This window comes from Schistosoma haematobium, chromosome 2, assembly GCF_000699445.3.
Source record: "Schistosoma haematobium chromosome 2, whole genome shotgun sequence".
Classification (NCBI taxonomy): domain Eukaryota; kingdom Metazoa; phylum Platyhelminthes; class Trematoda; order Strigeidida; family Schistosomatidae; genus Schistosoma; species Schistosoma haematobium.
In genome coordinates this window covers 35191904-35263992 of record NC_067197.1, presented here as the reverse complement: position 1 = coordinate 35263992, position 72089 = coordinate 35191904, and the positions used below count along the sequence as shown (strand labels likewise).

The 72089-nt window shown below is 35.6% G+C and overlaps 2 protein-coding genes across 5 annotated transcripts; one reads left to right on the top strand and one right to left on the bottom strand.

Moving 5' to 3' along the window:
- Nucleotides 1-12592: 12592 nt before the first annotated feature.
- On the top strand, nt 12593-57693 carry MS3_00006810 (uncharacterized protein). Of its 3 annotated transcripts, XM_051215046.1 has the most exons (8): nt 12593-12731; nt 12768-12976; nt 13014-13134; nt 23010-23198; nt 23239-23364; nt 35567-35675; nt 38198-38858; nt 55550-57693. In XM_051215046.1, exons 1-6 carry the CDS (start codon nt 12645-12647, stop codon nt 35624-35626), a joined length of 792 nt encoding a protein of 263 aa, XP_051068227.1. In that variant the 5' UTR covers nt 12593-12644; the 3' UTR covers nt 35627-35675; nt 38198-38858; nt 55550-57693. The 3 variants fall into 3 exon arrangements, with proteins under 3 accessions (XP_051068227.1, XP_051068226.1, XP_051068228.1); XM_051215045.1 differs by lacking the exons at nt 35567-35675; nt 38198-38858 and adding an exon at nt 29211-29236; XM_051215047.1 differs by lacking the exons at nt 35567-35675; nt 38198-38858 and having other exon boundaries at nt 55550-55853.
- Nucleotides 56940-62464, bottom strand: MS3_00006809 (uncharacterized protein). 2 transcript variants are annotated; one of them, XM_051215044.1, is made up of 4 exons: nt 61812-62289; nt 61452-61778; nt 59174-59387; nt 56940-58065 (listed from the first exon to the last, which is right to left on the bottom strand). In XM_051215044.1, the coding sequence occupies exons 1-4, from the start codon at nt 62155-62157 to the stop codon at nt 57231-57233; spliced, it is 1722 nt and encodes a 573-aa protein (XP_051068225.1). In that variant the 5' UTR covers nt 62158-62289; the 3' UTR covers nt 56940-57230. The 2 variants fall into 2 exon arrangements, with proteins under 2 accessions (XP_051068225.1, XP_051068224.1); XM_051215043.1 differs by having other exon boundaries at nt 61452-62464.
- Nucleotides 62465-72089: the final 9625 nt, after the last annotated feature.

Sequence of the window (72089 nt, the reverse complement as noted above, 5' to 3'; positions counted from 1 at the left end):
ATGTGTAATTAGTCAAAAATCTAAATACACATTTAATGAAGAGATATAGATCAAGTAGTAAAACATTATAAGGATGAAAGTACGTAAAATCGTTAAGTGAATATTCTCTGATCAACAAAATGATAAAGTTATTACAAACTTATTCACAGAAGATACAGATTAAGGTGTTGCCTCATTTCTCTGCCTTAATGTTTCAGGGACGAATTTCTACCTTATTGAAAAATACGACCGAATACATCAAAATATCTTTCAATATTTTGGTGCCAAATGTATAACATAGGTATTATTAAACATATGTGATGAAATTCGATGTTATGCAATGAGTAATATAACTATTCTTGTAGTTCGTTTGTATTTTGTATCACTGGTGCAAATTTATTAAAGTGTATGTCAGTGAATTCATTCGAAACGTAAAAATGTTTAATAGAGAAATCCATAAAACTGAAGATGGATCTAGCCTGGAGAAAAAAGATATTTTATGGAATACATTCACGATGAATACTTAAATTGATTTTTGAAGAGGATGGATTCAATGGAAACTAAATGTTTCAAAGCATTTAGATCTTCACTTGACTATGAGTATGCTTTCATATATTTCTAAATAAACTGAACAGAAAGTTGATGGTCTTTCAGAGAAATGAGCTACGCATCAAATTTTTTCTCGGTTTTATCAAATGTCTTTGAAAATACGGTAGTTTGACTCTTCAAATCTATAAGAAATAACTTTCATCATATTTGATGTCTATTAATATTCTAAGTAATACGAGAACTGTCAACAAGTTCATACTGAACGAATCTTTTATCTACTTTTTGTGTTCATATTCACATTGGGAAAATGTTTCAAAAAGTAAACACCGATAATAAAAATACTCAGTGGCTACATTGTTAAATCATTAATATTTTTGATTGATAATTAATGACTGACAGACAACTATCTCCAGGGTTCCTGTACATTTAATCCACATTAAATTTAATCACCGTCTCATCAAATAAAATTTACTGAATAGTGCATAATTATATCAAATTGATGCCAAGTCGTTATTGTAAAATCAAACAGAATTATCAAAATCTTTACAAAACAAAAATTCATTTACAACAATCTTTGAGTAACAAATGAAAAATCATATTTCTCAAATTTTTAAAATGACAATGTTAAAGTCACAAGGAATACTTAACGTGTATGTGTGTTAATACAGACAATTTTTGATATCAAGATATATAGTGAGACTCTTATGTAGCACTGTACTATCTTTGTAACTGAAAGACATTATTTTCATTATCAAATTATTCATAATTATTTAATCACTTTGTGAAATGACACACTCTATGTGTTATTCAGTGATAATCATAAATATCTGTTGGTCAAAAGATGAGATTTGTATACTTTTTACAATTGAAGTACTTGTCGATAAATTGTGACTTTTTGTTGGTTTTCTAGGCAGATATTAATTAGTTCAGTATAAGTCTAAAGGTTAAAACACTCGGATTACAATTATTCGATCAACGATTAACACTTCTGGAGGTTTTTATTGTTTCAGGAGGAAGGATAGTATTAGTATCCTCATGTGTCAGTGAAAATAAATAAATTTTCTTGTTTAGTTAACTGTAGTCTGTGATATCGAACAGTAAGACAGAATAACAGTTGTGTAGATCTAGTCCGATTATTAATTGGCTCGTCTAAACTGTTTATCTCGTACCAATATCATTCGGCTAACCAGTAACACACTAAATGTGAAATAACACACAAGAGTAACACTAAATTATTATTGGTTCAGAATGTAATTTCCCACGCTCACACACTTGATTGTCAGAATAGAGAACAACTCAGCAAGCAGATGGCTTCTAATAATGCAGTTCGAGTTTATGAATCACTCAGACAATAATATGGCGTGAAATCCTGACCACACGTCAACAGAATTAAGAAATTATAATATGTACATAACTGCGCCAAAAGTGGAAGAGAACTGAATGGTAGATCAGTGATTAATTAACAATAACTTGTAAAATGCAACACATGCAATAATAGTTTATGCGTTAAATGAAAGGTTATAAGTAGGGGGGGGACATAAATCTAATAGCTTAAGTACTTATTAATTGTATAATAAAAATGTTAACAAAAACTTCACATAGGAGTGTCCCGAAAGTTCACTTGACTTATTATTGATCCCAACATAGCACAATCTTACACAAAAATGCGACTGGAAGTTTAACACATAAAAGTGTACTTTGTGATTTAAATACCATGTGTAAATTCATCATTCATCAGTAATAAACGAACTTTGTCACTTTCGTTCATGAAAACAATTGTTTATCATTAAAACAACACCAGCAGTTATAGATGAAATCTCATAGACTAGGTTATTTTAAATTTACTTTTCTACGTAGATAATACTGTATATATTAAAACACTATGCTTTCACTTCTTCGGACTAAATGACCAATATGTGAATATCAATAAAAGTGTTCACTTCCTTGAAGTGTAAATATGACTCATTATTTCACTTGTTAACAAGCACACAAGTCAAATAACTTATTCTGTGTTGGTTGCTTTAAAATATTGGAAAATTTGATGATCTGTTAAATTTCAATGACGCCTACAAAATGCAAATTATTTTCCAAAAAATAGAATGAAAGACTTCGGATTTTTTGTGTTTAACTATAGAGTTTTCAACTTTTGTTTTAAATAAATAAACATCAACTGAATTGGTCATTAATCTTTTTTGCACAAATAAATGACAAGATAAATTAATCCTAGTTAAAGGGTCCAGTAAATAAGCTAATTTTTCATTTTTTTTTCGCTGCCTTCTGATAATAAAATCCAAATTAATTTGCTAAATTTCATGGTTATCTTGATGTGATATCGTACAAACAAGAACGATTTGAACAGGTTTGCACACAATAAACATAGCATGATTCCGTTTATAAATTTGCTTGAAAACAAGGTTGTAAATGGGACTAAATAGATACTGTACTTTTGATAGCGGTGAGTAGTGGAATTGACAGGTGTGTTTCGTCCTATGTGAAGTCTGTCTTCTGGATTTCTCAACATCTCCTTTGTTGTTATCCACACAAGTCCAACATTTTAAAAATCAGAACGTTACCCATTTGACTACAAACTTGTTAGCAAGTCATATTTATTTATTTGACTGAATAAATGTGTCTACTTATATAAGGTTAAGTATTCCAAAGTACTCATGCCCTTCTGGGGTTTCGGCTTGTCATTAGCCATGATTAAGGAGAAGGGTTGAACCTGTGGTCAGCGACACCGCACCATGAAAAAGAACATCAATGGAGAACGCTGACCAGAAGGAATCATCTGGATTGATTGAACTCTGATTAAGAAGTCGACGGATCGTCATATAGAACAATCATGACGCCTAATAGTCAAAGCCGAGAGTATTCGGAAGTCACGAGTTCAATGGTCCTTCTAGTAATCAACGAAACAGTTATTACAATTACATAGGACCTCCGGAGAATGTAGGAGACCGAGAGAGCCATCCAAATAGCAGCGGAAACGAGAAAATGCAACCGCCCATCATCTTGAAATAAGTGAAACCTATTGGACGCTAGCTTCGAAATAAATGCGAATGTATTCTAAAAATGGGGAAGAAAATGCGACCCATACACAGAGAATTGCACTGGTACTCTTCAAGGGGGTACAGAAGGATGTTACAGGGTGAGGAGCATCCGGTTATAGGATCATCAATTTACCCTACAAAACGAAGAATGGAAGGTTTACTGTGAATTTTATTTAGTGCTACATTTCCCCCAATGAAAGCAGAGACGATAAAAAATGCCGGATTTTAAGAGGTTGAAGCTCATCGTCGATAAATGTCCAAGTAAGCACTTGATCATCCTGATGAGAGATCTGAACGCCAAGCTTGGGATAGAAAACACATAGTATAAAGGGACCATGTGGTCGTATGATAGTACATATTTGTAGGTATAAAATTACTTGTATCTCTCATGCCCATAAATTGTGAGGCGGATTTAAATTAAATTCAGAAGGCACGCTTGCCTACTTTGCTTCTTTCCTCACATAATCCGTCTGTAATAATGGACGCGTGGAAAATATATGTATTCAGAATTATTCCCGTGTTTGATTTCTCTTGTTCTGCTCTTCACTAACGTGAATTAAATCAGTGAATGTGTACGAAATTAACCGAACTACATACTCCATCAACATCAGAACATGATCATAGAAAATAGATAAGGGGAACCTAAAGAAAAAGCGGAAATATATAGCACACCTTGCAAAAGCAGCATAAAAACGGAGAAGACAATAGAACTATGTAATACAACTGAGATTTCAGAGAAATATGGCAAATCATAGTGATCAATCATAGACAAAGGAGGTAAACCAGTCAGTAACGTTGAGAAGCAATGGACTAGGTGAGTAGAAAAATTTTAGAGGATTTTAAATAGCATAGTTTTACTTAGATCACCGCATATCGACGCAGCACACTCAAGCACCTTTGTAGAATCTATCCTACCAACAGTCAAAGAAATCAGCAAAGCTATAGATTAGTCAAGAATGGCGAAGTAGCGGTGCCAGACAGCATATCAAATGAAAGACTGAAGTCAGAATTAGTGGCAATTTTAATGGTGCTTCATGCTTTCTCTAAAAATACTTAAGGGGCAAAACAAGTACCATAAAATTGGAAATAAGTGTATGTGATATTTTTACAAACTAATGATTCCTTTGTACATGAGTGCTCACTGGTTGCGAATCCCAAATACAATACGTTCGTAGTGTGGCGTCGAGTCTCGGTTGACTATGATCATCACTACAGAAAGACCACATGCGAGTTACTGCATTAGATCCCCTCGTAGGCCAAATATCAGAAGACAGTTGATGGCTGTAGTCGAGATATATCTGTTGACGGTCTTGTGTTATCGAAATAATACCGAGATTGTACCAAAGTTCACAAGTGGGGTTACTGAGCGTGATCGGATTCGTTCAAGGTCACAATCGGCGGAAGAATGTATGTTTTTGGCACAATTAAACAGACAAATGCAGTAAAACAATCACTGGTACAATTGGTTATAATAATAATTGTTTCGATTACACCAATCGCATTCCCTTCATAAAAGTAGGTCACTACACGTTCATCTGTACCCATCTAGTCCTACCAGACTTAAGACGCATGGTCTCGGAGGTTATCTGATAATGGCATGAATCTTTTTTAAGTACGTTAAACTACCCCAATACGAGCTCTGATGAATATACCATCATTGCCTTCAATGATTCACTTTCAATTGTATATGGTGATTTTAATTCAAGTGACTGTATATTTTTTCATCAGTAGGCCGACAAAATGTATTAGGATTCCACGCTTGTTTGAGTTCTCAGATAGATGTGGATATGTAGTGGCATTGGACAATAGCCACACAATCCACAAAACTGTGAACACGAGACTACTCAGAAAATAGAAATTCAATATTTAACGCGGAGAAATACCTAACAATGGAGAAGGCGCGAACAATGAATGGAATGGACTGGGTTTGATCGGATGGCATGGCTCGTCCATGCAGGCGTGGTCCATCTCAATGTTACTTTATATCTTCTATTCATATTAAATATATTGTTCTTTCTCTAGCCTAACCTTGTTCTACATCATGTATTGGTAATTGATACGATACAGTGAGTTGGTGTAGTCGATGGTGTGACTTCCACGTAAGATCTTATAGATTAGGCAGTTATATCATGACAAATCTACAAATTTAGGATTAGGTCTATTATTAGAGCAGTACTAATATCATAGTTGACCATAATTCTACAGATACACATGTGATTCGTAGACGTGCTCCATTGTCTAGTCCTAATCATTATATTATTTGTGTTTTACCTAAAGTATGTGGTAAGCTTGGAATGAGTAAAATCCCACATCAGACAAGGAAAGTCAAATACTGGAATTACTCAGGGGAAAATATCGAAGATCTGAAGAACGTCTTTTGTATAAACAACTAGGGATCATTTACAGATGACTCAGTGAAAAACACCTTTAATGTTATCTTAAATTCTGTTTTGATGACTGTTGTCTCACCAAAAATATTTTTGTGGGTTTTGATCGACTGACGTCTCCGCAACTAAGTTGATTAAGCAGGGTTAAAGAAAGAATTTACGAGGAGAAAAACTCCATTGAAGTTCGAAAGCTGAACGGTCTAATAAACCTAGCGGTTAGACGTCTGAACTCAATGTATATTCAGAAACTCGTCTCATAAAAAGTTTTCAAGTATGTAAAAACTGTTTAAAGAACTTACGAGTGAGAGGCACATCAGGGACGATATCCAGCTGGATGTTTGTGATTTAAATAGGTCTTCCGTACATCAGTCATCTGATGTCATGCTTCATAAATACACAGGTTTGAATAATAGTTGTGTTCCTATTTCCACTGAAACCAGTGTCCGAAAATGCCTTCGGCCAATTGTTTCGTCGCAATGTCTAGGACGTGGTGAAATCCTGAACCTTTTTCTAAAAAAGCGTGCTCATGTTCTGTGTTATCCGGTCGCGAGAATCTTTAGCAGACCCTTCTCGTCCAACCTCATACCGAAATTGTGGAGAAATGTTTCAGTTTGGAATGGACAAGAGGCTAGGTGGCCAGTGTAAGTCCTGGCAATGGTGGACCCTCAGTTGATCCAACTTTCTTTTGAAGGCGTCAACAGATGAGGACTCAAGCGCGTGTTGAGATGATGAATCCACTCGTTGATGATTCGATGGAGATTCGATAGTCAGCTGACAACTAGATTGTCCTGAGCTCGTGAACCATTTTGAAATGTTCTAGTAAATTATCTGTTTTGGAAGACAATGAAAATGAGGGCATATCAGATGCAACTTTATCACTAAGTAATTTGAAAAACGGGAGCTTCGTTATCCCAAGAATCAGCTTGGTTGCTGTTCTGTGAGCTTTTCCAACAGCTCACTGTCTTTTTTGAGCAAGGGCTAGCCGTTTATATGCAGTACCCGAGTTTAGAATGAAGGGATACTGTGTATAAAATCAAAAAGCATTTGGCGTTGACGTGGCTAAAGACCTTACATATTGACCATAGGGTTTTAAAAGCTTTGTCGGCTATTGCACGGCAGTGTATAGTAGTTTTCTAGGCTTGGCTTACGATTAGTCCTAAGTCATTGTGTGCCTGAACAACGGGTAGCTCAATGTTATTCATTGTGTGTGTATTTGTACCTTGATAACCAATATGTATCACAGTGCACTTGGAAGCTTTTATCGGCAACTGCCAAGTTTAAGGTCATTCGGATAATTTCTCCAAGTCATTTTGAAGCTGTTAGCTATCACCCTTACTTTTTATCGTCCTTTATATATTGACATCGTTAGCATGTATCAAGGCCGATGATGATGAGAGACAAGGAACGTAATTTACATGCAAGAGGAACAACGCTGGCCTCAAAACTATACCCTGAGGCACTAAGCTAGGCGCAGTTTCCCAGCTAGAAGATAATTCCAACACCTAAGAAAGTTTCTGGTGGTAAGAATATGAAGTAGCGATAACTTCACCTTTCCTCAAAACAACGCAAAAAATATCTGTGCTCCATCTTCAATATGCACTAAAAGAGCACACTGATCCATATCAGTTCGCTTACAAACTCGAAAGAAATACCTTAGACGCTGTTTCTTTTTCTGCATCATAACATAATATTTAGCTTGCGAAAGGGTCAGAAATATGTTCGATTATTTTTATACCTTTGACTAAATTCTAGGACAACTCTAACTTACAAAGTTGATCAGCGTCAACAGCGATAGCTGGATAACCAACTTACTTTGTTCCTACCTCTCTATAAGTGAACAGCAGACTATGTTTGGAGAAAAGTGTTCGACGTCCCTTTTGTCTCGTATGGGTGTGTCACAAGGAGCTTCTATTTCCTTCCTTTTACCTATTTCTGCGTTATCTGCCATCTTCTACAGAAAACACTATTGTTAAATATGCGGATGATCTAACTGCATGTATGCCCATTTTGACCTTTCTACAGCCCCTTGAAATGAATGAGTTCTTGTTTCGTGTTGAATGGTGGCCGGTTGTTATTGGTCTCACACTTAACACGTCCAAATGTGAAACTGGTAACTTTAGTCCGTGATGTGAACAATCCATAAGTACACTGCTGGAATCTCATAAAGCCTGTACCATTGAACATCCTCTGGTAAAAACATTTTCGGAGGTCGATTATCTTGGTGTAAGCCTTCCTTCCGATCTCTCTTGGTCGTCACATGTTTTAATGCTATCAGAGAAAGTTTTCCGCTTAACTTACTTCATAAACAGGCTGTATGCTTTTGGGACTACTGAACATTTACTCTTATAATTTGTCGATTCTTGCGTACTATCAGTTATTCTTCATTGTTCTCCATTATTATGTGCCGGGCTTTTGCTGTATTATAGAGACTGCTGAATACCGTTAACACGATGTGGGATTAATCTTTAGGGGTCATTAATTATATGGTTGTGGATGGACATTTAAATTCTTGCAAATTCGTGGCAGGTGTTGTCAGATACTAGCCATTCCCATCCTTCAAATCCTTCCCCTTGTACATCTGGTAGAACGAGACACCAATACATTAGAATTTATGCACTCAAGCAGATAAAAAAGCCCTACAATACATCATCTAGCAAGTATACTATGTGAGGAACAAATTGTTGGAGTTGATCTAGTCAATAACTCGTATTCTTAAACATCCTTCTAATTAGAAGTTGTAAAGATTCAAACCTTCCTTTAAAAAATTTCATTTAATTCCAGGTAGCTTATCCGCTTGTCTTATGTATATATGTATGCAGTCGTCAGTTTCTTTAAACTTTTTTTCTTTTTTGTTTAAATGCATTGAGCTGAAAATTCTATGTTGCACCGAAAGTATGATATTGAATAAGGCCACTGATAATAAATAATTAAATAAAACATCGTTACCGCGCTCCTCAAGGCAACCCTCAAAAGATGTTACACCAGATAGCAAACATTCACCTACGTTTTTGTAAGATCCGTTTTGAATGTTTGGTGTGTGTGAAAATCCCTCCATGTATGTACTTGCACTTTGTTCCTATTGATCCCCTTAGTTGTACACTGTTGTCTTTTGATTACATTTGAATTGTTAATATTTGTATTTTTTATTATAGTTTTTGTTTTTCTTACGCCTTAACTAAGTTTTGTGTTTCTTCCCGAACTGCAGTCATGCTGTTTTACTTGGTACTTGATCTTGGAGGCAGTCATATTGATTCGCTGCTCTATAATGTTTTGAATTATTTGAATTATAGCACGAACTAAGAGTCCCGGAAATAACGCAATTGAATTAAGAAGTGAGACACAAGCATAAACGAATGTATTGTATTTGGAATTCGAAATCGAGCATTCAACAAGTACAAAGGTATTATTAATTCGTTCAAACACCACATCCGCCACAGCTTAAATAGAAGTATGTGTTTGTAATCGGTTGTACGTCTTCTTGTTAAGTTCATCCTGAGTCTCTCCGACATTGTATAAGATAAAAACTTTGTAGTATCTAGAAAGTGCTCATTAGTATTGGAATTAACAAACGAAATCGGAACAGACTCACCTGGAATTGTATACAACCAGCATGTCGGTTTTGTAATGAAATTATTAATATCTAGAATTCGAACCATAGATTTTTCAACACTATCCTCCCCCAAGAAATAATGTTGGATCTTTATATCCCCAAGTTATGAATAATGTGGCTTCATTTAAAACATATTTCTCACATTGTTTAGAGTAAACATTAGAAGTGTTTTTGTGATAAGAGTAAACATCAGTTGATATGAAATCATCCGAAATGTAATCAAACTCGAGGTCACTTAGTACTCGTGCTTCGCATTGAGCAGGTTCTTCACAAGGATCAAATGCATTATGAGGATAGGTAATATATGATATGACATCAGGATTTGATTCTTCTGAAATATTTTCATGAAATTCATCAGGACTGTCATTGCAGAGCGTAGGATCGTTAGAAAAATCAGCATCTAGCCAAACCACATCAGGTTTTCGATCATGATTAGGTTCATTTAACATATTTTCCTCAGAATTGCAAGTAATTTCATTAGAAATATGTGAATCATTAGGAAAAGTCGTACCTGGTACAATAGCATGAGAATTCTGATAAATCGGTTGATTAGAAACTGTTGTCTCGCAAGAATTCTGGATTTCATTTAACTCTGAACTGCCATATGACTCTGCACTGTCTTTTGAAATCGTTGATAAAGATAAATAATCACTATAAATAATCAGCTTAATAGAATCAGAATTACATGAATTAATATTAGTTGCAGCAAGATGAACAGTAGTATTACAGACTGACTGAATATGTCCAATATCACCACATTTAAAGCACTTAGAATTACGAAATAGACATGAATTCAAAGAGTGGAACTTGCAACAGGACAAACACTGACTAAACTTGTGCCCATCTTCGTGAAATGCATTGCATCTCCTTAATGAATTGTCTGCATAATCTTGAGTAGGAACTGGGTTGGAATGACGTAATGTAGTGGAATTTTTTATATCCTCATGAATCATTTTACGAGATCTCCCTCCTTTACCGCATTCGAAACTTGTATACTGAACATAGTCTAGCAGCAGTTCCTTGAGAGCTGTATAAGGAAGCGAAATGGGCTTTTCCGGCATAGCTAGAGTTCTTAATAAGCTGTATGCTTCTTTTCCAATGAATGTGAGGAAGTGTGCCACAATATTAACATTCTCATCATCTTCCTTGGTCATAGCCCAGATTTCGAACCTTTCAAAGTAATCTTCAAAAGCTTCTGAATTTGAATGAATATCTAACTTTTCCATTACAGGCTCCATCGCGACGCCAATATAATGTTTTGAATTATTTGAATTATAGCACGAACTAAGAGTCCCAGAAATAACGCAATTGAATTAAGAAGTGAGACACAAGCATAAACGAATGTATTGTATTTGGAATTCGAAATCGAGCATTCAACAAGTACAAAGGTATTATTAGTTCGTTCAAACACCACATACTCCTTTTGTGTATGTTCTGTCCAGTCAGGATAGAATAGCGTTCATTTGTTGTGACTGATTTGATTGACTGAACAATTATTGGTTGAAAAGCCGGGTGGTAATATTTGCTTAGAACTGTAGAATTATGGTCAACTATGATATTAGTACTGCTCTAATAATAGACCTAATCCTAAATTTGTAGATTTGTCATGATATAACTGCCTAATCTATAAGATCTTACGTGGAAGTCACACCATCGACTACACCAACTCACTGTATCGTATCAATTACCAATACATGATGTAGAACAAGGTTAGGCTAGAGAAAGAACAATATATTTAATATGAATAGAAGATATAAAGTAACATTGAGATGGACCACGCCTGCATGGACGAGCCATGCCATCCGATCAAACCCAGTCCATTCCATTCATTGTTCGCGCCTTCTCCATTGTTAGGTATTTCTCCGCGTTAAATATTGAATTTCTATTTTCTGAGTAGTCTTGTGTTCAGCTTTGAAGATTGGGTGGTTATGGTCCAATGCCATTACAGAACCGCTATTTACCCGATTACTTGTTTTGATTTTGACGGGCAAGGGCACGTGTCTCATCTACCTGAGAGTCCATTCAGCATTCCAGACCGTAGTTTGGATTCTACAGTTCTCACTTTCTATCATCACAAGGTGCTTTATTTGAAATGCTCTCTCGGCCGAAATGACTACAGCCTTCTTAGTGGGTAGCTTTAGGTGGAGACATGACGTGTACGTACTCACACTGTTGTAGTGGTGAATATATCCCCTAATAAATAGTTCTGTAATTCTACGACACTGATGCTGACCTAATCTAACTTACTGAACACACCCTAGCTGAAGCCACACCAGACCACGAGTTGGTACATCATGCTACGCATCCCTTGGAACTACTAGCCAGCTTACATCAAACGCTTCCCGACAAATCGATATCTTTTCGAATATATCATCAAACCCCTTCATTTCCAACTTCCCATTTGGCTGGGTTAGTATATTTCAGACCTCAAATGCTTATGGCGCTTTTATACTGATTATTATTTCCTCCTTTAACCAGATGTGCTTGATGCATATCTTCTAATTTACCACGGTTATCATTATCGTACGTCAGTAAATACTTCCTATCTCTCCTGCTACCATCTCCGTTCCTTCCTTATTCTTTGAATTTCGTCTTTACAAACCATCTGCACCACTGTTTAATTAACGTGTTTATTTGTTTCTTTCTTGAAACTACTGTCTTTTTAAGCACTCGAATTATCATTACATTATTTTCACATTACAGCCGATCAAACTGCTGTCCGGTGTTGTGATAGCTGCTGGTATCCGGGTCCCTAACGGGATAACAAAAAGCAAGCTCAAAGAAGTTAACCGGTTTACTCAAGCTCATGACAAAGAGAAAACGATATATTCTTAGGAACAAAGGATATTGTCACACCACTACTTACTACTATTTTTCTTATGTTTTTGTTTAATAACTCTAAGTTACTTACTGGAAGCATTGGTAATCCACTGTAACTAGATACGGAGGTTCATTGAGAGAAAGTTTTTCTGTTCCGTCCAGAACCATTAGAACTATTAAACAATTTGAATTTGATTTCAGGGTTAAATGAAGGCGTTTACTTGACTTTGAAGGACACATGTGGTTCAAATGAGCAGAGTTTTGCGGTTGGATGGAGATCTATTAAGAGCAACCGTAAACGAGTTGTCAAGAGTTACTGAACTTAGAGGGATACCAGTACTTGAGAATAAATATTTGTCATCCTCGACTTAGTTTTCTAGGTTTACTGAGCTTAATCGTATAATCAAAGGTTTTCGTACTCAAGAAATGACAGTTTTGTCAGGAAATACTGGTGTTGGTAAAACGACTTTCATGTGCGAGTACTCGCTTGATTTGGCTGAACAGGGAGTTCCGACACTTTGGGGTAGTTTTGAAATGCCTCTGCGGAAAGTGTGTAAGACACTAGTCCAACAGTTCGCAGGGTAATTTGACAATTCTTTTTTATTAAGGCTAATTCAGTGAGCCACTAGATCCTCCTATACCCAGCAGAATCTCTGAATGGGCACGTATGTTTAGCGAAAACATTCCTATATATTTTATGAACTTACATGGGGCTCAAAGTTTGACAGAAGTATTAAAGGTGATTGATATTGTGACGTTATATTCTTGTGTTCTTCTGTATGTTTACTTGATTTTGTTCTTCGTAGTTAATTTTAACTTGTTATGTTTCTGGTTAAGTGCATCACGAACAAATTGACACAGCCAATTATTGTGGTTTAAAGAGCGATAACTACAAATTAATTCTTGGCTCTGATTATATTTATTAGCGATTCAGACTCATCAAGACCGATTTCTACATACTCATTAGTTTTAGGTCATACTGCACTTGCCTTAGAGAAAAACACGTCAGCAGTATATGTTAAGCATAGTCCAATACACCCCTATACTCGATTACGGGGTTGTGAAAATGGTCACTTAAGTCACAAACTATTAGTATAAGTCGAATGGGTTGCATTAATCATTATTAGTTAATGAATGTATACTTTAAATGATTAGGCTGAAAATCGGCTATTCATTTCAGTTATAAAGAACGCTGTCAATTACATATTCACACACCCAAGTTTCCACTGCTTATTACAGCTAGGTCAAACTAACAAAATGCATAGCAAGCCTAAGTAGTAGTAGCATCTAAGATGATTTAAAAAATACTAAACGTAAACAAATTGGGTTGGGAACAATGAGTGAGTGGTAGAGTCTTAAGTAATTGAAAGATGAAGAATAGATGCATTCGCTCAACTGTAACCTATTTGAAAGCATACGAATGTCATCTACCTCCAAACGTTATTTAAAAGTAATGAAGCAAAGCGATTTATTGAATGTAAATGTGATCTTGTCTAACTTACCCTTTATCACACCCATAAGTTGTTGAGAATTAAGATGTGATAAACATTAAATGCGATTCCTGTCTAGATGTATTTAAATAGTGGATTTAGACTCAAAATTATGTCAGGTGGTGTAAACATACTAAGGTCGTATGAATAATATTCTTAATCCCAATGAATTTATTAAAAGGTTTTGTACTTCCATATCTGAGTACAAATTTTCTGGATATCCACGCTATTATCTATGGATTTCTGTAGTTAGCAGTTTTTAATTGCCTGTTGTAAATCAGACAACAATACTTCTAAATCACCTACTAAAATATCACTCAATATATAACTTAGTGTAGTATTTTATACGATAAAAACTTAGTCTCATAGTACACTTGATCCAACTAATTATCCCACTAGAAAGAAGTAGTTAGATGTACACTTATTTCACTTGTGAGATCATAACTTTGACCGCATTTAGTCACGCTATTGTACACTCACATATGCACGTGTCTGATACTCGTTCTGACTAGGGCGGGATGAATAAACTCATTTACCAGGTGCTTAGATATGAGGCACACTCTACGTATCTAGGATAATAATGCTACCTGGTTGCCTAAATCAAAGCAGGGGAGTAGTGTTCGAATCTGCAACTAGATGGTGTAAAGTCAAACTCCATAACCACTAAGGCACCGGTCATTCTATCTAACTTTCAAAGTCCATTCAAATTAAGGTATGAAACCTGTTGATGTCTAGATATCGAAATCCTGATTTTGACTTGAGTGATTTAAAGAGAATAGAAATCCATTATCAAGACTGAATGCATAGAAACCTACGTGTGGATGTAACAAGTAAACCTGTTGTAATTGACTCTATAAGAGCTGTTGAACTGATAAGTACACAATGAGTTGGTGGAGCCAAACTGTTTATTTTTATTCAGTAGAATCAATATTGGTTAACTAAGGAACAACAGAACTGATTTTACAGCAATGGATTTTCTCGACAAATTCCTAAGATGACGTTTCTTAGCTTTACTGACCGTCACCTTTAAACTGCAGTTTCAAGAACAGGAGTTTTTGTTACTGTTGGTTGAGGTGGTTAGGATATGTGTTCCATGTGCCCAACCACCACCTACCTTGACACACGATGATAGTTGGTTTAGGAATAAGTGCATCCACTTTTTGTCTCCCTTTTGATCCTTGGTTCTCTAATTGTCTTTGGACTTTTAAAATTCTTTTCATCCCAAGAATCAACATTTTATTATCGAATTATACCTTTTAAGCCTTATATTTTCTATCACTGTTACTAATACTTTTACTACTTATTCACCTCTGACATCTCGCTATGTAGGAGTGATATTTTGATTTGAACAGATGCACGTATGTCAGTCTACACGTTGCGTTTGAACTGATTAATTGGTGCTGTTGACATTTCCATCTTTGTTTTTACTTTAAATATATGTTTTGTCATTAAATTTGGTTCCAGTCTCACATCCAGGTTTCGTCACAGCAACACACTGCAAGTGATTTAGCGTATGTACTGGTTTATTAGTTTGATATTTTCCATTCGTTTATATTAGCTACGTTGTGTAGCTCGAGTTGACCGCTTTAGATATGAATTTCGCTTTGCTATTATTTCTAAAACTACTTGTTTTACTAACGCGTAGTGTAGATAAGTGTCTGGAGGAATTGAACAAGCTAGAAATGATGAGATTAGCAAAATAAATGAATAAAACTGGGGAAATAATGTAAAGAAATGCTATTGAAATTAATCATATAGCATGATTATTAAGAGCAAGAAAATTGAGGATTATGACGGTTTTTTAGCATCTCATGGTAATGCAATTATTTCTTGGTCAATTAAACAGCATACTTCTTCAAGTAGACTGATAATGCACTTAATTTTTGATGCAATACAACTATTAAATGAAATATCAAAACTCATCTTAAAACAAAATTTATTATATATTAGAAAGGAGTAACAAGTTAAATTCTCAAAATATAAGTTCAAATGAAGCAGTAAAGTTATTGAGTAAGATGTACCGAACAGTAGCTTAAACATAGAGTAGTTCTAGATTGACGAAGTGAGTTTAAATATGTAGGCAAGCGAAAATAAAGCATAATGTCCATCAAAATGTGGTTATCTAAAACTGAATATCATTAACTACTAATTCCTCTTGTGTATAAGAGTTTATTTCAAAAAAAATTTATAATACGTTTGCCAAGAATAATTTTCTCCATTGACTCAAAAAATGCTTTTGGCAACCTATGCTTGAATCTGATATAATACTATAAGTAAACCGCTATTCAGAGCATGTGTTTTTTTCGCTGCTATAGTGTTCTTCCCAACAGCACTATCATTTATTTTTAATTCTGAGTTGTGTGCAGCTTAATTCACTTTTAAAGGGAGCAAGAACGAAGATTGGTGCAGAATAATATATGAATTTATTTCATTAGGTTTTCATCAGCTGATTACAAACCATAATATTACAGATATTGACGTACTTATAAATACGAGGTTAATTAGAGATGAATATGTGTATCATGACGTAACGACGATTCCGATAGAGTTAATGTCATAAAAAATTTTGTTTCAGATAAATAAAGTTTGGAAGTGAAAGTTCTAGAACATTGAAATAGCGACTAAAACTCATGAAGTTAACAAACATTAGATGATTGTGTAACGAAGCAACTAGAAACAGATTAATTGTAATAGAGAAGGATATGGATTGAAGAATAATGACAATGATGTAATCGAACTTCAGAAAGAGTTGAAATGACGAATGACGTAATAAATAAAAAACGGGTGTAATGTTACCAGGGGAAAGAAAGATTTATTGCTACCTCTTTTTGGATACATAGATCTAGTTCTAGACGTTTGATCTCTATCGCTTCAACAAATTTCAAAAAGCATTTGGAAATCCCCAATCTTACTGTTCTTTTATTCTCATACGTTGCGTAGTCTGATAGTTGATTTCAATAACATAGTGCTTGTATTTCTCATTATTCAGCATTTTAAAACTTTCCATTTAGACACCTACAAATTATCAACTAGTTTCGGTTACAATCTATTCTACTTTCGTTTCCATATTTTTCTGATATTACTGGCTATTACTCACTACTGATTATTATTCGATTATTTTTCGAAATTATGTTGTTTTGTTGAACTTAATCGAATGAAATTTGTACTTTTAAACTGGTTACCGTTAGATTATGAAGTAAAATAAATTTAATCAGCTAATCTTGTTATTCTTAGTTTGTTTAAACCTACCAGTAGAATTCAAAATACAAAATGCTGATAGTTCTGTTTTTTGAGAGACAGATTTACAAGTTTATAGAATTCAAAAAAGCTTGTTACGTTACGAGATACAGTGATACATATACTGTTTTTAGGCTTGTTCTTTTTGTGGTTTCTTTGTAGAAGAGGAGTGTCTTCTTTGAAGTTCTTTTAATATTCGAGGTAATAGTTTCACAAAAATTAAACATCGAGTATATATATATATATAATACACTATGTACGAGATTATTATATTGATTTCCGACATATGGAGTAGTAATTTGACGGGATGTAGTGTTGAGTAAAGGCGATGTTATTCCGTTCTTTTCATAATGAAATAACCAAAGTGTGTGGTTTAAAGTCCTATTCATCAACTTTCGTTAAATGAGTTGTACTATATTGTATAGTGATACGCCATATAATTCAAATGATATAGCACAATAAACCAAAGATCCATTTATATCTTTTTTTGTTAGAGGTGTTAGGAAGTTACACAATCCTGGATTGCTATCATTTGCATCATGATTTAGTTTTACACCCTTCATACATCATTGTGGCTTTTAACTGTTCACATTTCCTTGTAGAATTGAAACTTTTCAATTTCATGTATTATTATCATGAATTAGTTTTGCCTACAAATATCCATCTTCGTACCGTTAGTGGATTTATACTGAGTTAGATTAACTGTCAACTTTGGACCAATGTTATTATGATTAAAATACTTGTTTAGTTGCGCAATATCACTTACTTTATGTGTTGAGGTAATAATGCATAACAGAAAATCACTTGACTATGATCCATACATTTGCTTGAACTGTTTGGAATCTGCCTTGCGAATGTCTGTAACTAGCCATCATTTTCAGTATGGGATTGTGAAGGTTGTTAAATTTCATTTATTTATTTATTTATTTGAACACATGAATATTGGTACAAGAGAGCGCCAAGATATATGCGCCACACAAAACAATGAGAATTCGAAGAGAAGTAGAAAAAAAAAACTAAGGAGCGCAAACGAAAAAGAGAACAATGATGAAGAGATTGGAGTAAGGTAGTGTGGTAGTAACGAGGGAACGAAAAGGTACAATCAGAAGAAATCTTTCAGGTAAGGGAGACACAACCACTTTTTATGAAGAAAGTAAAAGAAGGTTACAGCAGGATCGCCACTGGCTTCTATTCTGAGCCATATCTGATAACGTCTCTAGCCACTGTGTAGCACCATCTCTCAGACCTCAACCAGGGAGTCGTGAAGGTCCAACAGAAGCCAGTCCTTTGCAGCTTTCTTTCATACCACGACACCATGTCATGCACTGACCACCTCTCCGCTTCTTCCAACCAGTCCCAGAGTCGGCAAATAATGCACGACGTGGAATTCTCTGGGACGACATTCGGGGAACATGTCCAAGCCACCGAAGTCGGTGTTTCAAGATGGTGACACCAATTGAATTATCATCTCTGTGCCCGAACACACGATGCCGAACCTCTGCATTACTGACATAGTGTTGCCACTGAATGTCAGCAATCCTTCGGAGACAGCGGTGATCGAACACAGAGAGTCGTTTAACGTCCTCAACTCGGAGAGGCCAGGTTTCACAAGCATAGAGCAAAACTGCTCTCACCGACGCGTTGTAGATCCGGCCTTTTACAGCCAGACTAACATCACGAAGGCGCCAAAGGTGGCCCAGATTGGCATAAGCCGCTCTGGCTTTCACTATTCGTGCATTGATCTCATCACTCACACCCCCACCAGCACTTATGCAGCTACCCAGATACACGAACTTCTCAACTACGTCTATCTGCTCACCATCCAGGGTGAGTACAGGATTAGAATCCTGCCAGTCTTGTAGAAGTACTTTGCACTTCGAAGGTGCAAAGCACATACCATACCTACGGACACTGATTGCCAACTGATTAAGTGCGGATTGCATGCCTTGGGCATTATCGCACAGTAAGACAATATCGTCCGCATACTCAAGGTCGAGAAGTCTTTCTCCAGGCAACAGATCCACACCACCATTACTTACATCCATCAGAGCTGTTTCCAGAATGTCATCGATGGCAAAGTTGAAGAGGAATGGTGAGATTGGGCAACCCCACCTAACCCCACTGCTCGAATGGAACAATGGAGAGAGGTGGTTGTATGCCCTCACTCTACCTGAGGTGTTTGTATATAGGGCCTTTAAGATGTTAATAAACTTCTCAGGCACACCCTTCTTCAATAGACAATCCCAGAGAACAGTCCTGTCCAACGAATCGAAGGCAGCCCTGATGTCAAGAAACAATACGATTGTTGGCCTTTGAAAAGTATGGCGGTGTTCTAACATTTGGCGGAGAGTGAAGATATGATCAATACATCCTCGACCAGAACGAAACCCAGCCTGCTCCTCGCGAGTCAATCTTTCTCGGGTTTTGAACAACCTACGAAGAATGACGGAAGCCAATATCTTGGACGCAATCGGAAGTAAACTTATCCCCCGATAGTTGTTACAGGAACGACGTGAACCCTTTTTAAAGATAGGGACAACTATCGACTCATTCCATGACGTTGGTACACTCTCTAGTTCCCAAACCTTTGTAAACAACGTCGTCAATTCCTTAGTCAAAAAGTCACCACAATCTTTAAAAAGAGCTGGAGGTAAGTCATCTGGGCCAGGTGATTTGTAACGCTTCAAGAGTTGGAGTTCCTTGCGGACTTCCTCCTCATTTGGTGGATCAGTCGTCACCGGCCATGGAGGGCAGGACAGTCTGACCGATGTTGCCGGAGCAGCAGGCCAGTTGAACTGCCCTTCGAAAAATTCTGCCCATCGTCCAAGACGTCGATGGATGTTAGTGATTGGCATCCCATCATCCTCGCAGATTGTTTCACTCACACCAGACTTCTTGCTGCCAGTGGCTCGGATGAGCTGGAAGAGCTTCCGGTAGTTACCAGATGCAGCTGCTGCTTCCAGCTCATTAGCACGCTTCGACCACCAGGCTTCTCGGTCCTTACGCAAGCTTTGCCCAATTTCCTTACGTAACATCCTTCGTTTATGGTTAAACTCACGGTCACCCGGAGTAGACCGACGGGCTTCAATGAGTTGTAAGGAACCTGGAGAAACCCAGTGCTTAAAAGCGGGACGTTTCGCAAACCCACAACTGACTGTTCCCGCCATTTTCATGGCGTCATGCAATTGCAACCAATGCTCATCTATACTTTTCGGTGGAGTGGTAGCTAGCCTAGAGGCTAGCTCGGTTCGATACTTACTTGCAACAGAAGTTGCAACCAGCTTGCTAACATCAATCTTTTGGTGGTGGTCACTTCGTTGGCCACTGAAAAGTAAGGCAAGATTGGCGCAGACCAAGGCATGGTCAGAGTCCAGATAGGTACTCCAAAAGGAGCGGCAGTCTTGTACACAACCACACCAGCGGTAGCTGATCGCGATGTGATCAATCTGAGTCCAGGCTTGAGATGCAGAGGGAGGACACCAGGTGGCACATCGGCGATGACTGTGCCGAAAGTTAGTGCTAGCCAGAAACAGGTTGTGGTCTGTGCAAAGTTGCAGTAGACGGTCCCCGTTATCTGACCTGCGACCAACGAGTCCCCATCGGCCACCTAAACGACTCTCTTCTGTGCCTAGACGCCCGACCTGAGCATTCAAGTCTCCGGCTAGTACTACAATATCTGTCGAACGCACTTTCTGGAGAAGAACTGATAACTGGTTGTAAAACTCATCCTTGATTGCATCCGGGCTGCAATCTGTCGGGGCATAGGCGGAGATGACGAAAAGACATCGTTTCTCACGCCGATTTCTTCTCACTTTGATGGAACTTTCTAATCTAACAGCACATAACCGACTGTTAATGGGGATCCAATCGACTAGTGCTGCCTCAGCTCTAGCGCTTAGTGCGACACCAACGCCAGCAAGACCAGACGAAGATGCCACAGGGTCCCCGGATAAGCGCACGTAAAACAAGCTTTTTGAAGCGACAGATGGAGAGTGAATTTGTAGTACTTCGCCAGAGTCTTGAATACGGGTCTCGGATAGACAACAGATGTCGATATTAAGACTTTCCAAAGACATAGCCAGCCCTATCTGTTGTCCGACCTGCATAAATGTGCGAACGTTGAAGGCAGCCAGTTTGAATGGTGCACGTGGTTTCAGAAAAACTGCATCAGTCCTCGTATTCGGTGGTAACATACAATTTTCAACCGGACAGTGACTCGAGAACGTTTAGATACAGTCGAATTTCCACCAAAGACGAGCCGCTGTATAAGTATAAAAGAGGGTGAATAGTGTGGAAAATAATAATAATAATAATAACAATAATGACAATAATAGTAGTAATAATAATAATAGTATTAATAATGACAATAATTGTAATGATAATAATCTGAATCAATTGTTTGTTTTTCAAAGCGAGAAAGGTAATTTCCATAGGCATAAAGAGTTCATCAATTTGTGTGTGGGCTGTGATACTGCCCGGGTGCCCAAACCGAAGCAGGTGGTTATCTTAGGGGGCCACTCCCCGAGCCTTTGACCTAAAGGTCTAACCCACAAGGCAGTGGAGCATCGTAAGGAGATGCAGTCCCATGGTAGCCGGTGACCAACGATTGGTTCATACGCCATTTGTTCCCGCAGGATACTGGAGCCCATGTACACCATTGATTTGGAATCCGGTTAAAGCGCCGGACATTCGCTTTTCGTCCTCTCATTTTCGTAAACAACACCCCCGCCACGAGAAGGCAGTGAGTAGGACTTCCCTGGCAGAGGCTGTATACGCGTGGCCGTGTGAGAGTATTTCGAGAGGGAGAGCGGACTCTCCCCACTCTCGGCCGTACCAGGGCATTCAGGGGGCAAATTTCATTCAAATCACAAGACGATCTAAGTTAAACAACCATTGAAAACTTGGAAGTACCGGACACTTGTGGTCAATAGAGCCAATATGTGTCTAGTATGAGAAAGATACTCAACAAAGACAACGGAAAATGGTCGCCCAATGTCGTGGACTGAAGTTAGACTTGTACATCGTTGGGTCCCGGCTCAGTGGTTTATTGGTTAGATATTCGCTCACAAGACTGAAGGTTTTGGGTTCTACGTTCGTTTGCAACATCGTGGATGTGCACTGTTCTGGAGACCCGTAATAGGGTGAAACGACCACCCAGTCCTTGCAAGATTTTTGTGGTCGTGTAACTTAGATCGGTTCGTGATCTCAATAATCCTCAACTATCATTTTTCAACGGTTAAATTAAGAACATTAATTAGTTAATTGAAGCAAGCGTATATTTAGATATATAGGCAATATTACCAAAGTAAGATTGTTTGTCCAGGAAAAATTCGAAAGAAGTGAAGCAATTTGTTTAAAAAGTAGTAACCTATGGTCCTCCTAAAAACTGAGAATCTAATGTTTCAGTTTAGATTAGTCTATAAGTACCCGCTCCGGAAAAATGCTTTCAACCACCTGTATAAATAAATGTCGTGTTATCTAGTCCTTAGAGCTGATGAAATTTCACCGATCAGGCTGGATTGTGATCGAATAGGTCAATATCAACCTAAATAACTCGATGATTAAGTTTCTAGTTGCAGCACTCCATGATGCCGGACAAAATCCCATGAGAAAAATCAGTTTCCCTAAAAACAACAAGTATCCTATATTGGTTGGTCTAAGCTATCATAACCTGGGTTGAGGGCTTCCACTTAGTTACATCAAACTACAGCATACTTAAGCAAGGCATGCATTTGGTGCATATGTATTGTTGTTCTTGAACGTCAAATATGGTCCCTATACGGATTATTCTTATATTCACGTATAACACAGCTTATGGTTTACATCAAATATGGATAAAATTTGTTCGTTTATTTGATTAGTTCTTTTTTTTAATATTTATATGTAGACTATGGAGGTTGGTGTCAAAGATTCTGGCGTAGAACACATAGTTATCGATAATTTACAATTTTTACTAGGCGCCGGTGATGGTGCTTTCGTGGAACGTTTTCAGCGTCAAGACCACTATATACAAGAATTACGTGCTTTTGCCACTGAAAAAGGTACACATGTTACAATCGTCGCTCATCCTCGAAAAGTAAATTCTTATTTTTTAATATAGTTTCACCTTTAAATAGGAAGAAACTGGTCGTCTACTTTCAATTAACAGTTTATATGGTGGTGGTAAAATTTCTCAAGAAGCAGATAATATCATGTTCTTGCAAGTAGACTCATCTACATCGATCCCTAAGAAATATTTACAGGTTGGTTTCTGTTTACATTTCACTAGTTATTATTTCTTTTTTGTTGATATTACCACCAAAATGATGTAATATTGACTTACTCAGTATACCGGTTTATATAGAGCTGGTTTCGAGCCAAACTGTTTTTTTACAAGGACTAGTAATAATACTTGCCTGCTGAAACTGAATTAGAAAGGACAGAATTCGGATCTGTTACCTACTAGTTGAATAGTAAGGTTTAAGCACCACTACTACACACAGTTTATCTTCAGTACATTTTCTTTAGTATATCATATACTAGGACGAAACGGGAGTCCAGTGCTTCCAGTTTTTCCATGGTGGTCTAGCTTCAATTGACTCATGATTTCAACTAGTGAAATTTCTAAAATCACAAAACCCCTTCTGACAATATTTATAAAGTATTAGTGAATAAATGTTGTAAATTGTCAAGAATTATAGAGTTTTTATTGTTTAAATGTAAATATTACTCTTACTACGTATATTCTTTGAATCAGTTGAGGTAGCTCTTCAGTAGCTTTCATTTTTTGAGTTTTCTTGTATGAAGTTTTGTTTTAAAGCAGATTGTAATTGTAGCTTATATTCATTCGTAAAGATTTATCCTCTCGTATCCAGTATAGTTATGAGTATAAGCTATTTTTACTATCCATGAAGCTTGACAATTTATTGATAAAAACTACTTCTAAACACATTTACCGGTAAATAATCTACAGATTAACTAAAGTTATTGTAATTCACTAACCACTTACCGATTTATGCACTAGGATTTAGACTAAAAGTTTTTGTTGGACTAGTGATACTACTCGTTCGATCAAACAGTAGATAGTGTAGTTTGGCTCAAAAAACCAGACCTAGTAGTTGGTGTGTAAAATTGATCAGCCGTTTGTTGATTAATGCACTAAAATTCTCACCCATTATCTCGTAAGTTCGAATCCCTGTCCACCTGTTTCGGTATTAGGGATTAGATGTCACGAGGTTTTACTCAATTTGTGTCATTCAAAGCTGAGTGCATAAACATGTACTGATATGCTTCTATATATATATTTACGAAAGTTGGTTACAATCTGTAATCTATATCATTGATATTGACATTTGTATGCCGTAAATTTACAATATCTAGTTCAATAATTCTGGTTTCTCACTCGAATGAGTAATAAGTTAGTGAATTTTCAAATATATCATATAACAAAGTATTACTTTCAAAATTTTATCCATTGTGAGAGTAAACAGATTACAAGGATATCTTTTAATATAGAGGAATCAAAGTTTCACGATTCATAAAATATAATCTTGCATATGAATCTGGCAAAACATTAAAACTTTCCGAATATTTCGGTATAATTGTGAAGACTTCATTAAGTGTTTTAAAATGATTAGGCGAAAGTACTTTTTAAGTAAAATTTCAGTTGATTTTGGATTCAAATTATGTATAATTTTAGAATTGATATAATCTCTGGCCACCAAATCTACCCAGTACCAGAGTAATGGACTCAAATCTGACCCACATTGTTTTTATGAAGACTAGCTATACTACTCACAGCTTTCCAAACCGAAATATGTGGTGGAGTGAGTTCAGAAACTACCAGTAATTCGGTTGAAAGCGGAGCACTTTGATTACTAAACTTTGGCTCTGAAACTCAATTTGTAGTCGTATATAATCTTCTATTTAATGTTCACTGCATCAATAATCATATAAATGTGACGTAGTTAGTTGTCCATTTATTAAAATCTGATAGCTATCTCATAGCTTATGATTCTTATTCATTCATTTTATGTGTTAAACCGTGTGGTTCACTCGGTCGCGTTTATGATAATTGCTAATTACTAACTATTGAGATCCTTTGAATATGGTTAGGAACTAATACCAACTCGATGGTACGGCCACTAACAAAACGTTTCAACAATTATCATCAAATAATGGAACCTAAAATCAAGACAGGTGTATAGCAAAAGATTGATATTCAACAAAAACAGAAAATTGAAGACATCTTTTTGTATATAGGACGATAATATAACCGTGGGAAGTATGGGAAAATTAGCAAACTAAAAGTGATAGTAGCCAATTAGAAAACAATCATCATACAGAAATACGAAATAATAAAAATATGCTCGTGGTTGTCATTACAGGAAATAACTAGATAACTTGCAATCTTCCTAGCAATAAGATACTACTTAATCTTTGAATTAATAAAGCTGAAAAGAAAGTTTATGGGGGAAATTGAGTGTAACGATGATTTGATTTAGGTTATTCAGGGATTTTCTTGTAGTATATTTAATTATCACCGTGAGTGTGGAGTCAGAAAACAAAGGTAAACTACGAAATGACCGTTTTTAAACTGGTTCGAAAAAAGCTTTATTGTCCCAATTGTTGTTATATTTGTAATCAATAAAAAGTTGTGTTGTGTATATCCATTTGTAACCTATATTAACTTCTTCATAGATGACCTGTATCAGTCATATTGTTTAATAATTCATAGTAGACATGTATGCAAATTTGGTTGCGATCGATTTTTTTATTTCTCTGTTTTCTTTTCTGATTATTATCACTCAGTAATAATTAATTGGCTAATAAAAGTTAATAATCCTGTAAGTTTTTTGATGAACAGATGTAAAGGCAGGAATGTAGGACTCTCCCTGAAATATTTTATTTTCGGGTGATTACGTAACTAAACTGTCTAGAAGTAACAGACAACTGTGTTATTGTATTTCCAGTTTTCTCAGTATGATTAGTTTCACACAGATTTGAATCCGAGACATTGAGAACCGACAGCTGGCAATATTGTGTTTTAAACAATTGGAGTTTATACTGGTAATTGGCACTTCTCAGTCATTATGATTAAGTTGTTCTTACTATATTCAACCTGTGTGGAAAACTACCTTGAAACTTCTCATATCTTTAATTTATAAACTCGAAATAATTTGTTTTTAGTTCAATATATTGTGTGTACTACATTTTATCTTCTGAATAAACCATGTTTCTATCATTCTACTACTGTTGTTTGATCAAATTTGCACAAATCACTCATATTTTACTTTGATCAATAGTGTTAGTCATTTAGTTTACAGATTTGGTCTAATGACATCTATTACATGTACAAAATGTGCACAAGTCAGGTGATCTGACATTTTAATGCACTCTATTGAATTTTGAATGGTTGTAGGTAATTAACAGTATGTATGAACCTAAATTATAATTAGTTCAGAAACCTGCATTTAAGGAATTCTACCCATTATATATATATATATATATAATTCAGATCATCTGTTAATGGGATGCGATTAGCTAGGTAATACTTTTAATTACAAATGGATTTTTTGAGAAAAATTTATAAACATCGGTCACTGATAGTTGAGTTTTGATATAATTTTGGTATTCTTACTACAAACCTCTGAAACTCGAATTACAGTTCTTATTAGGTACGCTTACTACTAAGCTTCTTTAATAAAAAGGAAACATGTTACAAGTCAGTTTGCGAAGTGTAAATGTCAGTTGTTTTAGTAGTAATTCTGTAATAACTATTACATTGCATTAGGAACAGTTTTTAAAATAGTTATCCAAAATACGTTATGACATTTCAAGAAATCGGAGCGACTATGTTGTCATGCTCGAAATGCTGAAAGTGTGAGAGTAAACCACTATGATCAACTTTAAACCATACACTTGTATCAAAATTCGAATGATATTCAAAGTTAATGTGCTGAATGGAGTAATTAAGCTACATATACTTTAAACTGTACCTAATTTCTAAAATACTGAATTGTTATTTGGTTGGCATGAGTACATAAAACATGTATTTAAAAACCAAAGCTATAAATTCTATTATTAAGATAAACTTTCGATCAAAATAATAATGTAAATTTATGGAGATTAGCTTAATTTGTAGATTGTATTCTTTAAAGCTCCTTGATAATTTCAAAATACTCTAAAAGTTCTAGTAATTACTCATAACCGATAGAGTTTAGACATACTGGAAGTAAAACAGTTTTCATCAATGGCATTAGATTGTTGTTGGACTATATTACAGATTGATTAAAGTTGTAATTATACCACTTAACTTTAATCTAATGATTTCAGTGGTTAGAAGTTCTATGCCTGTTAATGTCGTGGGTGGACACTGTTGAAATGTTTCTTACTAAGATAATAATTATTCATATTGAACATGTCGTAATATCTTTCTCTTTGCATATGATATTTCAACAAGAAGTACTTTGATTTTATTATTTTTGATGCAACAAATTTTGTTAATGTTAAAATACATCTATCAAGTTTTAACAAAATCTATTTATCTATCTATTTACATTTAACAAGGAATGAATAATGAACTTTAATGAATATTTTTTTAATGTTAATTATAATAATCAATTGAATGTTAATTCATTAATTATTTACAAACATAAATAGTGAAATCGACGGAATTCTAGGATAGATTGAATCTAATTATCCATAAATTTATAGGGAACATATTATTTTCATTATGCGTAAAAATAGGAAAATAATTATCTTGTTAATGAATAGAAAAGTAATTAAAATAAACACTGACCAACTAACTTACTAACTCACACACTGCTGAGGAGTCTCACAATAGGTCGAAACGACCGTCCAGTGCTTCCATGTTTTCCCATGGTGGTCTAGCTTCAATTGACTTATGATCTCAACTATTAAAATTACTATAATATCCACAAAACCCTTTCTCATACTAACTTATTTTCATTAAAATTCATTTGGAGTGATTTTCGAGAAAATTATAGCAGGAATATTTCAGGGTTTTTTTTTGTTGTTGTTGTTAGGACTATTCAAATCACTTGTATTCATTCATTCAATTAGTCAATATTTAGGTGATTGATTGACCTAATTTCCTATTAAAAAGAAAATTAACAGCAAATATGAAATAATTGTAAGTTGTTTTATTCATCACATTCTTGTGTGGGTGTTATAAGATCTCAGTTGAATTCCACATCGTTTGTTGTCTTTTACATATCGGAATGTTACTGTTTTATGGAGAAATGTGATTGGTTACTGTGATCAAAGCTGTTTTGTCGATTGTCTTTTTCGTTTGTTTCACAGAATTAAAATAATCCTTATTGATTCCTCAGTTTCTACGTATTCTGATGACGAAACTCCATTGAGACTACAAAATAACAGCATTAAATTACAAATAAATAAATAAATATGACATTAGATATGATTCAAGTTGTGTCACATAATGATTAGAAATGTAAACCGTCAGTTTCGGGCTTACTAGTTTAGATACATTGTGTTCACCATAAAACCAAATGGGTATTGAGTACTAATTGAATATCCATACATCTTGGTCTGTTTGTCCAAACAACCACAATGAATTGCAATCGTTTCTTACATCATTAATACATATACATACAAAAATTTCAACTCTACTCTTTCACATTACAAGTTTCACATATTACACACCCACTAGCATACACACAGTGATGTCTCATAAATAATCACCTTGACCAAAAAATGATACTGACATAAGCGGATGTAATTTGCTTTTAGTGTTGATTGAACTAAATGTTCTCCTTCTTCCTCTATAATATTTAAACTTGTGTTAATTGAGTTCGGTTATTTGTTTACTTTGAAAAAGTGGCTTACACTAAGTCACAAAACGTCAGAAATTTTTATTTCTACTGATTGGGACATTACACGTAGTTCATTATTTTATTACTTTGTTTGTAAGGATTGATATCCGGTGGTTCGCAGTAATTCTAGTGTCAGAATTTTTCTGTACGACATTTCTTGTCATAAACTAATTGCCATAAGATGGCTATAGTTAATTTGGGTTTAAATGAAGAAAAATTGGTTAAGATTTCACTTTATTTATTTATTTTAGCCTTATCAATAAAATTCAACAGATTAGTGAGTCTATATTCATGTGTTATTATTTGGAAGTTATTATTAAAATCCAAATTGCTTACGATAGATTCTGATGTACGATGAACAGCATGTTCCTTATCTGTCTTAATCGATAATGATTGATAGAGGATAACCTCTCTCTTGAACAAACTAATTCTCACTCTCGTTATCCTTTACGATAATTACAAGATTTTTTTGAATAATAATTGTGAATGAACTGAATATATATATACTTCAAATGAATAGTATCACCTCTACACTCTTAACTAATTAGACAAAGCAGATAAACATTATTATATGATTTAAGTCATGAGTCGATGGAAGCTAGACAATCATTGAAAACCTTCAAACACTGAGTGGACGTTTCATCCTAGTATGGGACTCCTCAGCTGTTTATACACGACCCCGGACACGGAATTAGAACCCAAGACCTTAGGTCAAGCATGCAAACACCTAACCTCTGTACCACTGAGTCAGGATTCAATGGTGTACTAATCTAATTTCAGTCAGTTCATGATTTCAATGAAAATCCACAATCTCTACAACCCTATTCTGACAATATATGAAAGAGACAATAACGAAATGTTCATCGTTGTCTGCATCTGTCGAAAGTGACAAACGTATCATCAATTAAACAAAATTAGGAGTTTGATAATCTGACGGAAAACATTTTATTGTTGTGAAAAGAGCTTATTAATATCATAACATCATCAGATCATGTAGCAATTGACAGAAATATTAACGTTAACTAGAAAGCCAATATAAGAATTTCTGAGTGTTATTATCTAGGAGAATAACTGGTGTTTCCACCAAGTAAATATCAGTCCATAAAGAAAAAATCTTAGATAAAAGGAATACATCATTCTAGCTTTCATTACACTTTATCGGAAAAATATTCATAGATCAGCCTGATGAATCAAGATTATATATAGGTGATATTCGCCACAGATTGATCTTATTCAAAGTACTATTAAAAATCAAGAGCAACAAATAGTTGTTTCGTAGCAGTATGAAAGAAGACACCATGTTCACTTGTTAGTTATATATATCGCGACGACGGACCACGGGTGAACTCGAGGAAGCTGTAGGAGGCTCAGAAGGAGCCGAAGATATTCCATCCAATCACCTTTCAGAAGAATATTCTAGAATTCCTACGTGTAGCTTCCCGATTGGACAATGCTAATAACCCCTTGTATGCGGATTGGAGGACTGTAATGATGATTTTGTTCTTACTAAAAACTATAAATACCTGACAATTTTGTACTATAATTGACACTGTCTGGGAATAATATTCCTTTCATTAGTCTTCTGTCTTCTCATTGCGACTTGGAAGGGTTCTGGCGTTCTAGTGCTCACGTTATACGCGGTGTATCAAGAACAACCTTATATATATATATATATATACTGTGTGACTGACTAACGTTCTATGTAATAATTATCACAGAAGTAAAAATTAAATACACCTGAACAACCACTGTACAAGTCGATTTATGGTTTATATTATATATATTAAATAGTAATGCGTAAATGATTACTCTATCATAAAGTTCTAACATTTCACTCAGACTCGCTGTTACAAATAATATTAACAGTGTTTAACCATTTAATATACTTATATCCAACTATCGTTTTCAACTAATCAGTATATTATTATAGACCATAAAACTAAGTTATATACAAGTTAAATGAATATTAGTCATAGTTATGGAAATTGAACGAAATAATAGAAAATTATAGATAGTTATTATGTTTATCTACTTAAATGTTTAATGACTACAAGTTTATAATTTAAAATCAGACATGTCTGTTCAATTTTCAATTGTGAATTCAATTTCCAAATACAACTAATTTTTGTTGTTGATTGGTTGTTTTACCTTTTCTACACTAAATATAGAGAAAAAAATTGTATTGTAGATTAACAGTGACAAAGGATACAACTGATACATGTTCTGTCTAACTAATAGTCATCCTGTTATTGTTATTGTTGTTGACATTGTTGTTCTCATAAATTTACAAAACTTTGCTTTTACTCTTGTTCTTTGTTTATTTTTTGTTTGTTTTTTTCATTTTATCATGCGGTTTTTCTATCCAGAAAACAAAGGTTTTCCACATTTTTCATCACTAGTAATTTTTCGATGAACAAACTTAATAAACGCAATATATTTGTAGACTTGATGAAAATTTGTCTATGTACGTGTATATTTTAGAAAATATTTGGTTATCTTTTTTAATTATTGTCTAGATATTGTTATCTCTGATTGTTAAACAGTCAGACCGGGTTTAGTTGTATGAAGCTTTTTGTATTCAAATATTTCCCTGTAAACAATATATATAACATCACTGAATGCTAAGATGAGATGTTCGTTTATCTAACTATAAGGGAATTTACTACACATTAGCTTACTCTGCATTAAATTATAGCCGCAAAATGTGTTTTGAAGGGCGCATACATGGGTAAATTGCTGTGATTTTATCTCAGATGTCTACGTAGCATCCCTCGACCGTGATGAAACTACCGAGTAATTACTGTTGATGTTAGGCCTACAGTACTTGTTAGAAGTAGTAAGTTCATTAATCTTCTACTTCGACATATAACGCTGCTCAGCAAATGAGTAGAAATTGTATCATCCATAAAGTCATTTACTATTGAACTGAACTTTGTAATTAGTTTTAAACTTCAGGATTAAAGACAGCAAGCCTATAATGACCTATAGTTGCAATTTTTGTGTGATGTGAATTAATATCGATTGTGATGGCACAGATTCATTCTTTCATCTTCTAAATCTCGAGTTCTTAAATCGTTTTCTTCCTTATATGTCCTGTTGACCCGTATTGCTCATGCTAAACTTCCCACTGTAATACGTATTCTAATCCCATTTTCACTTTGTTAACTTCCTTTCTCACTCTACTGATGTGGGGTGTGATAGCGTGAAGTAATACAATTTTTTTGTCAGCCCTTGCCTTGTTTGTGACTGATCGATGTATTCCATAGTTTTTCCTCAAATTTCGAACACTGTTTAATCCCAATTACTTAGTGGCATGTTAATTTATCTTCATGTGTATCACGAATTTTAGATTTTTCACATCTGATGGTGTATCACCATTTATCAAATTTATTTACTATTCCTGTGATTATCATATTAGTATATTTTATTATCCAGTAAGTACAGTTTGAAATTACGCGCAAACATGTAAACATTAATCGTTGTATCCATTTCAAAGACTAGAAAAACATTTGTAATTTAACCTATTCAGTCAATTTTTTGGAGTTTCCTACAATTGGTTATTTCTTCAAAGTGATTTCACCAGTTTCCCATCTTGCCTTCAACATATTTTTTTAATAAGTTAAACACAAAATGAAAATGTTTTTAAATTAATTCTAGTTGGTTAAACTGACAAGTTGAGTATTTATTATCCATGTTTTGTATATTAAAAAAAGAATTCTAAATGACTGATTCCTACTTTATCCGTTAACATCATACTATTATTATTTTCCTTGTAGTCGTTCTTGAAACGGTTAAACTTTCATTTATTATTCTTTGTCTCTGACTATTCATGAATAACTTCATCTATTACTTGAATTATTTCGTATTTCTTTATTTACAGTAAAATAATACTTCAATCTGTTCATTTTCCTTAATTCAAACTGAGGATTTCACAACTCAATAGATAAAAAACACTGCAATCATTTGAAGTATGCTTTAAGTGACTTTTGAATGTTATATATTGTTCCAAAGTTTCATGCTTAAGAAATTTTAAGATCTGTTCTACACTAACTACAATTTTTAAGCAGTTACTTTCACAACGATGGAGGTTTAAAACCCATTCTTCTTACTTCAATTTAGACAGTCATGTGGTATCTATCACGTGTCTCGATGCAACCTATGTGCATCAAAGTCGAGCTCATGAACACGTGCCTAATAAATGACCTACTCAAGACGGTAAAGTAACTTTGTAACTCAGAAATGTTATTTCAGTGATATTGAATCCTCTGACCTACATGATTTTGATAGTAAACGATTTATTGTCAGATGTCATTATATATCTTCGTTTACCTCGGTTCGTGCGGACACGAAAAATGTGAATTGGCTTACTTCTCTGAGTTTATGCTAATGATCTTCTAAAGAAAGATAACGAAAGTTCTATGATTAAACTTTCCGGTCTCGACAATGCAACGTCACCAAAACAAATGTTAAAGTTTCTACTCTAAAATCTAAAGTGTTTAACTGAGACACAATACCTATAACTAATTATGATCACTGATCATTTTTTATGAAATTTCTTTCATCTTTAACTTCAATTTATACACTATTTACTTTCGATCAGTTTCAGACATTTAAATTTTAACCAGTAAGAATTCATTGACCTATTTATGTTTTAACTGCTAACACAAATCCGTTTAATACATTTTATCCTAATTTTCTCAGTATCAGCATTTGATACTTATTAATTGCTAGGTAAATTCATCAAAGTAACATTAAAAGGTCAGTTCTCTACTTGTTATGTTATTTGTTTGTTTTTTTATCCAAGGTCATGATTTCTTTAATTTTACAGGTTTAATATGGTTGATATACAATTTTATTTAGACGTTAATTGGTTAGAATTTTCTCGTTATATATGTATATTTATTTTCTAAATTGATCATTTGGAATGGTAACAATATTACCCATTATATTAAACCTAATAACTATGATATTACAAGTTGAAATCATGAGTCAATTGAAGCTAGACCACCATGGAAAACCTGGAAGCACTGGAAGGCCGTTTCGTCCTGGTATGGGACTCCTCAGCAGTGCGCATCCACGACCCCGCACATCTCGCGCGAAGCCAGTAGGTCCTGGGTTCGAATCCCGTGGGGTGCGAGGTCGTGGATGCGCACTGCTGAGGAGTCCCATACCAGGACGAAACGGCCGTCCAGTGCTTCCAGGTTTTCCATGGTGGTCTGGCTTCAATTCACTCATGATTTCAACTTGTGAAATTTCCAAAAATCTCCACAAAACCCATTCTGACAACTATGATATTAATTGAATACAACTCATAAAAATGAAAATGAAATGTTGTTTTTTGTGTAATGATGAACATCCTTTTTCACACTGTTCAATAAACGTGCAATATGTATCATTTTTCCATTTATTTACTGTGGTAGTCTTTTTATGTAAGAGTGTGATTTATACTAAGGACTTCATTTTAATCATCTAAAGCGATCAAAACATGTCTTCTGAGAATACGCTACTGTAAGGAATCCTAACATGGTGGGTGTAAAAAGCAAAGCAAGTGAAAGCTAAAACTTGAAACGAATTCCTCAGTGAAAATTATGTTCTTATAAACAGTATTCACTTATGAAAAAAAACGAGTAAATGCTAGATAGTGCCCACACATTGAACATTGGGATAGAGATAGGCTAAAAATACACATACCGAATAGTTACTTACTTACGCCTGTTACTCCTCGTGAAAGAGCCTAGGCCGCTCATCAGCATTCTCCATCCAACCCTATCCTGGGCAATCCTTTCCAGTTGTTCATCCTTTTCATATCTGCTTCTATTTCTCGACGTAATGTGTTCCTTGTCCTTCATCTTTTCCGGTTCCCTTCAGGATTCCAAGTTGGGGCTTGTCTCGTGATGCAGTTTGATGATTCGCGTAATGTATGTCCTATCCATTTCCATCGTCTTTTCCTAATTTCCTCTTCAACTGGAAGTTGGTTTGTTCACTCCCACTGAAGGCTGTTGCTGATGGTATCCGGCCAATGGATGTTGAGTATCTTGCGTAGACAGCTATTTATAAATACTTGTACCTTCTTGATGGTGGTTATTGTAGTTCTCCAAGTTTCAGCTCCGTACAGTAGAACTGCCGAATGCTATTCTATTTTTATTCTCCCTATGAAAACAAAATTTTTACGTATTTTAGGTATTAGCATAAAGACAACCTATTACATTTTGCCTTACTAATTGGATATTATAAAAAAAAGGCTTCTTGTTGATTGTTTTCAATTAACTAGGATGAATTATCTAAATAAATCAATTTGGTGAATAAATTGACAATGCCAATAATAAAATTCAGACATAATTAAGGTATAGATATGATGTTTTTACAAGGCAATCCAGCAACTAAGTACATATTAATAAACTTGACTTGCATTTATACTTTTTATGTAACGGTTGGTTTTTAGTCATCTACTTACCCCCCTACTATTCAAACTCAAATAGATCGGCTTTTGAACATGTGACCTGATAATTGAAAACCAAGTGCCTTGATCAGTAAGCAATCATGTTACCTAACACTGCATACATACCTTTCTGATTGAAGTACTACTCTTTTTTTAATTTAAAAACAGATGTATGTGTCGTTGAATACCATTGCATCAATCGATTCTTTAAGTTATCTGATTATTTAAGTAGTCGAATAAGGACTGAAGATGAAACTTCAACGTCTGCAAATTACTGGTATGTATTAAAACGAAGTTAAACGTTGCTGTTTCTTTGTTCCCCTCTTACATTTTTTTTAAACCGTTGTACAACATGGAAACAGTAATTAATTTTGTAAGCAATGATGGATAGTGGCTAGCAGTGGAATCCAGGACGCGCGTTTCGCCCTGTTTGGGACTCGTCGGCTGGATGTACCTGCATCTCAGAGTTGATGTTCACTCTGGGACTCGAACCCAGTACCATCCGCTTCAAATGCCATCGCGTTATCCACTCAGCTACTGAGTCTTGATAGCCACTTGCTTGTCTTAAGTGGTCTTGAGTGTTGTTAGAGGTATGAGGGCGGTTATCACTTCCCGGTTGCCCACACCGTGGAAGGGTTCTTCTGGAGGTACCTGAAAAGCGAATTGGATTAGAGGTGGTCTTAATGACCTGAGAGCGTGACCGCAGTGCCCAAGGGACAACTGCATGAGGTCGATCACACGCGACCTTTTTATGGGTAATTTTTGTGTTAGCTCCGTACTTGTTGAGACCTTACCGCCGGAGACGGATATCCGTGAGATAAGGCGAGGTGTGCATTTTTGGGGTCGACCTTTTCTAACCCCACCCCTCCTTGTGGGGAGGCGGCATCGCTGTCATGCTGGTTGTCTGAAGGAAACACCTTACTGCTGTCACACCTCTGTAAAGTCAGCAGTACGACTTCGGACCTTGGGTTTGTTGCTTTTAGTCTTACCGCTCTTCAGCCGACCTGTCTGACATGGTAGGACCTTGAGGATCGGTTGTTCCAGCCAGTATATCTGGGTTGCTTCATCACGATAGGCAAGCCCGACCACCACGTCAAGGTAGCAACAACGGTCGGGAACTTGCTTGTGCAATGGGGTGAATTCGAATTCACTTGGTATTGTTTGGCTTGTATCTTCCCATTGAGGTTTAAGACTGCAATTGATCAGTCTGCTATTGGCACTATATTCATACTGTACGTATGCCTCTATATTGCCTTAATTCACAAGCTTTTTGTAATGTGTGTTGCTTAGTCCACTTTCAAAATAGTTCCCGTCGTGGACCTGAAAAAAACTTTGGGAACAAAAAAGCAGTATATGACTGTTCCGTTCCATAGTCAGGCACTCTCCAAAAGTGGGTCGAAGATTTCATTTATTATTATTACTCAAATACGTTAATATTAGTACAAAGGTGAACGAAAACAAATATGTATCAGACAATAAGGATATGGGATTGTGAAGAGATGGTGAAAAGAATGTAATTATAAAAGTTACAGCAGGACCGTCACTGGCCTTTATTTTGAGCCATGTGAATTTTTAAAGTCACTGTGTTGCGCTATCACTAGGACCCCAACCAAGAGGTTGTGAAGGTCCGATAAATGCCAATCCTCAACAGCTTTCTTGCATACCATGCCATAAGCTAACCACGTATATATTTTCAATATCGTTTAACCACTTTAATCAAACAGTTGGTTTCAACATGTAAAGACAGCGTTGACAGTCTTGAATTCGAGATACGAATTTTCAGTAGTATCAATCCATTCACTCTATATCTTGATCTTTATTCCTTTACCCTCGTCATTATTATTGTTTCTGTTTTTATTATTATTATTATTATTATTATTTTCATTACTATTGTTGTATCCCTTTCGTTGTTCTACGATAATAAAGTTAGACAAGTTAACCCATAATATCGTGCTATCAGATTGATCCTTTTGTAATAGATAGTCAAGTATATGCCAACATTCATCTGTGGTCAATAAAATGCTTGGACAAGTAACATCAAAGGATTATCGACATAATAATTTCTGTTTTTATCTAATAATGACATTATGGACTAATTATTTTACTCATTGATAAGTTATACTTTTGTATTTTTCAACATTTTATAGTTTAAAGTACTTTTAACTTTTCGATTAAATTCTTGTATCTATGGCTTTACTAATCGTATTGATACGATGCATTTATACCAATTAGGAGCTATCAAATGATCACAAAGAATATATTGAGTTCGAGAAAAAAGTTGAATATAATCACTTCCACGTGTTTTCTTAAGTTCCCCGCATCGCGAAATAAATATTATTATATTTATTTACTTATGAAAACACGTTACCCTTCTTGGGGCATAGGCTGTAGACCAGAGGCTTCTCACTAAATCTGCCCTCCCCTTCTTTCCTGTTGAGTTGCCATATGTTCTCCGATCTGTCTCTTTTCATTTTTACCTAGAGGATTTCATGTCAGTGCTTGCTTTGTGATACAGTTTTATGATTTCCACAGTGTTTTACTCTTTTCCAGCATTTTTTCTTCAACTGGCAACCGATTTATTCTCTACTAGAGCAGATTGTTTCTGGTGGTTTGTAGCGAACAAGTTTGGATTGTGTTGTGTAGACAGCTGCTAATGAATATTTGTACTTTTTAATGATGGTTTTTGTAGTTCCCTAAGTTTCAGTACTGTACAGTAGAACTGTTTCAACATCAGTACTGAAGATCTCGACTGGTGTTACTTAAAATTGCTTTCTAGTTGCAGATGTTTCTCAATTGTAGGGATTGTGCCCCCACTTTCTCAATACGTACTGACAACTTCAATAAATTCAAGATAGATCTCAGTAACGGGTTCCAAATCCCACAAAATAAACCTCAAAGAAGAGGAAACTACTATAGAGAACAACTGGGAAGGGATCAAAGAAGCAGTGTGGATAGGAGAAATTTATGGAACCTTCTTCGACACTACGGTGTACCTAAGAAGGTCGTCAACATCATACGGAATTCATCCGACAGACTACACTGTAAATTCGTGCACGGACGACAGCTGAAAGATACATTCCAAGCGAGGATCGATGTCAGACAAAGTTGCTTACTCTCCCCCTTTCTATTTTCTCTGGTGGTTGACTGGATTATGAGGACCTTCACATCTCAAGGGAAGCATAGAATACAATGAACAGCTTGGATGTAGTTAGATGTTTTGAACTTCTCATGTGACCTATCCCATACACATCAACAAATGTATTTGTTGACAGCGAGTGTAATAGCAGTGTCTGCGTCAGTAGGCCTCGACATCTACCTGGGAAAAAGCAAAGTCATGAAATACAACACACAGATCCTAAATCCAACCGCACTTGATGGAGGATCTCTGGAAGGGGTGGAACGTTTCACATACCCGAGGATCATCATCGATAAACAAGAAGGATATAATGCAGATATAAACGTGAGTATTGGCAAAGCAGTGGTAGCATTTGTATTTCATAACGTCGTTTTAGTTGTATGAGTTTTAGTGAGTCTCTTATAGTCATTTTCAATTTCATCTTACAAATTCATAATGCTTCACCAATGTTTGGTTATTATATACCATGTAAAGATAGGTATTGGTCACTTCTTGATAAATTATTTCACATTATTACATTGGACTGTTTTTTTTTCTTAATCAACATAACAGATCATCTAGTCGATGAAAATTATTTCAATGAAAATCAATTTGTTTTTCTTAGTTTTGTAAAAGAAAATATGCAAGTTCATATTCTTTTTTTCTTGGTAGATTATAGGATATTTTATATTTCGATATATTCACATAGATTTAGGATTAAATCAGAATTTATTTTATATTCAACCTGAAATATCAAATATTTCCTGTCTGATTTCATTAAATGTGCATCATCTCCAAATGTAATTCAATTCTACCGTTATTACTGTTACTTTTGATGTTTGTTAAATTAATTCACTTACTTTTAAACATCTGATAATCTGTTGTACATTTTTAACCCGCTCATATGTACATAAAGGAACAGGTGAAACTTCAAAAAATGATATATCTTTGCTGATTGAGAGTTTAAATATTTCAGTGTACAATTTTCACATTACCTTGGATTTCTAAAGGATTATTAATCGATACTATCCAATGAATTCATAAATGACTAGTCTCTATAGCTTTTTGAAGTATTATACTTTATCTCAACAGTTTGTAGTTTTAATCTCAGTAATTCATCGATTTTCATTATTATTTCTCATGGAATATAATTAGTTACGATCCTCTATTTAAGATGACATCTTTATCTACTCTTTTGATGGTACATCTTTTTCTTATGAATGTTGCTCATCTCATGAAATCCATGTTTTTCCTTTAGAATATACCTCCTTCAATTTCTTTTACTTTTGAAATATCAAATAAAATACAGTAGTTTTGTAAATACGACCGCTAGCATAGACTTATTTTGGCCTTTATAATACAATAATTATAAACTTGTAATCGTGGAGATTGATGATAAAGTTATTGAAAATAACTGTTCGCTCCACTATTCTTTGTTTTTGCAATATGACTATACATTAAAGTCATATCAACAGACTGAGTTCAAGTGCTGTTAACAAGTTATGATTACCAATTAAATGTTTCGTTTTTACTAAAAGAATTTATATAGCACATATTTGACCATTATATATCATCATACTAATAAATGTACAATAAATTAGCATTTTTTTTACACATTATCCTAGAATTTTATTCCAAATTAATGCATATTTATAAGATATTGGATAACTTAATCCATCTAACAAAAGTAAACTTCAACCAATGAATTAATTTTAAAGAGAGCAAGAACAAAGATTAGTGCAGAATAATATGAATTCATTTTATTTCGTTAGCTTCTCATCAGCTGCTTACAACCTAAAATATGTGAAATTCAAAGTTATTATAGATATTGACATACTTATACACATTTTCATGGCTAACCTCGAAAGAACCAAGCTCAAAGGAGCGATTGACGGGGTGATGTATTATTCGAGGTATGTTGATGATATATTCATCTTATGTAATAATCAACAATATGCGACAAATCTGTTAAGGTTTTTCAATGAAGCTCATCCAAATATTCATTTCACTATGGAACATGAAAAAGAAAAAAAAAGTTCCATTTTCTAGATATAGCGATAAAACGAAGAAAAGATGGCACAGTTCAACGCTCAGTTTATAAAAAAGACACATGGAATGGTATTTATCTCAATTTCAACAGCTTTTGTCCAATCAATTATAAAAAAGCACTTGTCAAAACACTGTTTCACAGAACAGAAAGAATATGTACTGCCGATACAATAGAAGAGGAAATTATGAATGTTAAAAAGTGTTTAAGAAATAACGGATACCCATTGAGATTTATTGAGAAATATGGAAAACGTGAAGATAAAATACCCAAAGAAGCTACAGTAAATAAAAAACCTGTTTTTATTCAACTCAAATTTAAAGGCGATAATATCACAGGGTCAATCAATATGAGACTAAAAACTGCATTGACAAAAACATATCCTGCAGCTAAATTGATTGTCAACTCCGCCTGTAGCTCTTCTAGAGTTACTGCCGGTCCCAAGCCCGGGTAAAGGAGGAGGGTTGGGCATGGGGTTAGCGTCCCCATCCCGTAGAAAACTAACTCGCTAAAAAAACGCTTACCAGAAAAAATAATTCAAACCATTTTAACTCTGCCCTGAGAGTTAGAAGGTCTTCACTTAGAAGAATTATGACGCTTCATGGTGAAAGCCGAGTTCGTTCGGAAGCCACGAGGCCGATGCCCCTTCTAACAACCAGAGCAAAAATTTTTATAGGTACATGGAACGTTAGAACAATGTGGGAAACCGGGAAGACCAGTCAACTTGCAACGGAAATGAGGAGATACAACTTAGCAGTACTGGGAATCAGCGAAACCCACTGGACCCAAGCTGGACAGAAAAGGCTAGCTACGGGAGAGATGCTGCTATACTCCGGTCACGAAGAGGAAAATGCTCCACACACTCAGGGAGTTGCTCTAATGCTGTCCAAAGTAGCACGAAATGCACTTGTAGGATGGGAATCCCACGGATCCAGAATCATCAAAGCATCATTCAAAACAAAGAAGGAGGGGATCTTAATGAATATTATCCAATGTTATGCACCCACCAATGGTAGCAACGACGACATTAAAGATCAATTCTACGAGCGGCTGCAGTCAATCATAGAGAAATGCTCAAGAAAGGACCTCACCATTCTGATGGGAGATCTAAATGCCAAGGTCGGAATAGACAACACTGGATATGAAGATATTATGGGACGACATGGACTGGGAGAGAGGAACGAAAATGGAGAAAGATTTGCAAATTTGTGTGCATTCAACAAATTGGTCATAGGAGGCACAATATTTCCACACAAACGTATACACAAGGCTACATGGATCTCACCGGACCACACTACAGAGAACCAGATAGACCATATTTGCATCAAAAAAAAATTCCGAAGGACAATGGAAGATGTGAGAACCAGGAGAGGAGCTGACGTAGCTTCAGATCACCACCTAGTTGTAGCCAATTTAAAACTGAAGCTAAAAAAGAACTGGACAAGTGGACAAACAGCACTACAAAGGTTCAATACAGCCTTCCTTCGAGATACTGACAAACTCAATGAATTCAAGATAGCTCTCAACAACACCATCATAAGGAATGGATCTCTATAGAAACACTGGACAAGATCAAAGAAAGGAAGAACAAGAAGACAGCAATTAACAACAGCCAAACACGAGCAGAGAAAGTCCAAGCACAAGCTGAATACATAGAAGCAAACAAGCAAGTGAAGAGGAGCATTAGAGCCGACAGGAAGAAATACGTGGAAGAATTAGCAACGACGGCAGAAAAAGCTGCTAGAGAAGGAAATATGAAACAGCTCTACGATACAACGAAGAAACTATCAGGGAAATACAGTAAACCAGAGAGGCCGGTCAAAGACAAAGAAGGCAAGCCAATCACCGAAATTCAACAACAGCGTAACAGATGGGTAGAATACTTCGAGGAACTCCTGAATAGGCCGGCTCCAATGAATCCACCGGACATCGAAGCAGCACACATAGATCTTCCTATAGATGTCAACCCACCAACGACGGAAGAAATTAGAATGGCCGTCAGACAAATCAAGAACGGGAAAGCAGCAGGACCCGACAACATACCAGCTGAAGCACTGAAATCAGACATCGAAGCAACCACAAGCATGCTTTATCTTCTATTCAAAAAGATTTGGGAGGAGGAACAAGTGCCGATGGACTGGAAAGAAGGACACCTCGTCAAGATTCCAAAGAAAGGAGATCTGAGCAAATGTGAAAACTACAGAGGCATTACACTACTGTCAATACCAGGGAAAGTTTTCAACAGAGTGTTGCTGAACCGGATGAAGGATGCAGTAGACGCCCAACTTCGAGATCAACAAGCTGGATTCCGTAAGGATCGGTCGTGCACAGACCAAATTGCAACACTACGGATCATCGTCGAACAATCAGTTGAGTGGAACTCATCACTATACATCAACTTCATTGATTATGAAAAGGCATTCGACAGTGTAGATAGGAGGACATTATGGAAACTTCTTCGACACTACGGAGTTCCTGAGAAGATTGTCGATATTATCCGGAACTCATACGACGGACTACAGTGCAAAGTAGTGCATGGAGGACAGCTGACAGATGCATTCCAAGTAAGGACCGGAGTCAGACAAGGCTGTTTACTCTCTCCCTTCCTCTTTCTTCTGGTGGTCGACTGGATTATGAAGACCTCGACATCTGAAGGAAAACACGGAATACAATGGACAGCTCAGAACCAATTAGACGATCTGGACTTCGCAGATGACCTAGCCCTCCTATCACGTACACGTGAACAGATTCAGATAAAGACAGCCAATGTAGCAGCAGTCTCTGCATCAGTAGGCCTCAGTATACACAAAGGGAAAACCAAGGTCCTCAAATTCAAAGCGGAGAACAGCAATCCAATCACACTTGATGGCGAAACTCTGGAAGATGTAGAATCCTTCACATATCTGGGAAGCATCGTCGATAGACATGGAGGTTCAGATGCAGACGTAAAGGCGAGGATTGGCAAAGCAAGGGTCGCATTCCTACAATTGAAGAACATATGGAACTCAAAACAACTTTCAACCAATATCAAAGTGAGAATCTTCAATACGAACGTCAAGGCAATTCTACTGTATGGAGCTGAAACTTGGAGAACTACAACAACCACAATCAAGAAAGTACAAGTATTTATAAATAGCTGTCTACGCAAGATACTCAACATCCATTGGCCGGATACCATCAGCAACAGCCTTCAGTGGGAGTGAACAAACCAACTTCCAGTTGAAGAGGAAATTAGGAAAAGACGATGGAAATGGATAGGACATACATTACGCAAATCGTCAAACTGCATCACGAGGCAAGCTCTAACTTGGAATCCTGAAGGGAAGCGGAAAAGAGGAAGGCCAAAGAACACGTTACGTCGGATAATAGAAGCAGATATGAAAAGGATGAATTACAACTGGAAGGAGCTGGAAAGGATTGCCCAGGACAGGGTTGAATGGAGAATGCTGGTGAGCGACCTATGCTCCTTCACGAGGAGTAACAGGTCATAAAATTGATTGTCCTGTCCAAAACGACCTGTTCTTTGACACAATCAAAGGTCGACAAGTATCCCTTTCATGTTACCGCCAACTGTGTATACAAATTTACATGTATCTGCCAAAACAGTTACATTGGTAGAACAGAAAGGAGAGCCTTCGTCCGATTCAAAGAACGTATTCCGAAGAGTTTGAGATCAAACGGACTAAAAGCATTTGGCAGCGATGTCGCAAGACATCTCCTTGACACAGGACACGAAGTCGATATACTGAAGTCCTTCAAGGTGATCAACAAACAATCAAATTCAAACCTTTTGAAATTCGCCGAAGCAATAACAATCAAACGTTTAAAACCAGATCTTTGTATACAAAAAGAAACAGTAATAAATCTTTCTTTGCCCTGGTAACATTCACCCCACCCTCTTTTATTTTATTTGTTTTTATTATGTCATTCCAACTCTTTCGGAATTTTATAATTACATCACTCATAACTGACCGATTTCAATTCATATCTCTTTATTAACATTAATCTATTTTCAGTTACTTCATTACATAATCGTCTAATGTGTTTTAATTCCATGATTTCTAATCATTATTTCAATGTTTTGGAAACTTCCCTCCCAAACTCTATATATTCGAAACAAAATTTTATGACCTCATTAACTCTAACGAAATCTTTGCTACATTATGTTACATATATTCATCCTTCATCGCCCTCTGTTGCATAAGTATGTCAATATCTATAATAACTTTGAATTTCACATATTTTAGGTTGTAAGCAGCTGGTGAGAAGCTAACGAAATAAAATGTATTCATATTATTCTGCACTAACCTTTGTTCTTTCTCTCTTTAAAATAATAAAGGGAACTATGTGTATGAAATGAATTAATTATAAACAATATTAAGTCATTTAGACTAGTTTGGCCACTGAATTACTATTGATCTGTAGAATTTGATTAGAGCTAATGAAGATTAGAGAAATATGACATTGAATACCTTCTGGTCAGTAATGCAATCATTCTATGACGCATTTGTTTTGTCTTGTAGTTAACGGTAATGGTATTTACTTCGGTTGCATCAAGGCTTCGATAAGTCTGTGTGAAATTCAAATCGGTTGCAGAAAAATTAAGAATTGACATTGGTCATATTGTCAAATAACAAATTTACTAGATTTCCAGAGTTTCATTTATCTCTCATTCCATAAATTTATTTTTACGTAAAAGAATGTATTGGTCAATTCAGTTTATATAAACTTCCGAAACTATAATTGTTTACAAGTGGTTTACTCATTGTTCATTTTTGTGCGCAGCTTTATTCGCTTATAATTCAATATTTTTTATCTCTGAGCAGGAAGTAGCTTATCAGAGATCCTTCACTTATTATTCAGTTGTTAGAAAACTTTTAGTCAGTAATTCCTATCATAGACGGTTTTCATCAAGGATTGATCTCATTTCGGCTTAGTATCGAAAACCGGCAACTGTTTCGTTTAACTAGGTTTGATCCATAACGTGTATACAAACTACAAATCGATCTATTATCTAAAATGTTTCCTTCTGTCAAAACAATAATCCTGTAATGGCTATTGACCTACTTTTAATAATAAGTTTTGTATGTAAAATTCAATGTTCGAAAAAGACACAGTCAATGGAATTATGTTTTCTTCCAGCTAACTGTTCATGAATCATATTTTTATTCATTAAAGTTCAAAGTAAACCTGTTGCATTTCTGCAGTCCTTAAAATAAAGGTAAATAATAAAACTTTCTTTTTTTCTGAGTGCAGATGATGGTCATTCTTTGTGTAAAACAATTCAAAGATTTTCTTGTTCTACTCGTGTCAATGTTACAGTTCCCATAAGAAATGTTTGCCTTTTCATTGTAATTGTTTTTCTTTGTTTTCAATCAAATGAATTAAACAACAATGAGAAACCACAGTTGTTTAATTTCAAATAATTGTCTTTATTGTATTAATCATATTTCTTCTAATAGTACTAGTAGTAGTTGTAGTCGTCACAAGGCAGATATATGGTTCATAGCTAAATAGACATAAATTCACTCTTTTAGGTGAAGTTTTGTTCTCTAATCTGGATGGTTTTGTCGTGAACTTTTCATCGTTCTTCTGAACAACATTATCCGTACAAAGTTCAGGTAGAAGTGAAGTGTTCAAATTTGTTCACATATAACACAGCTTGTCCTAACGACCTCGATCTTAACTGGTTATTGTTCACTCTATTGAAAATTCATTTTCTATTTGTTATTTCTCCGTAATTTGAATCCATTGATAAAATTCTCTTCTTCATTGTAACCATGGAAAACGATGTTTTCTTCATTGTTGTTCAATCAGGTTTTATTAGAAATGGAAAAGTTAATTCTTTGTAAAGCAACAGTTAGGTAATAATAGCATTTATTCTATATATTTATATTGTGATGGTATTTTCTGAATGGATCTTTGCAATAAAAATTTGAGTAAATAATAATAATGTGTTTTTTTTTATAAGTTCATAATGTATAAATATATGAACTAACTCATCTTTGTTTGACTTTTTTACGGCATCCAAGATATCTTTCTCTCTCAAATAAATAACCTTGAGTGATAATGCAATATTTTTCGATATTTTTTCATGTACGAACTTGACGATTAAATCTTTGTATCAATAATGTATGGAAGCGGAAATCGATCGATTTATTTTCAATCGAGAATAAGACTTCTTTTTGGAAATAATTCAATTTGAAATGGTTTGAATCATTCCATTAATAATGATTTTTGAATGAAATTTGATCACTTTTGGTTAATATATGAAAATCTTAAAAGAACTACTTGTTCAACACGTGCTCATATGTCAACCAAGATTGATTAAATTTCAGTCAAAGCTATCAACAACATGATAATCCAAACTGTTTCAAATTGAATGAAATCTCATAGTCGTTGTACAAGTAAGTGAATACTTTCAGCCAACGTGATTGTTTTTAAAGTAAACATTACTAGGTCCGAGTCCTGGAGCGATCATCAATTCTGCCGAGTCCCAACTAGAAAGAAATCCTTGTCCTGGATTTCAGTCTTAATAGTTACATTCCAAATGTGTTAGAAGTTAGTAAGCAATATATTCAACCAAAAAAAAAAACAATTGTATTGTTTGTAAAGATTTTGTTGTAATTATTGTATTTCATTTTTAATGTTTTAGTGTTTTTCTAGAATATTTAGTTTATATGTACATTTATAATCTGCTATCAGAAATAATTAAGTTAGTTTGTACGTTTGGTTCTCATTGAATTGAAGTGCAAAGTGTACGATTTAGTTGAATTTTGTTTCATTTGAAAAACACATTCATTCACATAATTGTTATAATAAGAAACAAAAATGGGACACTTATTATCATTCACCCACCTTTTATTATTTGAACATTTTCATTATATTCAGTCTGTTTGTACAAATATATTATTTACTTCAATTATCTTATATCCAACAATGTGTATCACAAATATTGATCAGACTGGGTTTATTAAAAAGAGTGTTTATTTATTTATACACGTTTAATTAAATGTTAAGTGTAAGGCTGAACTGTGAGAGCGTGTAAGTTGCTAATCGAACTTCAATGATTACTCGTAATGACGACAACATCATTAGATACTTGAGTTTAGGTTTCGCGCAATGATATATGCTACAGGATTACGAGTTACAATTGACTAGTCACTGGGTAGTGATCAAAGTCATGTATATTAAGTCCTGCTTAGTGCTGATCTATAAAATTCTCATACTCTGTGGTAACATTTCTGACTATGAGGCTGGATGACACAGGGTCTAATCCACTAAGGATAGTCAATGACCACAAAATTACAGGTACACCTTGCGAACAAGTACTGATTAGCACGAAACCAAGTTCCCAAGTATCATGCTAACCACCTTACATATTTAAATTTAGTATTTTAGTTGGAGTTAAAGGTTTAAAATTAATTAGGCTTAAATTCTGACTCGAATTTTAAATCTTATGCTCTATGTCTATTCGCTGTTTTCTTATTGGTTGAATAGGTCACAAATTTGTCAAGGTCATTTTAAGCGACACTGCCTCCTCACGGTTCAGCTTCAATGGTGTTATCAGTAAGATTTATTATTTTAATTCATGACCTATCTTTTCAAGAAATCTACACATTTCAAATGTAGTTGTAATTTTGCAAAATTTTTCTTAGCTAACTAAAAGAAGCTAGAAGGTAAAAGGTTAAAACAACATTATATTAATCTACTATTTCCTTTATCTGACTTGGTTTATAACACATCTATTCACTTCGTTTGAAAAGCTTCACTTGTTTTAAATTCATATTCTTTTTGTTGAGCATTTTATTTTGAGTTTGCTTAATTTATGAATGGATTGATTCTAGGGTGTTTTTCAATAAATAAACGTTTGTCAGGAGTGAATATATATTACCTTTCTAGTTAAATGTATTTTACAACATATTTTTTATATGATGCAAGTTGAGTTGATAGTCAATTTATTTGTAATGAAGACGGTCACTTACTGTGCATGTGTAGTGAATGAGAACTCAAATGGGAAAAACCAGTTTATGTTGTTTAATGCAAAATTACATAGTGTTTTCATAAAATATAAAAATCATATATCATTTGCACATCTTTGAATTGTCTTTTACCTACTCCATTATTCCTCTAATTCTGTTATTATTTTGGTTGCTCTCCGATTTCCTTTACGTTTTTTTAAATTCAATCTTCTGCTGCCAGTCATTCTACTTCCGTTTACGGCCACATACTACTTATATTTGTCAGCATAAGTAGCATACACTACACATGTATTTGTTCATCTTTTACACCAGGCTATTTTATTAGATGTATTAATTCAGTAACTCGAAAACTTTCATTGTTATAATAGATATGTGTATACAAGTTACATATTTTTATTAAGTTGGTAAAAATCCATATTGAATAATGTTGTTTTTTTTTCCTAAAAAAATGTATTAAAGATTGTAAACCAGATCATTTAGTATAATTGATCTACTTTATGTAGATGGAGAGAAAAACATTTTTCAAAAATCATTCCATGAACTTCATGTATAAAATGTTACACTGAAAAATAATGTTTATAGGTTTCTATGAAAAATCTGTTTGCTTTTATATCCTTCTGCATATCCTATTCCTCTAGAAGTTGAACTAATGAAATTGTTCAAGTACACATTAATTTAAGTGAAACAACTCCTATGTTTAACCAATCACTAAACAAAAAAATTCATTAGAACAATTTAATTGTAGAAAAGTTAAATAAAAATCGTTTGCCGTTATTTTAACACCCCCACTGATAGTATTGCCTTGAAAAACAATGAAAACTTTGTAAGTAAACTATTCAGCTTCTAAAATGTTACAATATCAAGATCATTTATGTAAATCAAAAATAGTTAAGTGAAAGGGTGTGCTTTTGGTGAAATTTGAACATTTTGTTTGCAGCTTTGAACACCTCACATATCCCTCCTCCCACAACTCATTAAAATACATTTAGAATTCAAACTGCCCCATACAGTTGAGGATAGCTTCACAACACGTAACTTCACACATTAATTTGATTGACAGTCAGTACTGTTAAAAAAAGTTCTTATCCTAAAGGTTGATCGATATCAGCTGAATCCTGTTTCTTCATTGATATACCACCGATCATATAATAATAATAATCTTTTATGACCCCAAGTCATAGTTTAAGTTTCATAATGCACAGAATCAATTTTAAGGTCAGAAAAGTCAATATGTTAAAGAAAAACCCTCCTTTTGTTCATTATGCAAAACCTTTTAAAATAGAAAATATTACTGCCTAAATAAATCCTGTAAATCTAACCATGGTTCAAACTTTTTTTAAAGGATAATTTGAAATTTAACATAAAATTATTCGAAAAACAAATGGAAATACTTGGAATAAGTTTCTAAAATACTTATTTTAAAAGTTATCTGGTTTGTGTATATCATATGTGAAGCTCTTTTTTCTCCTTTAGTATTAACCTGTCAATTCATAAATAACCAGTTATCTTTGAGTTATTTACATATATAACTATATCGGAACAGAATTTACATGATGCAACTTGGAATTGATTTGAGTAATGACTCAAATGTATTCATTAGTGTTATTTATCTTCTCGGAATGAGATCCTTTAGTTTGAATATTATTTCGTGTTCTTTATTATTCATCTGATTTCATTTATTCTTTTTTTGAACTATTGATTATCTTTCTACGTTTAATGTCCCATTACAATTGGTTTTAAGTATTACTGTTGTAATTTACGTCAATTTGTTAAAAGATCAGTCCTCTCATTTTATCGAATCGATTTCAATTATGTGTAGTAACTATTCAACTCAGTTTCCAGGTACAAATTCGTTTACTTGATTTTAAGACACCGCACACTAGATATGCGGACTAGTGCTATTACTACTTAATCATGGGTTTCAAACTTGCGTTTTAATGATTGAAAGCCGAATACCTTAATCACTGAACCACCATCCCTATGTTGTTTATTGCTCTAGATGCTTATTATTTGAATTTCTCAATTCAATTATCTAAATATATATAGAATCTCTTATTTTTATTACTTAGAGTATTAATCATCGGTAACAGAACCGGATGGAAACCCTACATTGTGTCTATGTGTACATATGTACGTGAACTATACTTCATTCAGTTGCCTTAGTCTAATCTTTTTTTATTTCGAAATCGTTTTTATCCTATGAGTCAGCTTTGGTGTGTAATTATAGGTCGTTACCTTACTTTAGTATATGAATTTTCACATGTAACTATAAATGAACTGAATTTTTCAAATTATTACTAAGTATAATAGTGATAATGTCAATATCATGTTTTATAATTATTAGAAATTAGATGGAATTGGTCCAAGTATATTGTTTATCCAATTCATGCGTGTACGTACTTGTATTCGATTTTATGCATAATGGACTATTACCTTTGGTAAAATATGTTTTCTACTTTATATATATATATATATATATATATATATATATATATATATATATAAGGGAGAGTCAAAAATCCGGACGACTAATTCTATCGATTTAATTATTATCATTAAGCTACTTTCCATTTAATCTACGTATATATATATATATATATATATATATATATCGTTTTATCAGTTTACTGTTTTCATATATTCTGGTTACTTATCATTTTCGTATATAATGAATAATTGTTGGATTGTTTTAAATAAAAGCCAACTTATTGCACTTATCGATAGTAGAGTAGTAAGAAATGTCATGTGTGGGGTACAGAATATTAATCAAGCTCTATCTTTTCAGTTTAAAAAGTAAATTACTATGTTAATCAGCTCAATAACGTGATATATTGTATCTTTAAATTAAATGAGTGATAACAGTCAGTAGGAATCCTTAGAAATAAGTTTCATGCGAATTAGCACTTGTCGACTAAGCATACTTAGAGTATTTAAAGAAATATTACTCTTGCATAGATTCGAATCGGCATCGGACAGCATCATAACCACAGAGAGAGAGATTACAATTAAACTATTTGCGTTGTAATTAAATTTCTGTATGAGATATTTACATTAGTTTATAACTGAGTAGTGTGGTGTGTGCGCTACTTATATCGACATAAGTAGTATATGATGTTAGTCGTGAACAGAATGTCTGGCAGCAGAGAGACAAGAGGATCGAACAGTAAAGAACGGGAACAGAATGCAATTTGTATGAAAATGCAAGAACAATGAAGTCTGAGTCATTATGAGACAATTGATGGACATTTTGCAAATTACATATTTACTATTTGATTGTTAGATTTTATTAACAAGTCCTGTAATTTTGTGTCAAATACATTCGATTGTCCCCACTGGTGTTCATGTTCACTACAGTAGTAGTCAGTATTGTTTTATATAGTTAGTTGTACTCTAATTGGTCAATGATACTATCTCGTATGCAAAATACATTACGTAGTTACACGTACACAATGTTAGTTGTGGAATTCCCCAATTATGATTAAACAATACTTGGGTTTATGATGAACAGTTTATATATAATATATATATATATACTTATTGACATTATTCTTCATCATTTTGATTACTGAGGAATAAAATCCCTAATTGACAGATGTGTTAGCATGTATTGATGACTAATTTAATTTATGGAATTTCGTGTTTACTTTTTTTACTTCTGAGATTTATCTTTGTTTATCATTACTAATATAATGTATACATTAGTTATTGTTTATTTTCATTCAATCGAAAGTTTTTGTAAGGATTAGTTTGATTTTGAAAATTTTATCTCCTAATCTCGGGAATCAATGCGAACCAGGAAGCACTAGGCAATTGTAGTATCAGAAGTAAGTATGGTGTTACTTACCAATGAAACAATAAAATAAATCTAATCTATACTGACAACCTTGGGAGAACCAGTCAAATCGGATTTTCACATTAAATTCAAAGTATAGTGAAGGATAGCATGTATTTTATTAGGAATCAAATAAAAGTCGTTTTTACCTAGTTCGTAAAAATGCTTAGAATGTTTAAAAATACCTCTTGTGCAACCGTACAAAATGAATGACTCGATAAGTACACTCAACTATAAGAAATATCTCTAGCTAATGGAGATTATATCTATGTATACTATAGATGTGATTTAAGGCATAGTTCAAGGGTATTTATGCGGTTAGAAATTATTCTCTCACTCGAACTCCTGATTTTAATTTTTAACCTCAAACGTTCATTAATTTGTAAATAATATATGACACTAATTTATTAATAAACTAATGAGATTGTAGATAGCGTCTCTTGAATTTTTGAGCGAGATCTCGATAAATATTGTCATTTGTTTGAGGTTGTGCAGTATTAATTTAAGCATTTGAAAACCACTATCTGACACAAATGAAATTTGTTTCCATAATTATTCTCTCGTGTACTACCTAGACATACATTCCTGTTGTATAACTCGATACTGAAAGTCGAATATTAAATGTATTAGGATTATGTGTATTTTAGAAATGTTAACTGGCAGTTAGGATAATTGCGAATTTAACTTGGTAACCAAATCGTTGAATCACTTATGATTATATATGATCATAGATTTAGTACACTAAGTAGATAAACGGACAAATTTAGAAAGTGTATTTTTATTAAAGGGCATGGTCTATGAGAAATAAGTACTGAATTATTAACAGCAGGATAAAAATGACACGCATCTATTAGTCACATGATTGTATGCTTTTATATCTGTTCAGATCAGAATAAATTTGTATAGGTAGGTTGTGTAACAAGAGTGAGGGTGGGGCTGTTAAGCTCACTCAGAAGTGCGTCTACACACACTACTGACATAGATACTTTCGTGTTGTCATGATGCAAGCTGTATCTAGTTCTCACAAATCCTCCAGGTGATAATCAATCTATGATGATAAACTCCACGCTTATTATTTATTTTGTTTGTTGAAATGAAAATTTCCTGTGAAATTCATTCGTCCATTTTTTTCTTATTTACATTTTGTGTACAATTGATTCTGATATGTGGTATCAGTAGTATCATGTTTAAAATGTTATTCATCGTATTATATGATAAAATCAATCTTGATTATTGTTACAAGTTCTATGAATTTGTTTTCAACTGTTCTATCATTCATTATACTGTTATACGTGTAATTGGTTAGCAGTACCAAGAAGAAAAATAACAAATAAATAGAACTTTCTACAACTATCAGTTTTTGAGCACGAGTTACATCTTTTTTCAGTTAGCGAAATTTCCCATTGTGCATAATTAGAATCGATAATATAAACCTCTTGACTGTTTATACAATTGTTAATTGATATACATAGTTCTATAACGGTTTGTATTGAAAGGTGTACATTATTCACTAGTATTGTTACTTTTTAAGCTCTTATGTCAGTAGTTATTAAGTTTCATTATTAATCTTGATAGAATTGTTATTGTTATTACATTGTTGATGTAGTTCACTATTCAATTAGATGCTTACTACATTTAATACGATTGTACAACAATCTTTCGTGTTATCCTTCAGTATTAGAGAAATAATTTTCTTGGTTTTGTTTAGCGGTTGATCTATCGACTTATAATTACTCAATAACATACAGATTTTGCATTCGGTTTTATTTTTGAACTCAAATGAATGGTATGTTTAATTGTATGATACTCTTACTAACAACTGACGATGTTATTGAGTATTTTATATTAATCCTTACAAACATTCGAATGAATGTATTAGAAACATCATTATACTTAAGATAGGTAGTGGCTAGTAATGAAATCCAAGATGCGCGTTTCGTCCTATTTGGAACTCGTCAGCTGGATGTACCTGCGAGCCCCAAATAGGACGAAACGCGCATCTTGGATTTCATTACTAGCCACTATCCATCTTTGCTTATAAAGCTTGTGAATTAAGGCAATACGCACAGTATGTACATATGCCAATAACAGAATGATCAATTGCAGTTTTAAATCACAATGGGAAGATTCAAGCAAAACAACACTAACTGAATCATTATACTTAGAGACATATTTAGATTTACATAGTCATGTATTTCGATCATATTACTATAGTAATCTATCAAACGATTTATTTATAATAGTCACTATTATCTCAAAAATTTCAATATTTCAAAAGTAGTACCAAGATAAGTGTTTTAACATGAACTAGACTCTTTTTTTTTAATTTAAAACTAATATGATGGATATTCGAGACTATCTCACAGTTTCTCATCCTTTTTTTTACTTTAATGATCAATATTAAATCAGTTCACCAGTCAGTTCTTTTTTTAATCTACACCGTAAAAACAAAATGTTTTAAATAATATCCTATTTCTTTCTCAATTTTTTTTGTATGTGGTGACTCATCTCGAGGAGTTTGATGGGACAGAAATAATATTGATTAATTTTTTATCAATTATATTTTAATACGGATTTACTTCTACTATTTCAATATGAAATGAATTTCTCCTGATATTGACTTATGTATATCTATTCAAAAATCTAATTGTAGAGTGGTAATTGAATTGTTGGAATGCGTAGTTTCTAACCATTGACTTGTAGATTTCAAATTTACCACAATGATACAAGATTAGCAAGTCAAGGACTTATTATTAGGCTTTATATGAAAAGCTTTACTCGAAGAAAAATACTGAAAACTGTGTTTCATAGATGAGTTACATGAGAGTAATTATGCGTTGCGTTATATATATATATATATATATATATATATATATATATATATATATATATATATATACATGCAACAGCTGTTTACCATTTAAGACTGGCAAATAAATTTGTACAAAGGTAGATAAAAGCACACCTTAAACTGTACATTATCGCATATTTGAATCAGCATCCTATTGGCTGATATTTCATAACAAATGTTTTTGTGCCCTTGACCTTGAGGCTTCTTATTACGACCGTGTCACATATAATGATTGACAAATATTTACTATAGTTTGCATAAACATTCAGAAACTACCGATTAACTAATCGTTATACATATACATATTTTTTTCGAATAAATCAGGTAGTTAAAAATCGTTACGATGGAACATTGGGCTGTATGGACTTGAATTTTCGAAAAGACCGTCTTTCTTTCCGACCACGACCACGTGAACTAGTAATCCCAACAAAAGCAACAACGTTTCCAAGGATAGTTGGTTACGATTAAATATTTTCGTCATTTTTTCACAGCATTTCTATTACAGATAAACTTGCCATAAGCCACATATATGTATATATATATATCATGTACATGTATGTATTTTTTCATCCATTTTTGTACAATTATCAAATCCTTGCCAGTATGACTTTTATTTCTATTGAGAAACAGATTTCTATATTTAATAAATTATTATTACTATCAGATTTAATTGTATTCTAAAAATGTACATTAATAAATAATTTGAAACAATAAAAGACAAGAAATAGGATAACTTCACATGAAGTTTACTATCCTTTATGGACTGACTAATTATTCATGAAATAGATTCCGTTTCTCTATAATTTATTGCTAAGTGATTTATCACGTAGTACGAGTTCATTAAATGACCGCATTATTAAAACTCAATTTCCCATTAATACTCGTAATTAGGATTCATTTTATGTATGGTGAGAAGCTAAAAATTTTATTGTACATAAACATTTACCTGACACTTTGTTGGGTACCAACAACAATAGCCGATTTCATTGGTCATGCCTTAATCATTTGAATAATACAAGGCTGTTTTATTATGGAAGCTAGTTAGTTTGTTACTGGTGTGGTAGAGCAGACTTATTTTAGGTAGGCAAATTCCTCAAATCTGGCCTATGCGGCTAATGTTTAGAGGGTCAAATCGATTGTTACTGACCGGTAAAGTGATAATGTATTTTGTCAGTTAATGATTTGCAACAGGAGTACGTAATACACCTTGGAAAGGACAGGAAGCTGGGTGGCTTGTGTTACACGGAACTTTCGAAAATTGTACAATGTCTAAACTATTATTTATTTAGCGAATGACCGTTGGTTTTTTATGCAAGGTATCAAGAAGTCAGGGGAGATAAATTTTTTTCGACTGTAATTTCCTAACAAGAGTGTGTTTGTTATGTAACCCTAAAGGTGGCAATCCTACTAGAGAACAGGATCTCGCTTACTATTGTTAAATCCAGGATATCCCCTACCCATCTAGCACCTTATATATTTTCGAGACAGCTATAATGTCATCATTAAATTATTAAATGTGAATAGCAGCCTCAGGATTTGTTGAGACAACAGATTGGAGGCATATAATTTCTTCAATGTAGTCTGATTTGAATCCACAGGATACTTTATGTACCTTTTTAGATATTGTGGAGTTTATACTTCCTTCAGTCTAGACCAGTTACTAAAATGCTTACCCACATTCATATGTTTTTAACTATTTGAGGATTTACAAGTCTTTTAAGGACATGATTATTTTTAGGAAGTTTCAAAGCATAGGAACGACTATTGGCAGAAACAGAGTAAGGAAAAAATCAGAAGAAACAATAGGAAGAATATAAATCAGTGTAAACTGGCATGATTATAATCACATCAGTGAAATGCGTTAACTGGAAGACACGACAAAAATGTCGTAATGAGGGTAATCAACTAGTAATTAAAAGGGATCAGTGTACATCAAAGTATATCACAGCTCGTAACAAAGTGTTTGACAGTTTTTTAAGTTATGGTCTTTTGAGTTTAGTAGTGATTACTCTTCCAAATCCATAAGTTCTTTGATAGCTAGTTGGACTTCTTTTGGATCCAGTGTGACTGAAAGTCGTAAGTTTTGCAACTCTAATTGACATAATGCACCTGCACGAATGAGAACAGTAGCAAGATCATCTGCAAGTTTGGAAGTTAGCGTAAGTTTACTTGGAAGTGTTTTTACTACAGGAAGTCGTAAGTAATTATTGACCTCTGTTGATGAAGGTTTGGTTTCTGAAGAATGCAAACTACAGTCCTCAGATAGCCGTTTGATTATTTCCGACTGAGTAGCGATCAGTATCACACACAGTGCAGATACTGATTCCGGAGCCATACTATTACTGTTGAAGGTCTGCGAAAAACGGCCTAACTTGCAGTCTAATACAAGAACACCGGATGACTGCTCTAAGTATTTAACGATTGCATCACGTAGTGATGAACCATTCTCAAGAACTGTATTATAAAACTGTACGGATTTACTGTCCAGTATAGCTCGACTGACCATTCGAGTTTTGTAGTCATCTGCACTGTTAATAATTGGACATTTAGAATCATCTTTTGATGAATTCTGATGTAAGCTAATATCCCGATATGTCTCATTGTTGGCCAGGTTAAATTTTGTACAACCATCAACAGGTGGATTTTTTGGAGACATTTTATTTGATGATTTTGATTGGCGTAAGCAGCAGACCAGAGGTAAGAGCAGTTTGATCCACTGATTACGGGCACTTTTGATAGTATTTTCTGCTGGTTTAACATAATCCATGTTTGACTGGTTAGTATTTGTAGCTAGTCTGGGTGTGGTGGTATGGTCTATCCATATAGGTAAAGATGGTAACCTAAGGAACAAAATGAAGATGTGGTTATTTATTAGACTTTACAGCTAACAGAATATCTTCGATTATAAGCTGTGCACAGTATGAAATAAATAATGTTTATCTATTGAATCGTGGAGAGAAAGATTCTGGAGCATGGTAGAAGTTCACTTCAAAATAGCCATGCAAATAAGTTGAATATAGGTGTAAAAGAAAATCGTAGACAGGTAGCAGGCCAATTCACATGAGTTCGTAGAAGTTGTCAGATACTAGTTTATTAATGATAATAATCTTTGTAATATTCCTTAAAAATCAAGGGTTTATCTGAATAAGCCAGAACAACCGAAATAGTTAACTATTATCGAAAGTTTTCTTGGAAAAAAGTCCATCGTTTTGAAAAACTGACTTTTATTAACTGTAAATATAATTAGATGTTGCTACGACAGTTGTAGAAGGTATGAATTACATGTGTGATATACTGGAACGTAATTTCTTCACAGATATAGATTGATTTTTTTAGAAACAATGATAATTATATTAACCACAGATATTTTCCCATCTGATACATAAACATACACACAGTTCTCTTTAGTTAAAAGATATGAAGTTAAACATGATTACGACAAGATTAGCTTTTTACACGATTTTATAGACCAGTGACACTAATCGAAAGAAATAAGGAGAAAGCTTCAAGCGCTGATATCTATTAATGAGCATTTCGATATCAGTAACTATATAAGAATAAAGCCCATTAGTCTAACCTCAACTGGAAACTTTTCAGTAAGAAGAATTATTTGACAGCTGGGTTTGGGATATTTTAACTAGTACAGTAAAAAAATATCGTTTCATAACTCAGTCACTTAAACAATCTTATCTGTTAATTATCAGGTCACGAGTTTGAGTCCCATTATATCCAAAAAACCCTACAGTTCGACAGCCCTGTTAGCCTATAACCTAATGAACATATGCTCAGACGCTTCGTCAAGAGGCAGTTTCACAAACGGGCCACTTAAAAACAGTAGCCAAATTCCCTGAAATAAACAGTAAGTGAAAAACGATTAGCCGATTAATATCATTCTGTTAATTGACGGTGTGTCTAGAAAAACATAATTTTAGAGTATGAATAGTTTACCTTTGAAGATGTCCTGGCTTTCGCTCATCTTGACCGTTTAAATTAAAGGGTCTATTGTTTTCTTGCATTTTTTCAACATGAGATGGCAAAACGAAACTATCTTTTCTCGTAGCATTTGGTGCTAGCTGATTGTAAAGAGCTGGAGATACTTTGATTGCTAATAATTGAATCCACAATGAGATTTGTCCGCGTCTTCTTTTATCAGAGAGATCGGCTGTAAGAAAAATGAATATTACTTAAACATGGGTCACAAACTTGTTATGAAAAAGATAGGTAGAAGTGTGGAACGCAGCACAAGTATGCATAGTTTTGAATTACTAAATGTCACACCAGCAGGGTGAGTGAAAACCACTGAGTAGAAAAACAAATGAGTAAAAATAGTGGTGCTAATAGTAGTGGTGGTGGGAGCGAAACTGATTAAAGAAGAGAAAGAGAATGATATTACTTACGAACAAGAGGAAGATTAAGGACGAATACATCTGCAACAGTATTGATGACTTTGAGCCATAACTTAGTTTCCAACCTTAGATTATTCCAAAACCTACCTAAGAGACCTAAATCATTCCGTATAACATAAACCAACGGTTAGTAATTCCACCAACCTATAGCCAAAATATAAGCTAATAAGCGAGGTGAAGGAGTCTTGCTTGCTTCTGTGCTTTAATCACAGTATCTACTATAGATAAAAGCAGGAGATTGTATTTCAATGATTAGATGTGGCACTGCAGTATTAACTCGGTCCACAAGCAGTACAGAAAGGGGTAGTTATCGAGGGGAAACAAAATGTCTTGGAAACAGTAATAGAATGGAAAATATCGTACACAAAACAAGAAATTTGGTAGGAAAATGAGTTGAGGTAGCGGATAAAAGATACAGAATAAAGCGTATATTTTTCTTAACAATATAAAGAACGGGTAAATCTGGGTTATTGGTACTGGTCATGCAACTTACAGATCTCAGTAGCCGGACTTAGTTATTTTGTAGTTACCAATAATCCTTTTATAGTGAAAACTAACATCGAGACGTTACCGGTTGAGATCTTTCTCACTGATGCAATACAAAACTTAATCTCAATATTGTTCATTCGATGCGTTAGACGGACATAAAAATATCAGTGATCACAAGCCCTTAACTTTATACGTAATCCACAGCCAGTACTAATACTTTACAGTCGTCAAATAAGACAGAGTGAACTGACGCACAATATGTTTGACTTTTGGTAACATTCAGGTTCTTCGATAACAACACGACCAGTGTTGTTATGTGGTGCACATGGGTACCAGTATCCTGCGGGAACAAATGGCGTATGAACCAATTTCCGGTCACCGGCTACCATGGGACTGCATCTCCTTACGATGCTCCACTGCCTTGTGGGTTAGACCTTTAGGTCAAAGGCTCGGGGAGTGGCCCCCTAAGATAACCACCTGCTTCGGTCTGGGCACCCGGGCAGTAACGCAGCCCACACGCAATTAATGAACTGAAATTGTGTGGCGCATATATGTTTGGCGCACTCCTGTACCAATATATATGTGTTCAAATAAATAAAATAATAATTTTACACTTACGTTAAAAGCTAATCAAAGGACTTTCAATAATCATTTGAATGTGGACGTAGGTAATCAACATTGAAGAACCAGTCAGTCACAACGTATAACCTGGGATATGCGTGCAACGGTTCAAATTGGCACACCCCACTAGCACAGCAAAGATGGAACTGTCAAGGGAAACTTCAGAGTAGTAAAGGTATCAACAGTTTTTGTGACAAAAGACTGTAAAGATATGATTTGAGAACATATAGATTAGCGAAATAAAATGACTCCATAAAGTAAGTTAGAAACTTGGGATTTAAGGGTAGAGAAAAGGCGAATACACCAGTGCCATTGCAAAAATACTTTGAATACGTTAACTTTATGTTAAATTATGCATCAATATAAACCAAATCCGAAGGCAGCATTGATAGAATGACAAATGTCCAGAGAGTTTTAGTTTAGGTATTTAGGGGGCTTTGGATGTAATCGAGCTTATCAGAATAAATCATGTCCACCACTTTGTCAGACACTTTCTAGGGAATACAAGATATTCAAAGAAAATCAACAAGCCTACTAACCATACCCTTGTAAACTTCGATGATTTCACAAATATTACAGTGTGCAAAAAACGTCCTGCAAACACTAAGCAGCTTATCACAATCTATAATCAGTTTCAGGAGCAGATAAAACGTTACTACATGCAATAATGATACTTACTACATGTTCGTGAAAAATATAGGATAACTCACAGCATCCTGAGTTCATTCCTCCGTCGACTGATGATGGATTGATTCTCCGACTACAATCCAAGTAGCTGGCAAGTTCATGATGACCCGTATGCCGCAATGCATTAAGCAGGAGTGCCAATCCTGGTGGTGGAGCGTAAGAACATGTAGGACTTGATTTCGAGTTGATAATTCCGTTAAACACAGGGAGACCGACAGCACTCAGTAACAAAGAAGGTCGTTGCAATTTATCAGCCTGCATAATTTTAAGGCTCGATTCCTCACTGATAGCATGATGTCGGACGAGGTAATCAAGCAGAGGAGGTTGTACGTCTAGACTTTCAAACGTATCTGTAAAGCAATCAGGAAAACTTTTCGTAGTACTTGGTGGGAAGCTAGTAGTCGCCTCGGAGCCATTGCCATTGTGAACACAGCTGCGGCAAAGAGAACGCACTTGAGATATAGTTGTTGGGCTTTCCAACTTAGTGATACTGGGTTCTTTTTCTTTGCATTCAGGTGTCGACTGTGATTGTGGTATTATTTTCAAGTTGAAAGTTCGTTTTGTAGTTGCTAAGTTTTCTGATGCTTCATTATATCCACTGAAACTACGATTATTGAGATTTTCGAAATATCCACCTCCATAATTTATTTTGAAGTTATTGACATGTTCACATTCTCTACTAAAACTTATCACAGTATGGTCATTACCACCACAAGAAACTTCCAACATCGATGTCTCAGTACTGACGAGGAGTAATAATTTACATAGAAATCATGCAGTATGATCAAAATGAAGGGATCATGGTATCAAGGCCAGGCATAGTTGAACCGCAGAACCAGCTGACTACTTTCATATTTCGATGATCTACAATCGTCTAAAACAACAAGGTCATTGGCCTAAAAACTGGATGTTCCAATAGCAAATAGCCTTGTGAAGAAATGAGTCTAAAAACCTTGCGATGACTTTGGCAACGAAGAGTCACAAACCAATTTGAAATTATTTTGAATATTACTACAGAAAGGACTGAGAAGTCGAGCTACACTTATCAGAGATTATGGTTAAATTTGCTTGAACACGCAAATTGAATCTAGTTATCCTAGATTCTGATATGAGGTGAGAACCTAGCAGATACGAAGCCATGGCAGATCACGTATGTAAAGAAATCACTGCGGACAACACTTTGCTGCATGTAAGAAGGTAAATGGGTTAGAATATAAACAAGCGCTCTCTTCAAGTCTAATGTGTCCTAGTCGATTTTCTCCAATAGCCGAAAAAGTCTACTTTTCCACTACCGTACTGGAATATTTAAACAATTCCAAGGATATGAACTGCGTCTTTACCCTGCCAGTAAATAACCACGCTAACAAATCTAACAACCGTAATTTTACCAAGGTTAAATCATTTTGTGGTAGGCTAAGCTGTCTCGATCAGTTTCTCTCCTGCCGGTTGCCCCAACAGCAACGTACACACTTCCAGACTCTTGCAAACACATTACCTGTGAATAAGTTACTGGATCTACACGAATTCGCTTGCAATTCTAAGTGTCTTTCATGTTTTATTCTCGTGCAGCATATATTCACTTTTGTCTCGCGTACACCCTCGTTTAATTGTCTCTCATTCTATTTTTTAGCCCATAGAGTAGCGTGTACAGTAATAACCTTGCCATCAGTACTTACACTCTATCTACAAGGATGACTAGCACAGGTGGTGATCTAAACCCAAAGATTATTAGTAAGTAAAAAATCCCCGTCTCTAGAATAAAGATCATAAGAAAAGTGAAGACGATGCTAGAAAAAACCTCAAAGTAATATTTGCAACATGGATCACCTGACCTGAATACTAAAACTAAATCTCCCACCAAGTAATCAGGATCGCACTCCTACCCAGGCCCTCACTCTAAATAAGTCTATTAAGTAGAAAGAAATAGGAGAAAAGTGTGTTTCAGACTGCCCATTGTGTTGACTATTGGGGAGAAACAACACAAAAGCGATAACTGTATCACATGCTTGTTCCTTGTTAAAGCCAGAGACTCAATATCTGAGTGTAATTTCTGTAGCGACTGTATTCACTACCACTATGATATTACAGTACTTAGGCAGTAGTGTCCGTGATTCTGAGACATTTGCCGACGGTGTAGCGAAAATTAGACCCTATTTATTAAGACTAATTTTAGATTCAGCAAATGTTGCAGAAGAAATTTTACTGACAACCAAGAGACCATCGCTTAAGCGGTTCTTTAATGCACGGTACAGAACATAGAAGTCACAGTCCAGCTATTGGGACACTCTATGCAGAGGAAGACTTACAGCAGGTTGCTTACGTGGAACCGGCCAACACACTGTAGACAACAATCTGCTTAAAAACCAAAAGACAGGTGCTGCTGTAGAGGAGCATCAGGTGGTGATATAAACGATCAAGTGACTATATAGCTACCTAAAGAGACCAAGGGGACGATTGCAATAACTCAGAAACATGTATTAGTAATTTATTTACGTATATCAATGTGTTAGAGAAGACATGGCAATTTACAGGCAAAATAAAAACGTTGCAAGCGTTACAGGGTTTAATGTAATCAGTTACTTGGTTAGGTTGTTTCGTAGTATGATATGTGCTCTCAGTTAGATCAGATTATCGCAGTCCTAACTGAAAGATGGCTACCGCCCGATATCATGGATGAAGAAACGTGCCTGCACAATGTGACACTTTTCGCAAACGATAGGGTACTCAAAACGGGAGATGGAGTGGCGATTAACCGAGGTAACAGAATAATGCTGGTGTTGTTTCAATGCGAACGGGACAGAGTTGTTGATTGGGATAATATACCATCGCCACACAGATTTCGGCACCCCAACAGATTAGATAATACAGGTTATACAAAGGATACCATATCTGTGGTTTGACCAAATACTACTAGCTGGAGGTTTCAATACTTTGGTCATATATCTCAGTAAATAGGGTATAGCTGCTACAGGATGGTTTCATAAGCGGCTTTCATGGCCAATAAAAGTTAGGAACTGACCAAACATGTGCTTAGCGCCAAGAAATGGAATAGGAACGATAGACCTGTAGGAAATAGTGACCATAGTACCGTCATGTTCAACGTGGTCACAGACAAAATACCTCGCATGGACGAGAACGTAACCCGCTCCAGCTACACTCTACCGCACTACACGAAGATGAGGGAACATTTTCAGCATGTCTCATGACCGTGCGAATGGTGGATACCGATAGTAGAAGATCGCTGAGAGGTCGTGAGAGATATCATTTATATTGCGATCCGACAGAATGTGCCACAAGGCAAGCACACACCTGGAAAGCGAAGATCCTGGATTAAGCGATGCACGGAACGCTTGCAACAGGAGGACTAAATAGTTTGAAGAAAGTGGAAAATTTCCCTAAAGGATTCAGGTCGCAGCTATTACTTGTCATAAAGAAGTGGATACATCGCCTGTCGGAAGCGGTGAATGTTTCCAGGCTGAAGAGACAGCCAAAATGCAGGCTAACCCTAAATATATTTGCGAATTCATAACCATATGAAAACCTGTAAACCAGGGGATCTGTGTCCTTAAAAAGCCAAATAGCAAATGTTCCACCAACTAAGAGATGGCGAAAATCCTTAATGTCAGCCTCATGGACCGATCAAACCCGGAACCTGCAAGCGCGGAATATCTCTCGCCTCTGGTGCCATTTCAGGGTCTAGGGGATATCCAACCAACTCCCGTATCAGTAATAAGCAGATAAAGCCCCTGAGTTTGGGAGAGTTACCAGAATGTGACGACATCCGACCTACAGTCCTGAAACAGTCCACGAAAGGCATCAGCACAGCAGTATGTGACCTGCTGAGACACTCACTAGATTCACACCAGCTGTCAAGATAATAAAAGAGGACCAGTTCCTCTCAAATCTTCAAAGACGGGGATAGAAAATACCTAGCATGTTATAGACCAGTCGCATTACTCTCAATACCGGTGTAGGCAATGGACGGACTGGTTACTGAACGAATGAAGGAATACATAGAGAAAAACATGAATATTAACACGGGTTCAGGAAAGGCAGATCCTGTGAATTCCATCTACTCATATTATGGGGAAACTGAAGGACCTGTTGGGACCATAAGATACCGGTTTACACAATATTCCTCAATCTTACAAAAGCCTTTGACATGGCACTTCATGTACTTCTCATAGCGAAAGTTGCAAAGATGGGTTGCAGTGACCACCCAGGGAATGGGATGTCTTTCACCAAGGCGATTAGAGTGCACGCGAGTTGGATGGTCTCAACATCAGTAGTTCCACAAAGGACAATCTTAAGTCCACTTTGATGATGTCACAGGTATTCAGTGTTTGACAACGCTTCTACCAGTAACACCTAATATATTTCGTTCCCACCCAGAGAAATCAAAAGACAGAGTCGAGGAGATCGGAAGAGTATATTTGGCGATGACCAATATATCGGAATTCTCTGATCTAATCTGGCTAGCGATTGCGGTTGATGTTGAGCACGGCGTTACCACACGTGATCTGGTGCGGATGCCTGACCGAGCGCCTTCAGCTAGATGAGTCTACTAAAACATATGGTCAGCATCCAATGTCGAAAACTTAGTGCTATTTATTTTGGGGATTTATTTACCGCTACAGATCTCCCCCCTAGTGGGGCAGTGACGACCCTAAGACGTGGCCAGCCAGAAGTTTAAACCCAACGAGTTTGTCGTTGGTAAACACTCTTCTGATAGCTTACTAAATTTAGCAGCGTCTGGTCGTCTTTCCTTACTATATGGGACGGAGGTACAACATAGTAAAAAAAGAAAATGTACAATGAAAATTTCGGATCCTCATAAACGTCATCGTTCTTTTCCAGCCGTCCTGGAAAAGAAGAAAGAAAATGTAAGTGCATGTCGAAATACACTCGTATGTGCGTAAAAACACAATGTCGGCGGAAAAAAATGGAAAATAAACTCATGAACACGTAATAGCGTTAAAAAAAATTTGTTTTTTTTTTAGATAGAAATAAAAATATATAAGCATATTAAAATTGTTTTTTTTAAAAAAATAATATAAAATGTCGAGAAGTGCCTTACGTGCAATAGTCGTTTAAATGTTCTGGAAATCTCACCCTTCTTCCAGAACGCGTCGTTTTAAGTTTATTTTCGGATACTGTCGAAGTATCATCGTGTGTGTTGGTTGTCGGATGAGGTATTGTAAGTGTCGGAGTCGTGTCGTTCGATTGTACCGAAGGAAAATCCACGTATATGGGATTTCCTTCTAAATACGCTGCTTTTAAGCGATCGATGCTGATGCTATCGTTGGTTCCGTTCTTATCGACTATATAGTACTTAGATTCACGTTGAAGAACTTTGAAAGGTCCTTCGTACGCTGATTCGAATGGTCGTCGATGCGAGTCTCGACGAATGAAAACGTGTGTACTATATCGTATGTCAGGTTGGACGAAAACATCAGTTGATTGAGGTCGAGTGGAAACAGGTTTAACTGAACGCATTGCGTTTGTAAGCCTGTTCGTGTAGGAGGTTAGATCCATGTTCATTGAAAAGGATGAAGGATCCACGAATTCTCCTGGAAGTCGAAGTGTCGTTCCATAAACGAGTTGAGACGCAGTGTATCCAATGTCAGCTTTCACTGCATTGCGGATACCTAGTAAGACGAGTGGAAGAGCGTCGGTCCACTGTGAAATGTTTGCAGCTGATAGTGAAGCTTTTAGTTGTCGGTGAAAACGTTCTACCAACCCGTTTGCTTGTGGATGGTAGGCGGTCGTTCGGAAGCGAGTGATTCCTAAAAGTGTTGTCAGACGACGGAAAAGATCGGATTCAAACTGACGTCCGCGGTCTGTAGTGATGATTGAAGGGCAGCCGAAGTTTGCTACCCATCGTTCGACGAAGGTGCGGGCCGCTGTTTCAGCAGTGATGTCCTTGGCAGGTACTGCTTCTGGCCATCGAGTGAAACGGTCTACGCAGGTTAAGAGGTAAGAGTATCCATTTGAATCTGGTGAAGGTCCTACCAAATCCAGATGAACATGGTCGAAACGAGCATCGGGAGTTTTAAACGAGCCTAGGGGACATTTATTATGTCTGATAACCTTAGATTTTTGGCAGCTTACACAGGAGCGTGCCCACTCCCTCACGTCTTTATTCATTCCAGGCCAGCAAAATCGTTCTGCTATAAGCTTGATGGTTGCACGAACACCTGGATGAGAAAGTTTGTGCAATGTATTGAAGACATTGCGTCGATAATGTTTCGGCACGATTGGGCGATCCCTACCTGCAGATGTGTCACAAAGTAAGGTTTCCTTACCTGTTCCCATCTGTTTGATGCGTAGTTTAAGTGTTGTGGACGATAACTCGTGCTGAAGATCACTGTCTTCTTTTTGAAGCTGGGCGAGTTTAAGAAGGTCGATGCCTTGGAAACTGTTCAAGGAAGTTATGCGAGACAAAGCGTCTGCAACTACATTGTTTGCTCCAGAAATATGTTGAATATCTGAAGTAAACTGCGAAATGTAGTCCAGTTGTCGAGACTCACGGGGAGAGTACTTGTCCGAAGGAGAGCTTAACGAGAAAGTGAGCGGTTTATGGTCCGTGAAAAGAGTGAATTCACGGCCTTCGATATAGTGTTGGAAATGCCGTACAGCACAATACATAGCTAGGAGTTCCCTACCGAATGTTCTGTACCTCGATTCGGTGTCTAGCAACCTTCTAGAGAAAAATGGCAAGGGTTGCCAGGAGTTGTTAACCCATTGTTGTAAGTGTTACGTCCAAGTATGAGTTTCGCTCGTTCCAGTTATTGAAGTACGGACTATCGATCCACTTGCAAATTACGAACCCAAATTAACAACAGAACCAAGTTCCAATTTAGATACCAAATTTATTCGTAATTCACAAATAATCGACCAAATGTCGTTCTAACAACAATAATTATACCAATTACAAAACAAACCTTCAATTTTGTAGGTTCCCGGAGCAAAACTCCCAAATACCAAACCAAAGACAAAGAGAGCACCAAAATACCAAACCAAAGACAAACCAAAATGTCCGAAATAATGATATAAACAAACAATGTCAAAAGTTAAGTAAAACAATTACATCCAAAAACACAGTAAATTATTAATGTACAATAAAAGGTTTTAATCCGCCAAATGTCTTCAGTTCTCCCGTAACAGTAAGACTCCTCCGATTGCCGAGTCGGATGCGTCTACTGCGATGCTAATGGGTGCTCGGGTGTCCTGATGTGCGAGCATTGTTGCTTTAGCAATCAGTTCCTTAACTGTGGAGAATGCTTTTCGTGCGTTGTCGTCCAAATTAATGGATTTCGCATTTCCACGAAGTTGGTCGGTCAGAGGTTTCATAAGTAATGCGCATTTCGGTATGAAACGTCTATAGAAACTTACGAGGCCGTTAAACGTGCGTAATTGCTTGACGGTGGTCGGTTCTGGGTAATCCAGGTAATCTTAGGATACTTATCGAGAAGTGGCTGATAAAGTGGGTCTATCATATGTTTAATTGTGACTGGGGATAATTTGCAACCAGTAAAAGAAGTTACACAAACGGACAAATTAATGTATCCGTCTACTAGCCTCCGTTTGCGAGTGTCGATGATCAGATTGTGGTGTTGTAGAAGGTCCATACCAATGATTGGCATAGAAACATCTGCAACAACGAAAATCCAGTGGATGGGTTTGCGTAAACCCACGTTAAGGTAAACGTACCTTTTGCCATACGTAGCGATCGGTTTTCCGTTTGCCGCCTGTAAGTTTAGGGTCGATTCGTGAAGTCGGTCGTTAGGATTCGCTGGGAGAACGCTAACTTCTGCGCCAGTGTCGACGAGGTAGCGAACTCTCGTTGTCACATCTGTGACGAATAACAGATGGCTTTGTTCGCCGGCTACGGTTGCCGTTAACGCGTGCCGGCTTGGAAGTTTCCCGAATTGTTTTTCGAATCAGTCGGTTTCGTGTTGGGAAAATTGCAGGGTTTTCTGCAATTTCTGGAAAACTTTCCATACTGGTTATGATACCAGCACCAGTCGGGGTTATCTGTCTCTCGTGGTCTAGAGACAGATCGCTTACGAGAAATGCTTCTACGTGGTGTGCGCGATCTCTTACGGTCGGTACGAAGACTAAGATAACGCGTGAGTGTGTGACATAACTTGGTTATATCATTCTGAGTCGTTTGAGGCTTTTCTTTGACTGAAAATACCTCGGTAGTAAAAGGTTTCGTAATTTCTAGAATGCGGTCGGCAGATGCAGCTAGCTCGTCTAAGGCGTTGTTCTGGAACGAGACCAGAACTGCTTGCACCTGTTGGGGACGTTTTGACAAGAAGAGTTGTTTGAATAGACCTTCGTCGAAAGTTCTTGGGCCTATAAACTCTCTCATCCGTTGCAACATGTCCGTCGCAGAACCATGTTGCAGGTCGATATTGTTGAAGAGTTGATCTAACCTTTGTCGATCGGTTAGGTCTCCTCGTTTAAGAATCGAGCGTTTTAAGATTCCGTAAGGATCGGAAACATCACTAGTAAACATACTAGGTGTTACGTACCTGTTGAATTCGCGCGGTAGTGCCTTGACTACTGCGAGGAATTGTGCACGTGTGTCGATCACGCCGTGCTCGGAGAAGTCGGCTTCTGCATAGCAAAACCAGGCTTCGATGTTGTCGGGCCAGAAAGGCATGAGTTGAAACGAAGGCGGGGACAAGGTCTTAAGCTTGAGTACTTTAGGTGTCTGTTCAGTCATGATGAAATATGAAGTACGATAATGAACGAGGGGAAAATATATATATATCCAAGAAAAAACACGAAAAAAAATCACAGTGTTTAAAAAAAATAAAAAATAAGGCAATGATATATAAAAATCCCAAAAAGGAACAGACTCACAGTTGCAATAAGGTGTACCAGATCACGACGGTCTCACCAATGATGATGTCACAGGTATTCAGTGTTTGACAACGCTTCTACCAGTAACACCTAATATATTTCGTTCCCACCCAGAGAAATCAAAAGACAGAGTCGAGGAGATCGGAAGAGTATATTTGGCGATGACCAATATATCGGAATTCTCTGATCTAATCTGGCTAGCGATTGCGGTTGATGTTGAGCACGGCGTTACCACACGTGATCTGGTGCGGATGCCTGACCGAGCGCCTTCAGCTAGATGAGTCTACTAAAACATATGGTCAGCATCCAATGTCGAAAACTTAGTGCTATTTATTTTGGGGATTTATTTACCGCTACAACTTCTATTCTTGATCTTTATCAAAATAGGCTCGGCGGCACTGAGTTGTGCAGATGACGCGTAGATCTGTAGGTCTATAAAACATAAAAATGACTCACTTGGACTTCAAAAAAGACCTTATAGCAACAGAAAAATGTGGAGCAGATGATAGATTGATAGTCAGACTGTCAAAATGTCAAGACGTACACATTCTGCTTCATTTGACACAAGGTACAAACATCCTCTTTGGAAATCCCCCCTCGACTGTCTATCCTCAGAGCTATCCCGGGGTTGTAACGACAGAGCATACACACTATTTCAAAATACTTAGGGGATGCAGCAAGGCTTTCCAATTTATGAGAGGATAACTTGACTCATTCTGCTCATAGTTGTTCCTAAGTCTCTTTGAAGCGTACCCACGCAACCAGTTTTAAGTCAGCGATTTCGTTTCCTTCCTTTTCTTCAAAAGAGACATAAATTTCTTGGACCAAGTACAGAGGCACGCAAACAAGTGGGCGATAGTATGAAAACATTAGTCTTACGGAGACAATACTTGAAATTATTATCACTGAGCTATAGGAGAGTAAGAGGTGATCTGATAATATGATACGATATATTAAGTACACCAATCTATTAAAACAAGAGCATAGTACCAGAACATCACCGTGCTCCTCATGACAACCCTCGAAGGGCCTCACATTAAATAGTGAACGCCTAGGTACCCTCTCACGTTTTTGCACTAAGAGTTGACCTCATCTAGAATTCTTTTCCGAGAGAAATGACCACACCCTCAGTGGATAGATTTTGAAGAAACTTGATTAACCCGTACTTACCCGTGGATTGCCAACTCCCTCGTGAACCTGCTGTCTGATTCATGTCTCGAAAATCGCCGTGGTCATCATTACTGCATGTCAGTGAATACTTCCATTTTCCTATCATCACCTCTGTTTCCTCTCTTGTTCTTTCGTTTTCGTCCACTTGAACGTCACTAACTAGTTAGCTTGTTTATTTATTACTGAAGCTATAGTCTTCTCCTAGAACCTGAATTATCACTTTATCATTTTCACATTGCAACCAATCAAACTCCTGTCCGATATTGTAATAGCTGCTAGTAGCCAGAAACTCCAGTGCTCTCAGACAAACGCACTCATTTAATTAAAGGATATATAAATCCACAAATAACTACCGCACTAGCTCGAATTATTGAGGTTGAGTGGCTACAGTACTACCCCTTGTGCATGACTAAATACTTAGAACCGTATTGGAATAACAAAAAGCGAGCTTAAGGAAATTATTCAGTTTATACAAATTCGTGACAAAGATATTTAATATTAGAAACGGCGTTGCTGTTGGTCACTAAAAAGTGTTTTAAACCCTGTTAGACCTGACGTTCTGTGTATCTGTCCCTTATTTATCCAATAACTGACTAAGTGATCTGGCTGCTTAAAGT

What these genes read in the sequence shown, in the direction of transcription:
- MS3_00006810 (XM_051215047.1), top strand. Translation starts at nt 12,645, where the DNA reads ATGAGCAGAGTTTTGCGGTTGGATGGAGATCTATTAAGAGCAACCGTA. An exon ending in CTGAACTTAGAGGGATACCA is followed by an intron (nt 12,732 to 12,767) that starts GTACTTGAGAAT and finishes TCCTCGACTTAG; the next exon opens with TTTTCTAGGTTTACTGAGCT. An exon ending in GTTTGACAGAAGTATTAAAG is followed by an intron (nt 13,135 to 23,009) that starts GTGATTGATATT and finishes ATTTATATGTAG; the next exon opens with ACTATGGAGGTTGGTGTCAA.
- MS3_00006809 (XM_051215043.1), bottom strand. Translation starts at nt 62,157, where the DNA reads ATGTTGGAAGTTTCTTGTGGTGGTAATGACCATACTGTGATAAGTTTT. An exon ending in AGGAATGAACTCAGGATGCT is followed by an intron (nt 59,388 to 61,451) that starts GTGAGTTATCCT and finishes TTTTTCTTACAG; the next exon opens with CCGATCTCTCTGATAAAAGA. An exon ending in AAGCCAGGACATCTTCAAAG is followed by an intron (nt 58,066 to 59,173) that starts GTAAACTATTCA and finishes TTTGTTCCTTAG; the next exon opens with GTTACCATCTTTACCTATAT.